The sequence below is a fragment of the Nomascus leucogenys genome, chromosome 14 (assembly GCF_006542625.1).
Source record: "Nomascus leucogenys isolate Asia chromosome 14, Asia_NLE_v1, whole genome shotgun sequence".
Classification (NCBI taxonomy): Eukaryota; Metazoa; Chordata; class Mammalia; order Primates; family Hylobatidae; genus Nomascus; species Nomascus leucogenys.
The window spans coordinates 29,427,837-29,488,784 of record NC_044394.1 but is presented as its reverse complement, the minus strand read 5'-3'; the positions used below and the strand labels follow the sequence as shown (position 1 = coordinate 29,488,784).

Here is a 60,948-nt window from a genome sequence, read left to right as displayed (position 1 = left end):
AGCAAAACAAAAACAGCAGTACTATTAATGCAAGAGAAATAAGCTAATATAATATTTAAACAATATAACTTAATAAAATTACCAGTTTTTCATTGTTAATAATTTTTCATAAATTCAAAAGCTATTCAGAAATGAAATACATTGTGATTACTATCAAAGGTTAGAATTATAGAAACAACCACCATAGCACTACTTATTTTTAAAAATCGTTTCAAACATTCAGAAGCCAAATGACTGTCCTTAAAGACAAATTAAATGGGTAAAAGGTCTTATCTAACTGAAGAATACAAAATTTTAAGCTTTGATTAATAGATAATAAGTGTAGTGGAAAATTTTAAATTAACATCTCCCTTATATGTTATATTCCTGAGTTGTTGCTCAAATATCATAAAGAACTCAGTTTATAGCTTTATATAACATAGCATTTTATTTTTGAAAAACAAAAAGTATTGTTATTATTTTAAATGTGAATAATGGTGTTTAATAATATTATCATGGCCGGGCGCGGTAGCTCACACTGTAATCCCAGCACTTAGGGAGGCCGAGGTGGACGGATCACCTGAGGTCAGGAGTTCGAGACCAGCCTGACCAACATGGAGAAACCCCATCTCAACTAAAAATACAAAAATTAGCCAGGCGTAGTGGCGCATGCCTGTATTCCCAGCTACTCAGGAGGCTGAGGCAGGAGAATCGCTTGAACCCAGGAGGTGGATGTTGTGGTGAGCCGAGATCACACCATTACACCCCAGCCTGGGCAATAAGAGTGAAACTCCATCTCAAAAATAATAATATAATCATAACAGGATGGAGTCCCTTTAATTTAGCTTAACTAAGGGAAAAACTAATGCCCTCTGACCACTATTTGCAAAGATCATTTGTAAATTGTGATCAAAATTATATTAAATCTGTCACCAACTTTTATTTGCGCCTTATGAAATCATATTGATTTTGTAGTATTGAATGCCCTTATAAAAGAATTGAAATGATGCAGTGCTAATGGTTAGCACAAGGCCACGCACAGGGTGAGCGCTCAATATTACTAATTAATTTAAAGTGAAAATCTTTTAATGTATTATTTCTGCACCTTAACATGCAATTCAATGTAGTAGTTATTAACCCCAAAATATCCAAAAACATTTTAAACATGAAAATACATTTTAGTAACAATCATAGGAATGTTTACAAGTGGTTATTTTCAATCTTAGTTTTATCAAAATAGAATTAAATTTCAGATTCCTTTTAAAAATAGGCCTATGAAAGCTGATTTCATAATAGCTGCTATATGTGATATGGATGGCAGATTCAGTGCCTTCTCACAAGTTCAACCTATTGACACCTCCTGAACCAATTACTTTAGATTACAAGATACCCCTTAAAACAGAGTTTCCCCTGAAGACTGAATCCGTGCATCTGAGGATTGGGTCCAAGAATGTGGATTTTTAAACAAGTAGCTCTCCTCTGCTTCCTGGTAAATTATTATGATCAGATAGATTTGGAAAACAGTGCTTTAAAGCAACCAAAATAATTTTATCATACTTGAACATTACTTGATATGAATGGCATATCTAATGAAAAATCAAATGTATCAAGCTTTTTAATAATCTGCATAGCTTATCATCATGCCTATTTCTGACCTAAAAGTCACAAGGTTTTGTTCTAATTCTCTTGATCGCCCACAAGAGCTAATAAAAGTTATCACCTTTTTAAAAACTGCTGGTGATTGGGTTTCTACAGTTTTAGCATTGCATATACCTTTTCCTATCAGGACGCAGAAGAGTCATATAGCAGTTGCATTAAAAAACTAAACAATGTGTAATTTATTCAAATAATCATACTACTTACGAAGTAGTCTTTAAATAGCTATACCAACATCTGTTAGTAGAGTTACTTGCCAAGCTGGTTATCAAATGCCTATTTCTTTAAAAAATTCAATTTACAAAGTATTATGTCAACTCCATGTACAAAATCTCATTTGCCATATAATGCAACTAGGAAGCAATTATATAACTGGATATGTGTACATAAAAATGTGCATAGGTTCATTCTAATTGATCGACTAGTAACAAATCCCTCTAAATTGAAAAAGGTAAAATAAGCAATGATATGGAGTCTCAAAAACAGTATCATGGAGCACTGAGGAAAGTTTAAATTATTAGAGATTTGAAAGAACATTTAAATAAGATTAAAATAATAAACTGTTAGCTACTTCTATTTTCTAATAAGAATATCATATGCAGAAAAACAAAACTACAAGCTTATTAAAATGGGTTAAATAGCTTTTACGCTGATTAAAACTACTTAATTTAAAATGAATTATTTTTGAACCTCAAGTAAATGATGTAATAGTCAACAATTTATTAAAAAATAAACTTTAACAGTTTTAGCATTAGTAAAAACCATTGCTAATACACAAGAGTATATTATCAAATTCTATATTCACAAGTTGGGAAAGGCTTAATACCAAGTCCTGGTTCCACATTGCACTTCATATTCCCATCTGTGTATTAGCAAATTTGTAGAAGCTGTCTACATCTCCAGATGCCGTCTCCTTGCTTTCAGATACAAACATCTATTTTAAATAGAAAATTAAAAAAAAAATAAGTACCAAGTACTTCAGAATGCCAAAGCCCATGTTCTCCACAGAACAAAGTCCCAAGCTAATTATTCAAAAGAAGTTCAAGTACACCATTTATAATGACAATATTTAATCTGTAGATTTTCTTTAGAATTCATGTAATACAGTTTGAATAGCTATCATGTAAATTAAGCTCTTTTGGAAGCACTTATATAATTAAGGTCTCTGCTTTCATAATACTTGAGTTGTATTTTATTACATCTGGACTTTCACAACACTCAATGTTATGGAAGCTACTGAGTTAGAGTCGCTTAAAAAAGTCTTTGTTTCTTCTGTTTTCTAATAATAATCTCAGTAGTCTAAGCAGCAAAACTTGAGATTATCCCTTTCAAAGCTGCTAAAGATATATTACTATTTTTTATTTTATTTATTTTTGAGACAGATCCTTGCTCTGTTGCCCAGGCTGGAGTGCAGTGGTGCAATCATGGCTCACTGCAGCCTAGACTTCTGGACTCAAGTGATTCTCCTGCCTCAGCCTCCCAAGTAGCTGGGACTACAGGTGTGCACCACCACGCCTAGCTAGTTTTTTTGTTTGTTTGTTTGTTTGTTTTACTTTTTGTAGAGTCTCACTATGTTGCCCAGACTGGTCTTGAACTCCTGGGCTCAAGCAGTCTTCCCGCTTCAGCCTCCCAAAGTGCTGGGATTACAGGTGTGAGCCACCACACCCAGCCTACTATTTTTAAATAAACTATCTGCTAAACATCAATGAAGCAATACTCAACAGAACCCTTCTAAAGTAGCTTTTACAAATGTCAGCAAGGAATTAGAGCAGATGTGGGTTCTATTCTAGCTTTATCGTAAACTAGCATATGATGCTGACAATTTAATAAACCTCTGTGGGCTCAGTAACTACACCTGTAAAATGAGAAAGCTGGATTAGATAATCTCTAAATCATTCAGCTCTAAAAGTCCAAATTATAACCATTTTATCTCTCAGTTTCCTTTTCTATTCAACCTGGTATTTTCCCTCTCCCTTAGTACTACTGTGATGATAAAATGAGATCAAAGATAAAGTACTTTAATTTTTGTAAATTCAAGGAATCATAAGCCAAATCAGATGATAAAACCAAAATGTCCTCCCAGGTATTTATCAAAAAGTAGTCAATTATAGATTTGCTAATGTAATCCTCTATGTTTGGTTTTAAATTTATTTATGTCTGAAATTCTTAGATACAGCAACTTCATCAATATATTTAGAAAATGCCTACATGTGATGATTTCTATGTATACCTGAAGTTCAATTTTTGGTGAAGCATTACTGAAGCAAGTAAAAATGAACCCTGGGCAACAGGATCGTCCATCTAAAGACTATAATCTTAGAAATAAAATATTTTCAACAAATCAGTATTTTTAAAAATGCAATGACTTGAAAAGACATTTGATGAGACTTTTTACCTTAGAAACTTATATACTATAGAAGGTTTTTAATAAATAGATTCTTATTTTGTAATTATTTTAAACAATTAAAGTTTTAGTTTGGCAAGAGAAAAATCACAGCTTAGTTCCCAATTATTTATCAAAGGTTCTAAAAATCACGATCTGCTTTAAAAACACACACACACACACACACACGCACACACACAACAAAAATTCCAAGCAACATTAGGGACAAAAGTATAAAAGTATTATTTGACTGTAAGGAAAAGGAGATGAAAAGTTAGATTGAAATACAGTCAATAAAATCTTGTACCTTGGTCCCATTGAATATCTCATTTACAATAAGTTGACATCCTTCTACAGCACCATCTCCATTAAACTCCAAGGCAGTAACAGGACCTATAAGCAAACCCAAGAAACGTTTTCTTAACACAAATACAAGTATATTCTAAATTTAATCTTTTTATTCTTCCCTGAAGAATCTCCAGCATCTTCTTTGAGGGTGAATGAGAAGGAAGAGGAAAGCAGACAGATGGGGCATATCACCTCAGCTGCTTCTTCCTACGCTAATCATAAAACAAATTAACACAGTCTCATAACAAGTAGCTTCAGTACTATTATAGGACTAGTGTCACATTTTTAAAGTGTTGTAAATAGTCTGGCTTTTCTGGTTCTCATTCTTCTATAAAAGCCACAGAAATTCTACTCATTTAGGAGTATAAAAATAGTTGATAAAATAGCAAATAAGATCAAAAGCAATCCAAGTCAACATAAGTAGGTTTTGCCAGGCAGCCAGCCTTGCTTCCAACTCTCCTACTTACCAGCCAAGTTCTAGGCCACCAATAATGAAGCTAAGCCAAATAGGAATTGAGGCCAGGCACCAAAAGTGATGACCATCTGAAAGTATTTTCCTTGAGTGTGTCTTAAAGCTATATTCTAGAAACATAGACAAAGTTTTTATTTTTTAATCCCTTTAATAGAATATTTGTGCCTCCTTTCTCATACATTAATTTGAAAACATTAAAAACCTCCTACAGTGATGGAAAAGTCTTGATCTCCAGGAAATTACAAATGTATTGAAAGAAGACATAAACCCATTAAGCAAATACAAACCAACATAGAATAATGAAGTACTAAGTAATGAAATACTAGAGTGAATGAATATGAAACACTAAATTGAATGTAACCATGTGCTGCAGTACAAGGTACAAGAATGAGAAAGAAAAGGTTACACTACATTGGGCATCAAGATAACTGAAGGCTTGTGATTTTTTTTTCTTGGAGGCTTGTGATATAATACAGAAAACAAATACAGAAAAGGCAGGATATAGTGGTCCCTAGGTATCTGCATAGGATTGGTTGCTCAAATCCCTTATATATTAATAAAATGGTATAGTATTTGCATATAACTTATGCACATCCTCCTGTATAATTTATTAAAAATGTATTTAAAATTTTTTTAGAGATAGAATCTCACGGCTGGGCACAGTGGTTCATGCTTGTAATTCTAGCATTTTGGGAGGCCGAGGCAGGAAGATCACAAGCCCTGGAGTTCAAGACCAGCCTAGAAAACAAAGCAAGACCCCGTCTCTACAAAAAATTAAAAAATTAGCTGGGTGCAGGGTCACAGGCCTGTAGTTGCAGCTACTCCAGGGACTGAGATAGAAAGATCACTTGAGCCCAGGAGTTTCAGGTTACAGCAACCCATGATCAAGCCACTGCACTCTAACCTGGACAACAAAGCGAGACCATGTCTCAAAAAAAAAAAAAAAAAATAGATATGGGGTCTATGTTGCTCAGTCTGGTCTCAAACTCTTGGCTTCAAGCAATCCTCTTGCCTTCACCCCTGGCCAGGAGTTCAAAAACATATTGTAATAAAACATCTAACCTTACAAAAGAAAAGCTTAAAATCTTAAATTTTTATTTAGAAATATCAATGTAAACTCATGATCTTTTCCTTTTTAAAAATACATAGTTTCTAGCTATGTCCACTGAAAAAGCTTAAAAGAAATGACAACCCAGTAATACACAGCACCTAACATGTATTTCTAAATATCATTCTAAATATCATTCCCCACTAAAAATAACTAAGTAATCTTAGAAAAATAGATGATTCCATGTCTGCGGCAAGAAATGGATTAAGATCAACGTGGAATATTTTCTTTAGCCAAAAAGTAATGAAGCTATCAAAGGTCAGTGGGGTTCTATCAAAAGGAGACAGAAGCCAGCCTGAAGGGGCTCCCAATGGCCAAAGATGAGACATGGTGAAACAGAAGGGATAATGACTCTGATTTATTAAAATGTACTAAATATATAAAAAGTCATGAGTTCATAATGATACTTAGAGAGATCCTCCTTACTACCAGATGTTTTTAAGGAAAATAAAAAAAGAAGAGAGAAACAAAATTCATTGTATACCAATGGAGGTTGCTAGGGCACCAATTCACTACTCTGAAAATTGATGTTTTATTTTTCTCTTTATTTATTCTGCTTTTTTGACATGAAGCATATTTCAAGTTAACCAAACAGCTCTGGCATACAAGGAGTTCTGTTAACATCTGTTAATAAATGCAGAGGTAGTGACAAGATTAAAAAGTAAGTTTGCCAAAAAAAAAAAAAGAAAGAAAGAAAATACAGAAAACAGTCATTTTGCAACGCCTATTAAAACAATTGGTTCAGGCAACAATCATCAATGGTTTTAGCATCCCACAGAGAAGACTGCAGGAAACTCTACAATAAAAAGATAAGGTTGTCACCGTGTAAACCCAACCATTAAAACTTAGTATCCCTAAAAGTACAACAATCAAACATTATGTGCCTTCTCAATTAATGCAACAGGAAACGGTACCATCTATGTATTCCTGTCAAAAAAAAAATAAAAATAAAAATAAAAAAAGAACTAAACCTGAACATAAACAAGGCTTTGATCTAACTTCTAGTCTACAAGAAATATGGAGGAACAAATTAAACAACCTCATGAATACTATAACATAATTGACCAAGCTTCTTTCCCAAGACAAAGGCAAGAAAAAAGAAGTAAAGGGGCAGCACCTGTTTTTGATTAAGAGTGATATAAGATTAAAAAACAAATACAGTAAGTGGGTCTATTTTAGATCTGGATCAAATTAACTGTAAAAACACAAAGAATTATTTTAGTAAGCAGGTAAATTTGCATATGGACTGAATATTAGAGGATATTAAGGAATTATTGTTAATTCTGTTAAATGTGATAATGCACTGTAGTTACTTAAGAAAACATTTTTAATTTTAAGATAATGAAATATTTAGGGATGAAATGACAGGATGAATCAATTTGATTAAAATGTTTTAGCAAACAATGAGATTTTTATTTAAGTATGGCAAGAAGTTGATGAAACTGGGTGATGGGTACACATGGGGGTCATTGTACTCTCTACATTTAGTGCATTTGGAAATTTGCAAAATGAGTTTAAAAAGTACTTTAAACCTAATAAATACTGAACTAAAAAGAAAAAGTTGATAATAAATGTAGGGTTTCCAGTTTTGCAAGGTAGAAAGTTTGAATTAATGTAGAATATAGTTTCATCACTACAAGGAAATACAGTGTGTCTGTGTATTTAAGTTAGACATTTATTATTAAAAGTTCCAGTCCTTCTATAAAGAACATGTAATCTAGAATTCAGAAATACAATCTTGGTAGAATTACTCAGGTATATAACTTGATTGATATTCTTTGACTAGAATATGATAAACTTCCAATAAATGACCTAATAATTTTCCAACAAAAGAGTGGACAAATGCATTTGTTTTAACATGTGTGGATAATCTTAAATTTAAAAAGACTACAACGTTTGTCTTATATGCTTGACATAGATTTGCAACTCAGTAGTATATGGTATTCCTAGAACGCAGCTGAAGACCTGGTATGTAGAGGAAATATGAGGGGTGGTGCTAGAAGACAGACATCTGTGGAATGATTCACATCCTCTCAAATTAGAAGGATGGAGGCCTGCTTCATTAAGAAGCTCAGGGTCAGGTGGGGGTGGGGAAAACACTTAACAACATGGGGAACCGTCAGGGGAATCTCCTTATTTCTGTTTTGCATATGAAGACTCCTACAGCAGCCAGGTGAGGCTCTCTAGTTTAATAAAAATCATGGGAAGAGTCTGAAGACTCTTCATAAGTGTTAATAGGGATTTTTATCAGTTTATTTTGGTTGCAGTTTCCAATTTTTGAAAATGTTTAGGTAATCTTTTCCACCTTCCCAAATCCTAATTCTTTAGATTCATTAGTGTTGAACCAATACTTTCTCATGTCTCAATTCTTTGTTTATGCATTCTTTTCATATGTATTAAACAAACAAAAACCCTTAAAAAAACTACAATGTTGACAATGCACTTGCTAAGCCCTACTAAATTTTTTTAAAACTACAATGTTGACAACACACTTGTTAAACCCTGGTATTTGTCCCTCTATCTAATGATGATGCCAATTACTGTGATTATTTCTAACTGAACTATGAGGTCAACAAGGATTACTGGTCATGTTTTTAGTGTTTTAATATGAACATCTTATTCAGAGAGTTCATGGTAGCTTTAGATCTAAATATTTCAGCTGCCATGAAAAATTGTGAGACTCTGAAGCAGACAAGATTTCTGGATGTCTTATCTAGTGAACCCTTCTGAGTTACCTAACACAACCTTGGAACAAGCCACTATGTCTCAATTAGATTACTGCAACAGCCTCCTAGCTGTTCTCTCTGCTTCCCCATTAAAGCAACAAGTGACAGGATTTACACTTTAAAAGGACCATGACATTCCTCTGCTCTAAAACTGCCTATAAAGTATGATCTATATTTTTATTTTTAATTGCTCTAAAAATAAGTGACAGTTCAGGCCAGGCACAGTGGCTCACTCCTGTATTCCTAGCACTTTGGGAGGCTGAGGCAGGCAGATTGCTTTAGCCCAGGAGTTCAAGACCAGCCTAGGCAACATGGCAAAGCCCCATCTCTACAAAAAGATAACAAAAATTAGCCAGGCGTAGTAGCCCATGTCTGTAGTCCCAGCTATTCGGGAGACTGAGGTAGAAGAATCACCTGAGCTCTGGAGGTCGAGGCTGCAGTGAGCCGAGATCAAGCCACTGCGCTCCAGCCTGGGCATCAAAGTGAGATCCTGTCTCAAAAACAAACACACAAACAAACAAAAAAAACCAGACAGTTCAAAGCAATAACATTAACAATGTATTAGGTGTTTATAGTATATACAACAGTAATATATGACAATAATGACACAGGGATGAGAAGGAAGAATTAAGAATATAATGTTATCAGGTCCTTAGATGACAGGTGAAGTTGTGTAATAGAAGGTAGACTCAAATTATTTAAAAATATTTGCTGTAAAACCCAACATAACCATTAAATAAGTTTTTGAAGAAGGGGTATAAATATAAGTCAATAGACGAGATTAAGTGGAATTATAAAATTGCTAAAAAGAAAAAGAAGTAGTAAGAAAAAAAAGAACAAATGGAACAAATCAGCTAGCAAAATGAAAGATTTTGATCCAACTGTATCAATAATCCCTTTCAATGTGAATGGTCTAAATACAGCAGTTAAAAGAGACTGGACTGAAAAGCAAAAACCAACTACATGCTGTCTACAAAACACTCACTTTAAATATACAGCCTTGATAAGCTACAAGAAGAGAGATAAATCTTTACAATAAAACACTAACCAAATGAAAGCTAGAGTAGCTGCATTAATTTGAGATGAAGTAGATTTCAGAGCAAGGAAAATTATCAGAGATGAAGAAAGACATCACAGTCAGACATGGTGGCTTGTGCCTGTAATCCCAGCTACTCAGGAGGCTGAGGTGGGAGGATTACTTGAGCCCCAGGAGTTCGAGGCTGCAGTGAGCTATGACTGCACCACTGTACCCCAGACTGGCTGACAGAGCAAGAACCCCTCTCTTAAAAAAAATGAGGGACATCACATAATGATGAAGGATTCTCCAAGAAGATATAACAATCCTAAATGTGTATGTACATAATAACAGAGCTTCAAAATACATGAGACAAAACCTGACAGGATCTGAAAAGAGAAACAGACAAATCCACAATTACAGTTGGAGACTTCAACACTCCTCTCTCATTGATTTATGGAACAAGTAGGCAGAAAATCAGCAAGGATACAGATAACCTGAATAGCACTATCAACCAACTTGACCTAGTGGACATTTATAGAAAATTCAACCAAGCAACAGTAGATTACACATTCTTCTCAGATGCACATAGAATATTCACCAAGATAAGCCATATTCTGTGCCATAAAATACATTTTAACATAGAAAACAGAAATCATACAAATGTGTATTTTTGGACCATAACAGGATTTAGATATCAATAATAGAAATATACCTGGGCAATCCCCAAATGTTTGGAAATTAAACAATTATACTTCTAAATAATCCGTGGATCAGGTGAGGTCTCAAGGGAAACTAAAAAATATTTTTAACTAAATCAGGGGTCAACATACTTTTTCTGTAAAGGGCCAGACAGGAAATATTTCAGGCTTTGTGCACCATAATGTAATAGATAAAAGAATGAGTGGCCGGGTGTGGTGGCTCACGCCTGTAATCCCAGCACTTTGGGAGGCTGAGGCGGGCAGATCACCTGATGTCAGGAGTTTGAGACTAGCCTGGCCAACATGGTGAAACCCCATCTCTACTGAAAATACAAAAATTAGCCGGGCGTGGTGGCGGGCACCTGTAATCCCAGCTACTCTGGAGGCTGAGGCAGGAGAATCGCTTGAACCCGGGAGGCAGAGGTTGCAGTGTGCCACTGCACTCCAGCCTGGGTGACGAGAGCAAAACTCCATCTCAAAAAAAAAAAAAAAAAAAAAAAAGGAATGAGCGTGGCTGTGCTCCAATAAGACTTCATTTATTAAAGCAGGCAGTGGGCCATAATTTGCCAAACTCTGAATTACATAAAAATGAAACTACAACATATCAAAATTTGTGAGATGCAGCTAAAGCAGTACTTAAAGGAAAAATTGTAACATTAAATAACAGATATAGTCAATCCTCGTTATATGCAGATCCCTTCATTTCAAATTCACCTACTTGCTAAAATTCATTTGTAACTCCCCAAATCAATGCTTGCAGTGCTTTCATGGTTGTTTGTGGACATGCACAGTGGCAGAAAATTAGAATTGCCTGATGTGCATGCTCCCAGCTGAGGTTGAACAAGGTGACACTCTGCTTTTTGTTTCAGCTATTGTACTATAAGAAAGTGTCCTTTGTGAGGTCTAGGTAGTGCCGTATTTTTCACATTTTTGTGCTTTTTGTTGGTGATTTTGCCTGTTTAAAATATCCCCTAGGCCAGGCACAGTGGCTCATGCCTGTAATCCCAGCACTTTGGGAGGCTGAGGAGGGAGGATTGCTTGAGGCCAGAAGTTCAAGATCAGCCTGGGTAACATGGCAAGACCCCAACTCTACAACATTGTTTAAAAAAATAGCTGGGGGCTGGACATGGTGGCTCATGCCTATAATCCCAGCACTTTGGGAGGCCAAGTTGGGTGGATCACCTGAGCCCAGGAGTTCAAGACCAGCCTGGGCAACAAAGCAAGACCCTGTCTCTTTTATGTTTAAAAAAAATAGCTGGGCATGGTGGAGTGCACCTGTAGTCCTAGCTCCTTGGGAGTCTGAGGTGGGAGGATCACCTGAGCCCATGAGTTTGAGGTTACAGTGAGCTATGGTCATACCACTGCACTTTAGCCTGGGTGACAGAGCAAGACCCTGTCTCCAAAAAAATAAAACAGCCCCCAAACACAGTGCTGAAGTGCTGTCTAATGGCTCCTAAACTGAGGAAGGTTGTGATGTGCCTCATGAGAAAATGTGTTAGATAAGCTTTGCTCCAGCATCAGTTCTAGTGCTGTTGGCTGTGAGTTCAATGTTAATGAATCAATAGTATATGCTAAATAAGGTATCTTTAAACAGAAACACACGTTAAACAAAGTTATGTATTGCACCAGGCGCGGTGGCTCAAGCCTGTAATCCCAGCACTTTGGGAGGCCGAGGCAGGCGGATCACCTGAGGTCAGGAGTTTGAGACCAGCCTGACCAACATGGAGAAACCCCGTCTCTACTAAAAATACAAAATTAGCCGGGCGTGGTGGCACATGCCTGTAATCTAAGCTACTCAGGAGGCTGAGGCAGGAGGATCACCTGAACCCAGGAGGGGGGGTTGCGGTGAGCCAAAATCACACCATTGCACTCCAGCCTGGGGAACAAGAGCAAAACTCTGCCTCAAAAAAAAAAAAAGTATGTATAAAAACCTACAACTGACGGCTGGGCATGGTAGCTCATGCCTGTAATCCCAGCACTTTGGGAGGCCAAGGCGGGTGGATCACCGAGACCAGCCTGACCAACATGGAGAAACCCCGTCTTCATTAAAAATACAAAATTAGCTGGGCGTGATGGCGCGCCTGTAATCCCAGCTACTTGCGTGGCTGAGGCAGGAGAATCACTTGAACCTGGGAGGCAGAGGTTGCGGTGAGCCGAAATCGAGCCATCGCAGTCCAGCCTGGGCAACAAAGAGCGAAACTCTGTCTTAAAAAAAAAGGAAAGGTCTTGAACTCCTGATCTCGTGATCCACCCTCCTCATCCTCCCAAAGTGCTGGGATTACAGGTGTGAACCACTGCGCCCGGCCCTCAAGCAACTGATTTTCCTTTTTTAAATTTTTTAAATTAATTAATTAATTAATTATTATTATACTTTAAGTTTTAGGGTACATGTGCACAATGTGCAGGTTTGTTACATATGTATCTATGTGCCATGTTGGTGTGCTGCACCCATAAAAAATAAATAAATAAAAAATCAAAAAAAAAAAGGAAAGGAAAACCTACAACTGACATAATTCCTTTTAAAATTTTAATTTAATTTAATTTTTTTTAAGAGATGGGGGTCTCACTTTGTTGTTCAGGCTGGTCTTGAACTCTTGGCTTCAAGCAATCTTCCTGTCTTGGCCTCCCAAATTGCTGGGATTACAGGCATAAGCAACTGTGCCTAAACCTGACATCATTGTTTTTGTTGTTTTGAGACAGGATCTCCTTGGGTCACTCCCCCACAGGCTGGAGTGCAGTGATGTGATCTCAGCTAACTGCAACCTCTGCCTCCCAGGCTCAAGTGATCCTTCCACCTCAGTCTCCCAAGTAGCTGGAACTACAGGCACGCACTATCACACACCCAACTAATTTTTGTATTTTTTTGTAGAGATGAGGCTTTGCCTTGTTGCCCACGCTGGTCTCAAACTCCTGGGCTCAAGTGATCCACCTGCCTCAGCCTCCCTAAGTGCTGGGACTACAGGCATGAGCCACTGCACCTGGCCACTGACATTATTCTTTTTTTTTTCTTTTTTTTTTTTTTGAGACGGAGTATCGCCCTGTCTCCTAGGCTGGAGTGCAGTGGCGTGATGTTGGCTCACTACAACCTCCACCTCCCGGGCTCAAGCGATTCTTCCTGCCTCAGACTCCCGAGTAGCTGGGATTACAGGCAAGTGCCACCACGCCCGGCTAATTTTTTGTATTTTTAGTAGAGACAGGGTTTCACCATGTTGGCCAGGCTGGTCTCGAACTCCTGGCCTCAAGTGATCCACCCACCTTGGCCTCCCAAAGTGCTGGGATTACAGGTGTGAGCCACCGCGCCCGGCCTACATCGTTCCTAAAGGTGAGACTGAATACTTGCAGAATACTGATGGAGGGCATCTTTGCTTTGCTCCTGAGATCAGCCTTCAGAGTAGCTGGGGCTACAGGCGCATGACACCAAGCTCAGCTCATTTTTTTTCTTTTTGTAGAGACAAAGTCTTATTATGTTGCCTAGGCTGGTTTCGAACTCCTGGGCTCAAGCAATCCTCCTGCCTTGGCCTCCCAAAGTGTTGGGATTACAGGCATGAGCCACCATGCCTGGCCTATTTTGACAACTTTCCTGTGAATCTAAAATTGTTTCAAAATTAAAAGTTGATTTAAAAAACACAATGAGATACCATGACACACCTATTGGAAAACTGACAATACCAAATGCTAGCAAACTACCCAAGTGATTTGAAAAGTTATGTACACTCAAAAACCTATATACAATGCAGGTCCCTCAAAAAACTAAAAATAGAACTACAACATGATCCAGCAATTCCACAACTGGGTACAGATCCAAAAGCAAGGAAATCAGTATGTCAAAGAGATATTTGCACTCGTGATCACTGCAGCACTATTCATAATTGTCAAAATATGAAATCGGCCTAATTGCCCATCAACAGATAAATGGATAAAGAAAATGTGTTACACTTATACAATGGAATATTATTCAGCCATAAAAGGAATGAAATCCTGTCATTTGCAGCAACATGGATGGAACTAGGGACCACTAGGTTAAGTGAAATAAGCCAAGCACAGAAAGACAAATATCACATGCTCTCGCTCATATGTGGGGGCTAAAAAAAGTGGATCTCATGAAGATAGAGTAGATTGGTGGTTATCAGAGGCTGGAAAAGGGGACGGTGGGGTGGGGGGGAATGTGGAGAAAAAAAGAGAATGTAAATGTATTACCACTGAACTGTATACTTAAAAATGGTAAAGATGGCAAATTATGTATGTATATTTTACATCAATAAAAAAACTTACACACAAATGTTTATAGTGGCTTTATTCATAATTGGCAAAACTGGAAACAAGCAGGATGTCCAACAATTGAATGGAAAAACAAACTGGTACATCAATACAAGGAATACTATTCAGCAATAAAAAGGAACAAGTTGGCTGGGAGCAGTGGCTCACGCCCGTAATCCCAGCACTTTGGGAGGCCAAGGTGGGCGGATCGCCTGAGGTCGGGAGTTTGAGACCAGCCTAGCCAGCATGGTGAAACCCCATCTCTACTAAAAATACAAAAATTAGTTGGGCATGGTGGCAGGCACCTGTAATCCCAGCTACTCAGGAAGCTGAGGCAGGAGAATCGCTTGAACCCAGGAGGTGGAGGTTGCAGTGAGCCAAGATCGTGCCATTGCACTCCAGCCTGGGCAACAGAGTGAGACTCCTTGTCAAAAAAAAAAAGACAAAAGAAAAAAAGAAGGAGCAAGTTATTGAGTCACCTAGCAAGAAGACTGAATCACAAGTGCATTTTAATAAATGAAGCCAGACTCAAAAGGCTACATGTTGTCTGATTCCATTTATGGTACACTCTGGAAAAGACAAAATCATAAGGACAGGAGACTTATCAGTTGCCAGGAGTTGTGGTTGACTGACTAAAGGGGCCACACAAGGGAAATTTTTAGGGAGAACTGTTTTCCATGGTACTGGGGCGATAAATGGGGTGGTGGACTTTATGCACTCATAAAACTCATGCCAACTGAATGTTACTGCATGCAAATTTAAAAAAATTAACCAAGATGTCACGGTATCCAAGGATGGAATGCAGCTGGTGACAAATGAATCTAACAGTATTATAAATGTGTGCAAATACTTCAATGAAGGGGATAAGGGAAAAAGGAGCTGACCTCAGGACTTTGGAAAACTGTTTTGAGTGGCTACTGTAAGGCTAAAGACAAGACTGTACAATACCAACTGCACTCTAGTTGGTAAATAAGTTTCTCACAGGGGTATGGGTTAGTAATTCTAAAACTGTATTATATTTATACTAGGGTTAAACAAATAAGTGAATAAAATGTACATAATGGAAGCCAGGTTTCTCACCTTCAGAGTAAGATGTCACAAAAAAGCAAGGGAAGGGATGCTAGAATGAACCCTGTGGTGCTGGATTAGGGTCAGAGGTATTTTAATAGATGGATACAGGATTATAGATGTGTGTGTATATACAGGTTAATAGTCATACATGTATTTTTTACCTTTGTTGAAAGGGCCTAGAACCAGTGGTACCCCATTAGTAAAGGGCACACCTAGCATCCAGATCTTGGTTTCTAACTATCATTCTAGAATAAAAGAAACCAGGGTTCCTTGGAGAAATGGTTGATACTAGTTCTGGAGCAAGGAAAAATACAGGATGAGCCTGGAGCATCTTGTAGGGCCAGAAAGTAAGGAAGTGTTCAAAATTCAAAAGGATGGGACATGTCAAAGGGACAAAAAAGCCACCCTAAAGGAGCTCCAGATGGTTAAAACCAGAACAATTTGATAGTATTGGATTATAACTTAAAAGAATAAAATACACACCCATGAGAAATAAATGACTGAATAAATGGAGAGAAGGGACAAATCTTTTTTTTTTTTTTTTTTTTTTTTTTGAGACAGAGTCTCACTCTGTCACCCAGGCTGGACTGCGGTGGCAATCTTGGCTCACTGCAATCTCCGCCTCCCAGGTTCAAGTGATTCTCCTGCCTCAGCCTTCCGAGTAGCTGGGACTACAGGCATGCGCCACCACGTCCAGCTAATTTATGTATTTTTAGTAGAGATGGGGTTTCACCATGTTGGCCAGGATGGTCTCGATCTCTTGACCTCGTGATCCGCCCGCCTCAGCCTCCCAAAGTGCTGGGATTATAGGCGTGAGCCACCACACCCAGCCAGGACAAATGTTTCTTACAGAATTCCAAATAATGTATGTGGATATTCCTGTGTCCCCATGGTAGAGCTTAATTCTCCTCTCCTTGACTGTGTGTTGATCTTAGTGACTCATTTTCAAAGAACGGAGTATGGAAAGGGAAACATGGAAACTTTACAGCACAGAAATCTGGCAGATACCACCTCATATTGACATCATGTGCTCTGTGATGTCGTGATGAGAAGGGCACTTCCTCCTCCTAAAAACCCATAACCCTAGTCTAACCAGAGGAAAATGTCAGATAAACATAAATTGAGGAACATTCTACAAAATAATTGACCACTACTATTCAAAAGTTTCAAGATTATGAGAAACAAGGAAGACTGAAGAAATGTCACATCTGTCACAGGAAATTAAGGAGACATGGCAACAAAAAGCAATGTGGGATCTTGGATTGAATTCTGGAACTGAAAAAGGACATAAGTTGAAAAACTGGTAAAATTTGAATACAGTCTGTAGTTTTAAGTTAGCATTTTACCAATGTAAATTTCTTAGCTTTGACAAATGTACTATGGTTATGTTAACATTTAGGGAAGCTGGGTAAGGGATATACAGAAACTTTCTGTACTATCTTTGCAATTTTTCTGTAAACCTAAAATCATTCCAATATAAGAAGTTTATTTTAAAAAAAGCCCACAAATGTCCAGCAGCATCTCATCTCACTCAGACTATTATAGAAGCCAAAGTCTCTACAGTGGCCTACAAGGCCCGTCATTATCTGACTCTCTACTTCTCAGGCCTCATCTACTATGTTTGTTGAATAATTGAATGAATTACTCCCTAAAACAAAAGAACCCAAGTCTGACTAATCTGGAGAACTATCAAAAAAGGAACATTCCAGGGCTACATCTCAAAGATTTCTGAATCAGGCTTTCTGGGGTGGGAGTAGAAAATTTGTTTATTGGCTGGGCTTGGTGGCTTATGCCTGTAATCTCAGCACTTGAGGAGGCTGAGGCAGACGGATCACATGAGCCCAGGAGTTTGAGACTAGCCTGGACAACATGGCAAAATGCCGTCTCTACAAAAAATACAAAAATTAGCTGGGTATGGTGGCGCACGCCTGTAGTCCCAGCTACCTGGGAGGCTGAGGTGAATGGATCACTTGAGCCCAGGAGTCAGAGGTGGGAGGATTGCTTGAGCCCCGGAGACAGAGGTTGCAGTGAGCCGAGATTGCACCACTGCATTGTATTCTGGGCAACAGAGTGAGACCCTGTCAGAAAGAAAGAAAGAAAGAAAAGAAAGAAAGAAAAAGAAAGGAAAGGAAAGGAAAGGAAGAAAGAAAGAAAAAGAGAGAGAGAGAAAGAAGGAAGGAAGGAAAGAAAGAAAGAAGAGAGAGAGAGAGAGAAAAGAAAGAAAAGAAAGATAGAAAATTTGTTTATGTATTCATGTATTTGAGACAAGGTCTCGCTCTGCTGCCCAAGCTCGAGTGCAGTGGCGTGATCATGGGTCACTGCAGCCTCAACCTCCCTGGGCTCAGGTGATCCTCCCACCTCAGCCTCCAAGTAGCTGGGACTACAGGTGCACACCGTCACACCCAGCTAATTTTTGTAGAGACAGGGTTTTGCCATGTTGCCCAGGCTGGTCTTGAACTCCTAGGCTCAAGCGATCCACCTGCCTCAGCCTCCCAAAATGCTGGAATTACAGGTGTGAGCCACCGTGCCTGGCTGAAAATTTACATTTTTAAAAGCACCCTGGATGGTTCTGAGGATTAGTCAGATTTGGAGATCCTCATGATGGAAAACAATGAATTCTCTTATTAAGCAGTCAAATAGCTTTATTAAATATTAAAAATAAATGTGACTATTGCAACTAAAGAGGAAAATTGAGAGACTCTGAGGTGCGAACTATTTAAGATACATGTGAATTCTCAAAAAAAATAAATAAATAAGACCACCCTTAGTTCAGTACAGTGATTCTCAACTGGGAGCAATTTTGCCTCCCTCCCACACCCATGGGGACATCTGGAAACATTTTGGTTGCCACAACTGGGTGATGTTTTATTGGCATCTAATGGGTAGAGGCCAGAGATGCTGCCAAACATCTTGTAAGGTATAGGACAGCCTCTCATAACAAAGAATTGTCTGGCCTAAAATGTCTGTAGTGCCACAGTTGAGAAACCCTGCCTTAGAATGACTGATGGCCACTTTTAGATAAGGGCCCAGTCCATCCATCTCCTGCTAGAATATCTTCACTGCCAGCCTACTCACTATTCCACAAGCATCAACGCACTGCTGAGCAGCTTAAAAGTTTTCCCCAACTTTTAATTTTGAAAATTTCTATACATTATAGAAGAGTTGAAAGAATATAAATATGCATTTGCCCTTCACCTACACCGACCAAAAGTTAACATTTGTCCCCATTTGCTTTATTACAAAATAAACACCATCTATCTGCACATATATGCTTTGTTTTGCTGAGTCATTTGAAAGTAGCAGACATAAGAACACTTCAGCATGTATCTCCTGCATAACCACACCACCATTATCATACCAAAGGATCAATGATAATTCTATCTCATCTTCAAACTTCCCCACTTGTCCCAAAAATGCTTTTTACAGCTCACTCCAACCCAACCTAAGATCCAATCAAGGTTCACTCACTGTATTTAGTTTAGTCTCTTAATCCAGAATAATTCCCCCATATTTTTTGTTTTCCATTATACTGTCTGAAGAGACCTAGCCAGTTGTCTTGTAGAATGTCTTCTATTTTCGATTTTCTTATTTCCTTATGGTGTCATTTAACATATTTCTTTTCTTCCTACAAACTAGAAGTTAAGTCTTGGCTCAATTAGATTCAGGTTACTTTGGCAAGAACACTGTACACGTTAGGCTGTCCATCAATGATGCTGTTTGATCACTGGGTTAATATGGTGATCACCAAATCTGTGCTGTAAAGGTACACTTCCCCTTTGAATCAGGATGTATAAATATCCTCTTGGGTTGTTTTTTTTTTTTTTGAGACGGAGTCTCACTCTGTCGCCCAGGCTGGAGTGCAGTGGCGCGATCTCAGCTCACTGCAAGCTCCACCTCCCGGGTTCACGCCATTCTCCTGCCTCAGCCTCCTGAGTAGCTGGGACTACAGGCGCCCGCCACCACGCCTGGCTAATTTTTTGTATTTTTAGTAGAGATGGGGTTTCACCGTGTTAGCCAGGATGGTCTTGATCTCCTGACCTCGTGATCCGCCCACCTCGGCCTCCTAAAGTGTTGGGATTACAGGCATGAGCCACCGTGCCCGGCCATTTTTTTTGAGACAGAGTCTTGCTCTTTCGCCCAGGCTGGAGTGCAGTGGCGCAATCTCGGCTCACTGCAACCTCCACCTCCCAGGTTCAAGCAATTACCTGCCTCAGCCTCCCTAGTAGCTGTGAGTGATTACAGGCGTCCACCATCATACCCGGCTAATTTTTGTATTTTTAGTAGAGACAGGGTTTCACCATGTTGGCCAGGCTGGTCTCGAACTCCTGACCTCGTAATCCACTCGCCTCAGCCTCCCAAAGTGTTGGGATTACAGGCATGAGCCACTACGCCCAGCCAAATATCCTACTTCTTAGCAACTTTTACCCCAATAGTTTTAGCACCCACTGATAATCTTTGTCTGAAATAATTATTACATTGGGGTTGGAAATGGTGATTTCCAAAGTCCAGCATTCCTTCTGCATTTTTTAGCTCACAATATTCTATAAACAGCAGATGAACATTCTTTTCTTCTCTCCCCTTTTTGTTTAACAATATGGATGCATAGATTTCTGTTGTTAAATCATTACCTTCATTCTTCTCTTTTTTTGAGACAAGGTCTTGCTCTGTTGCCCAGGCTGCGGTGCAGTGGCATGAGCATAACTCACTGCAGCCTCAAGCTCTTGGGCTCAAGCGACCCTCCCACCTCAGCTCCTGAGTGGCTGGGACTACAGGTGTGCATCACCCCTAGCTAATTTTTGTATTTTTTGTAGAGACAAGGTCTTGCTACGTTGCCCAGATGGGTTTCAAACTCCTGGCCTTAAGCAAACCTTCCACCTCACCCTCCCAAAATGCTGGGATTACAGGGGTTAGGCACTACATCCAGTCCCAGTATTCTTTTTAATTGTTAAATTGTCCCGAATTTGGCCCATGGAAACTCCTTCAAGCTGGCTCCTAAGATCTTTTGATATGAACTCACCAGTCTTTGAATACTTCCTATAGGCATCTCTGGTTTTTAAGACTTGTTTATATAATATTTATTTGCTGAAATTCCTGCAACATCTGCTTATTGGTTTTAGTTCTACTTTTTGCAGCAATAGAACATTTTACTCCTTCCATGTGGAATGTTCTGTTACTTAAATGCAGATACTATATTTGGGTTGGAACAATTCTACAATACGACTTCACTAACATCACACAAGTATATAAATCATTAATTTAGCCCTACCGATATGCTCACTTTATTCCTGACTCTCACACTTTAGGATGTCCAATACACTTATTACCTGGTTCAATTTCCAAAAGCTGCTAAGAGGTTAAACGTTCACTTTCAAGCTTCCAAATGTTCCCATGTCAAAATGGTTGCATCAAAGGGGCCAGGTCAGAATTTCCTACATATATTCTGGGGTAGATTCATGCAGTGGGTCACAGCAAGTCCTTGCTACCACTACAGTAACCACAAAAGTATTATCAAATACTGCATTAATACTTACCAGCTGAGTTACACCCAGCATTATTTATTATCCTAACAATCCTCTAACATTTGCATACAGATTTTTGCAGTTTATTATAATATTTTTATACATAAAGAGCACATAAAATGCAGATGTGCCCACTCTCTAGGGTATACCCAATCAACACTGTGTATTACTATACATATTGGCTCAGGCTAGTCAAGGAAAGCCTGATGAGCCTTGAGCAAACAATGTCCCCACTCTGAACAGATAAAGAGTACTCTGTCCTCTAAAATCAATACACCTTCAAATACAGGTAGGCAGACAGTAACCCTTCAAGTGGGCACACATACTCAAGTTCCTCTCTTTGAAGACCTATATCCAGTATCTGAAATTTATTGGTGGCATTTACCCATTAGGAAAAACACTTCTAATTATACATGGGAAGTTAATCAATCATATTAAATACATAAAATAGTATACCACTTTATATTTCTTATTTCTTTTCCAGTATGATTAATGCACACTGAAGGTAGAAAGAATCTTTATCAGGTGCTTTGCAACTCTGAGCAGGGAGTATGAAATATTTACTCACTACACTATAAAGGTACAACAATAATACAATAATTAAAATAATAATAAGATACATAATAAAATGTGACTTTCAGTACTAAGAACAGAGGATAAGGGAAAAAAAAGAATGCCTAATTTCTAGTTAGTTATCTAGCGCTCCTTAAGTGATGTGAAATTTTGACATTTCTGAACAATAATAGAAAAAAAAGAACAAATGAGAAAGAGAAGGCAATGTAAAACAAATGTTAAAGGCAAAAGCAAATCAAATCAGCATGTAAAGAAAATATCCACAAAAGTATACCAATCATCCAGAAGGTACCTTTGTTCAGAAGAGGAAGGAAGTCAGGTGCTTTTTCCCGAAAAACCCATTGAGCATCCTCAGCTTTCATGGACACTTCCTTTGTCTGAACTAGGAAAAAGCCTTTACCAACCATCTGTGAAAATAAAATTTGATTGAGATTTTAAAATGAACTTCTGAGACTAAAACAATGATTTCCTATTCTAGTATTTCTCTGTATAAAATGCAACAAGAGCACACTGATTTTTGTTTTAATTATAAGTCTAATTCAGGGTGTTTGCTATAATAAGTTCTCACTATATGAGATTCTTTCTTACAGATAGGTGGTTCTGGTTTAGTATTGCAGTTAAGATTAAGGGTCAAATAAATGTGAATTATCTCTCAAGTTTAAAACATGATTAAAATTTTTCTACGACCAGATGGAAGTTTTAGTTTGGTGATACTGCAAATGTCCAATAAGAAGAGAATGGTTAAGTAAATTATGGTACAGTCACGTGATGAAATGCCACAGTTCATTACATTTATCATAGTTCATTAAATACAACAAAAATGTTATAATAAAATGAGGAAAAGCTTGTGTAATAATGTTAATTTTACTTTTATTTGTTTTTCTTTTTTTTTTTTTTGGAGATAGGGTGTCACTCTGTTGCCCTGGCTGGAATGTAGTGGTGCAATCATAGCTCACTGCAGCCTCAAACGCCTGGGTTCAAACGATTGTCCCACCTCAGCCTCCCAAGCAGCTAGGACTACAGGCCCGTGCCACCATGCCTGGCTAATTTTTAAAATTTTTTTGTAGAAACAGGTTCTCGCCATGTTGCCAGGCTGATCTTGAACTCCTGGGCTCAAGCCATCCTCCTGCCTCAGCCACCCAAGATGCTGGAATTACAAGCATGAGCCACTGTACCTGGCCAATAATGTTAATTTTAAAAGGCATGATACAAATTTATATAGTATAGCACAATAATGGTAGATCACACTTATGGAGCACTTACTATGTGGCAGGCAGTTTTATGTACTTTACAAATATATATTTAACCCTCTCATGAAGTAGGTATCATTACCCTCATTGTACAGATGTGAAAACTAAGGCGCACAGTGATTAAGGAACTTGCCCAAGGACATTTAACAATTAAGTGACAGAGCTGTGATTCAAACCTAGTTAATCTGATTACAGACTAAATAAATTTAAAAATGATTCCTAAAAAGATTATTCAAGGTATGGTACAATTATGTATTGATTTTAAACTTATTTTACTCTTTCTTATTTCTATAATTCTCCACAATGAGGGCATATTAATTTTTAAAGTAATTATGAAAGTAGTTTTTAAAAATGCAAAGTCAGCCCAGCATCATGGCTCACACGTGCATCCCAAGCATTCTGAGAGGCCAAGGTGGGAGGATTGCTTGAGACCAGGAGTTTGAGACCAGCCTGGGCAACACAGCAAGACCCCATCTTTATAAAAAATGTTTTAAAATTAGCCAGGTGTGGTGGTATGTGCTTGTAGTCCTAGCTACTCAGGAGGCTGAAGTGGGAGGATCCCTTAAGCCCAGGAGTTAGAGGCTACACTGAGCTATGATCTTACCATTGCACTCCAGCCTGGACAATAGAGCAAAACCTTGTCTCTAAAAAAAAAACCAAAAAAAAAAAAGTAGTCATTCCAACCACTTAATTTTTAGCAAAGCTTGTTAGGTTTTTAATAATTAAAAGTAACATATATTCTCAACACAGAACATTTGAAAAATAAAAAATAGAAATGAAGAAATATCAGCCAAGGTGCTGCAACTAAAAGATGCTACTGCCATACAGGTATACTCTCCCAGTTTTCTTTTTCTCCCATTACAGAAATAATATATGCTCATTGTTAAATCCATAGAACTACAAAAAAAAGAAAATCTCGCTCTTAATCAACTGCCTAAGAATAAGCATGACTATTAACATTTAAGTATCTATAACTTTCCAGACTTAACTACTTAAAAAAATCAGTTACTTACCTAATATTCTACAAATTTTCACTTACTTGTGACATTTTCTACATAAAATCAGTTTTAATGGCTGATAGTATTTCATCCTATGGCTACATTATTCCATACCATTCCATCAAATTTTATCAAACTCAAATCCTATTTCAGAACCCTCATTCAATGCTGCCTCCGAAAAAAGAAACATACATTTAAAAATTGTAGAGAATTACATGGACATCACTGCCAGAAGACTGTAAAATAAAAATATCAGGAACAATTCTACCTCTCTTATTTTCTAGAGTGCTTATCATCTCTCATTTTATAAACACAAACTGATGAGATTATTATGATTACTTCAAAATAATGTTACCTAAATAATAAACTATATTTTAATATTTCACTGCAGATATTTGGAGAGACTCCTTTTCATGAAAATTCTACTTTTAAAGACTTGAAAATAGTGGTAACTACCCAACTTCAATTTCAGATGATGAAATACTCCCAAACAATTCAAACTATTTTACTCTATTTTATCCTGTACATATCTGTGATGTAGGTAAGAGAAGTCGAGGAAAAAAAAACAATTTTTATTGTTTGTTTGTTTTTGAGACGGAGTCTTGCTCTCTCGCCCAGGCTGGAGTGCAGTGGTGGGATCTCGGCTCACTGCAACCTCTGCCTTGTGGGTGCAGGCAATTCCCTGCCACAGCCTCCTGAGTAGCTGGGATTACAAGCACCCATCACCATGCCCGGCTAATTTTTGTATTTTTAGTACAGACGGGGTTTCACCATCTTGGCCAGGCTGGTCTTGAACTCCTGACCTCGTGATCCACCCGCCTCGGCCTCCCAAAGTGCTGGGATTACAGGCATGAGCCACTGTGCCCAGCTGGAATCTGATTTTTAGGTGAGAAGACCAAAGTCTAGTAACTTCTCTTGGCTCCCTATGGAATGTCCTTCTGCTTTACCCAGCCTTTTTGGACTTCCTAACCTCTCTCAAACTGTATACTTCCTATTGCAAAAAAAAAAAAAAAAAAATCATTATTTAATGCATTAAAACAATGTGAAACAAAATTCTGTAATCCTCCTGGGGTTTAACAAATATAGAGTTAGCAATCATAGTTTCAGTCTAAGCTGTCCTAAGACATTTGTGTTATGACATGAGACTCAAGTTTTATTTTTTCATCTCAAGATTCACTAGCTTCTATACATATTTCCCTGAGAACTCATCTCATTTTTTAAAAAAATGTAATCTCTCAGTATAGTACATAAGTCTTATGTCTTTCAGCATGTTTTGATACCCTCTTCACATGTACTTGGTATTTTATTTTTTTGTTTGTTTGTTCTCTTCATTCCTTAATTCTGTACTTTCAGAATAAGATAGGATAACTATAGCCAAATAGTCCCTAGACTGGAAGGCCCTAGAGTCCACATGCTTTCAGTCACATTCCTGCTCTACCAGGCATTCAGCAACTTTCCTTTACCACTGAGGGAGCATAACAGCATCATGTTTAAGGGTTAAGGTGTGGCCTACACAGCCAGACTGCCTGGATTGGAATCATGGCTCTGCTGTTTACCAGCTGAATGACCTTTTGCAAGGTACTTACCCTCTTTATGGTCTATTTTTCATATCTGTAAAATGGGGAATAATAGCACCTGTTTCATAGAGTTGTTTTGAGTATTGAGTTAATTCATTTAAATTCCTTACAATAGTGCCCGGCATATAGTAAACACTATGTAAGTGTTAGTTATTATTATTGCTGTGGGATTATTGTTTATATTGTATTCCAGAGGATATCTAAAGAACATCATTCTTCCTGGTCATATTCTTTTCAAGGGTACACAATACTGCCATTTCACATACCAGATACCAAAGGTTAAAAGGTTAAGAACAGGCCGGGCGCGGTGGCTCACGCTTGTAATCCCAGCACTTTGGGAGGCCGAGGCGGGCGGATCACGAGGTCAGGAGACCGAGACCACGGTGAAACCCCGTCTCTACTAAAAATACAAAAAAAAATTAGCCGGGCGTGGTGGCGGGCGCCTGTAGTCCCAGCTACTCGGAGAGGCTGAGGCAGGAGAATGGCGTGAACCCGGGAGGCGGAGCTTGCAGTGAGCCGAGATTGCGCCACTGCACTCCAGCCTGGGCGACAGAGCGAGACTCCGTCTCAAAAAAAAAAAAAAAAAAAAAAAAAGGTTAAGAACATTTGATGAATCATGAAGAAACACTGTTTTGATGGCTTTTTCTTTAAACATGCTAAATATTCTTTATGTCCACTCCTCATTACCTATGAAAAAGGAGTTTAACCTAAATAATTACATATTTTGAAAATTGTATGTAGTTTTGTTTAAAATCACCATACTGCATAATGAAAACATTTACCTCTCAGATGTTGGATTAACATGTGATCAGATAGCTCAAAAGCCAGAAGCACATTTTTCTGTATCTTACCAGATTCATAGAATGTTTTTATCACATAGGCATAAGCAAAAAAGAATATATAAAAGTCTTAAAAATTATACTTTGGCTTGTTGGTTTAAAAACTATACCTCAGATATACTTTGTAGATTTCAGACATTTCTACATGGGTTTTCTATTGTGGAATATATAGCTATTGAGAGGTATTCGTTTTTACTATTTTCCTAAAATCATTCCTTTTGATATGTTCCAACTTTAAAAAAAAAAATCCATTCAAAAAGAGACTTCATGAGTTTTCCAGCCGAGCGTGGTGGCTCTCGCCTATAATCCCAGAACTTTGGGAGGCCGAGGCGGGTGGATTGCTTGAGGTTAGGAGTTCGAGACCAGCCTAACCAACATGGCAAAACCCTGTCTCTACTAAAAATACAAAAATTAGCGGGCATGGTGGCAGGCATCTGTAATCCTAGCTACTCGGGAGGCTGAGGCAGGAGAATCGCTTAAACCTGGGAGGCAGAGGTTGCAGTGAGCTGAGATCGCGCCACTGCACTCCAGCCTGGGAGACAAAGTGAGACTCCGTCTCAAAAAAATAAAAAGAGACTTGATGAGTTTTCCATTCACTTCTCCATTTCTTTAAGTTTGGTTTTTAAATTCAAACAGATCCCTCCTGAAGGAACCTGATTAATGGATAATCAATACATCCTACTGCTGCCTTCCCACTGGAGCACCCACCAACTAAGGAACTGCTGCTTCTGGAGCCCCTAACCTCTTTATCTCCAATTATTTTTCAAGCAGAAGCTGCTACCCCCAAAACCCTTCTCTATTCATGAGCTCACCAAGACCCACTGTTCATGAGCCTATGAGCTTTGCCAACCTAGCTTCCATCCCACTCTTCTGCATCAAGCTCCCTTCTATGGCAATAAAGGAAAATAAGGAACATAATGTGGAGGTTGCTCTCACAGTCACAACAGGGTCCAAAAGTTGTATTCCTAAATGTACTTTTGGCTGGCGTGGTGGCTCATGCCTGTAATCCCAGCACTTTGGGAGGCTGAGGCAGGTGGATCACGAGGTCAAAAGATCGAGACCATCCTGGCCAACATGGTGAAACCCCGTCTCTACTAACAATACAAAAAAAATTAGCTGGGCGTGGTGGCACCCACCTGTAGTCCCAGCTACTTGGGAGGCTGAGGCAGGAAAATTGCTTGAACCCAGGAGGCAGAGGTTGCAGTGAGCCGAGATCGCACCACTGCACTCCAGCCTGGCGACAGAGCGAGACCCTATCTCTCTCTCACACACACACACACACACACACACACACACACACACACACACACACACACAAAATTGCATTTTCTTACCCCCTAACCAATTAGAACTCCAAAGAAATTTCCCCACTAAATAATTATAAAATGTCATGCTTTACTAAGCAGTACTACTTTTGTGAGCTTCTCTGGAAATCATCTAGTATAATGGAAACTCTTTAAGGGCAGAGAATTTTGTCTGTGTATCTTCATCTCCAGAACATACTGTAGTTCATCATTTCTGAGTTGCTATCAATTATAAGATGCATTCCAGATAAGCAAAATCATGGAAAACAAATAGGCATCCTATCATCAGTGAAATATGCTAACAGTAACTAGCAAATAATAGGTGCTTAATGCTTACTGAATTGAATTATATATTTTTAAAGTTTCTTTGGGAAAGTATTTTGAGGCCCAAGCAATCTACTTACAAACAAATGCTTTTTTTTTTTAATTTTATTATTATTATACTTTAAGTTTTAGGGTACATATGCACAATGTGCAGGTTTGTTACATATGTATACATGTGCCATGTTGGTGTGCTGCACCCATTAACTCGTCATTTAGCATTAGGTATATCTCTTTTTATTTTTTATTTTTTTGCTTTCATCTTTTATTCATTTTTTTTCTTTTTTTTATTATTATACTTTAGGTTTTAGGGTACATGTGCACAATGTGCAGGTTTGTGACATGTATCCATGTGCCATGTTGTTTTGCTGCACCCATTAACTCGTCATTTAGCATTAGGTATATCTCCTAATGCTATCCCTCCCCCATCCCCACCCCACAACAGGCCCCAGAGTGTGATGTTCCCCTTCCTGTATCCATGTGTTCTCATTGTTCAATTCCCACCTATGAGTGAGAATATGCGGTGTTTGGTTTTTTGTCCTTGCAATAGTTTACTGAGAATTATAATTTCCAGTTTCATCCATGTCCCTACAAAGGACATGAACTCATCATTTTTTATGGCTGCATAGTATTCCATGGTGTACATTTGCCACATTTTCTTAATCCAGTCTATCGTTGTTGGACATCTGGGTTGGTTCCAAGTCTTTGCTATTGTGAATAGTGCTACAATAAACATACGTGTGCATGTGTCTTTATAGCAGCATGATTTATCGTCCTTTGGGTACATACCCAGTAATGGGATGGCTGGGTCAAATGGTATTTCTAGTTCTAGATCCCTGAGGAATTGCCACACTGACTTCCACAATGGTTGAACTAGTTTACAGTCCCACCAACAGTGTAAAAGTGTTCCTATTTCTCCACATCCTCTCCAGCACCTGTTGTTTCCTGATTTTTTAATGATGGCCATTCTAACTGGTGTGAGATGGTATCTCATTGTGGTTTTGATTTGCATTTCTCTGATGGCCAGTGATTGATGAATATTTTTTCATGTGTTTTTTGGCTGCATAAATGTCTTCTTTTGCGAAGTGTCTGTTCATGTCCTTTGCCCAGTTTTTGATGGGGTTGTTTTTTTCCTGTAAATTTGTTTGAGTTCATTGTGATTCTGGATATTAGCCCTTTGTCAGATGAGTAGGTTGCAAAAATTTTCTCCCATTTTGTAGGTTGCCTGTTCACTCTGATGGTAGTTTCTTTTGCTGTGCAGAAGCTCTTTAGTTTAATTAGATCCCATTTGTCAATTTTGGCTTTTGTTGCCATTGCTTTTGGTGTTTTAGACATGAAGTCCTTGCCCATGCCTATGTCCTGAATGGTAATGCCTAGGTTTTCTTCTAGGGTTTTTATGGTTTTAGGTCTAACATGTAAGTCTTTAATCCATCTTGAATTAATTTTTGTATAAGGTGTAAATAAGGGATCCAGTTTCAGCTTTCTACATATGGCTAGCCAGTTTTCCCAGCACCATTTATTAAATAGGGAATCCCTTCCCCATTTCTTGTTTTTGTCAAGTTTGTCAAAGATCAGATAGTTGTAGATATGCGGCGTTATTTCTGAGGGCTCTGTTCTGTTCCATTGATCTATATCTCTGTTTTGGTACCAGTACCATGCTGTTTTGGTTACTGTAGCCTTGTAGTATAGTTTGAAGTCAGGTAGCGTGATGCCTCCAGCTTTGTTCTTTTGGCTTAGGATTGACTTGGCGATGCGGGCTCTTTTTTGGTTCCATATGAACTTTAAAATAGTTTTTTCCAATTCTGTGAAGAAAGTCATTGGTAGCTTGATGGGGATGGCATTGAATCTATAATTTACCTTGGGCAGTATGGCTGTTTTCACGATATTGATTCTTCCAACCCATAAGCATGGAATGTTCTTCCATTTGTTTGTATCCTCTTTTATTTCATTGAGCAGTAGTTTGTAGTTCTACTTGAAGAGGTCCTTCGCGTCCCTTGTAAGTTGGATTCCTAGGTATTTTATTCTCTTTGAAGCAATTGTGAATGGGAGTTCACTCATGATTTGACTGTCTGTTATTGGTGTACAAGAATGCTTGTGATTTTTGTACATTGATTTTGTATCCTGAGACTTTGCTGAAGTTGCTTATCAGCTTAAGGAGATTTTGGGCTGAGACAATGGGGTTTTCTAGATATACAATCATGTCATCTGCAAACAAGGACAGTTTGACTTCCTCTTTTCCTAATTGAATACCCTTTATTTCCTTCTCCTGCCTGATTGCCCTGGCCAGAACTTCCAACACTATGTTGAATAGGAGTGGTGAGAGAGGGCATCCCTGTCTTGTGCCAGTTTTCAAAGGGAATGCTTCCAGTTTTTGCCCATTCAGTATGATATTGGCTGTGGGTTTGTCATAGATAGCTCTTATTATTTTGAGATACATCCCATCAATACCTAATTTATTGAGAGTTTTTAGCATTAAGTGTTGTTGAATTTTGTCAAAGGCCTTTTCTGCATTTATTGAGATAATCATGTGGTTTTTGTCTTTGGTTCTGTTTATATGCTGGATTACATTTATTGGTTTGCGTATGTTGAACCAGCCTTGCATCCCAGGGATGAAGCCCACTTAATCATGGTAGATAAGCTTTTTGATGTGCTGCTGGATTCAGTTTGCCAGTATTTTATTGAGGATTTTTGCATCAATGTTCATCAAGGATATTGGTCTAAAATTCTCTTTTTTTGTTGTGTCTCTGCCTGGCTTTGGTATCAGGATGATGCTGGCCTCATAAAATGAGTTAGGGAGGATTCCCTCTTTTTCTATTGATTGGAATAGTTTCAGAAGGAATGGTACCAGTTCCTCCTTGTACCTCTGGTAGAATTCAACTGTGAATCCATCTGGTCCTGGACTCTTTTTGGTTGGTAAGCTATTGATTATTGCCACAATTTCAGAGCCTGTTATTGGTCTATTCAGAGATTCAACTTCTTCCTGGTTTAGTCTTGGGAGGGTGTATGTGTCGAGGAATGTGTCCATTTCTTTTAGATTTTCTAGTTTATTTGTGTAGAGGTGTTTGTAGTATTCTCTGATGGTAGTTTGTATTTCTGTGGGATTGGTGGTGATATCCCCTTTATCATTTTTTATTGCATCTATTTGATTCTTCTCTCTTTTCTTCTTTATTAGTCTTGCTAGCGGTCTATCAATTTTGTTGATCTTTTCAAAAAACCAGCTCCTGGATTCATTGATTTTTTTTTCTTTTTTTTTAATATATGCTTTTATTTTTCCGTCATTACAAACACAACTGAATATCAAATGCACAAAGTAAGAATTATACGGGGAAAAAAAAATCAGATACGTTCATATATATATCACCTTTTCAAGGCTATTTCCATCCAGAATAACCTTGGTTTGCCAGGGCCAATAGAAAGAAGTCACAAAATCGCCTTTAGTCAAATTTGTGTGTTTGCTTTCTTCTATAATTCCAATACCTCCACCATCAACGACTTCAGATAGCTGCCAAGGTGTTATATAATCAGTGCCAGTGTCTTCATTCATTCTACAATGAAGGCTGTCACTTCACACTTGGAAGGTTGCACAGTTGCCAGGCAGAGGCGCTCCTCACTTCCCAGATGGGGTGGCTGGACAGAGGGGCTCCTCACTTCCCAGAAGGGGTGGCCGGGCAGAGGCGCTCCTCACTTCCCAGACGATGGGCGGCCGGGCAGAGGCACTCCTCACTTCCCAGACCGGGCGGCCAGGCAGAGGCGCTCCTCACTTCCCAGATGGGGCGGCCGGGCAGAGGCACTCCTCACTTCCCAGATGGGGTGGCCGGGCAGAGACGCTCCTCACTTCCTAGATGGGGTGGCGGCCGGGCAGAGGTGCTCCTCACTTCCCAGACGGGGCAGCCGGGCAGAGGTGCTCCTCACATCCCAGATGGGGCGGCCGGGCAGAGGTGCTCCTCACATCCCAGACGATAGGCGGCCGGGCAGAGGCGCTCCTCACTTCCCAGATGGGGCGGCGGGGCAGAGGCGCTCCTCATATCCCAGATGATGGGCGGCCAGGCAGAGACGTTCCTCACTTCCTATACGGGGTGGCGGCCAGGCAGAGGCGCTCCTCACTTCCCAGATGGGGTCGCAGCCGGGCAGAGGCACTCCTCACATCCCAGATGATGGGCAGCCAGGCAGAGACGCTCCTCACTTCCTAGATGGGGTGGCAGCCAGGCAGAGGCTGTAATCTTAGCACTTTGGGAGGCCAAGGCAGGCGGCTGGGAGGTGGAGGTTGTAGCGAGCTGAGATCATGCCACTACACTCCAGCCTGGGCAACTTTGAGCATTGAGTGAGCGAGACTCCGTCTGTAATCCCAGCACTTTGGGAGGCTGAGGCGGGCAGATCACTGGAGGTCAGGAGTTAGACACCAGGTTGGCCAACACAGCGAAACCCCGTCTCCACCAAAAATGCAAAAACCAGCCAGGCGTGGTGGTGTGCGCCTGCAATCCCAGGTATTCGGCAGGCCGAGGCAGGAGAATCACAGGAGCCCATGGTAGGGAGGTCACAGTCAGCCGAGATTATGCCGTTGCACTCCAGTCTGGGCAACAGAGGGAGACCGTTGAAAAGAAAGGAAGGAAGGAGGGAGGGAGGGAGGGAGGGAAGGAAGGACATTAATTTTTTGAAGGGTTTTTTGTGTCTCTATTCCCTTCAGTTCTGCTCTGATTTTAGTTATTTCTTGCCTTCTGCTAGCTTTTGAATGTGTTTGCTCTTGCTTTTCTAGTTCTTTTAATTGTGATGTTAGGGTGTCAATTTTGGATCTTTCCTGCTTTCTCTTGTGGGCATTTAGTGCTATAAATTTCCCTCTACACTCTGCTTTGAATGTGTCCCAGAGATTCTGGTATGTTGTGTCTTTGTTCTCGTTGGTTTCAAAGAACATCTTTATTTCTGCCTTCGTTTCGTTATGTACCCAGTAGTCATTCAGGAGCAGGTTGATCAGTTTCCATGTAGTTGAGCAGTTTTGAGTGAGTTTCTTAATCCTGAGTTCTAGTTTGATTGCACTGTGGTCTGAGAGACAGTTTGTTATAATTTCTGTTCTTTTACATTTGCTGAGGAGAGCTTTACTTCCAACTATGTGGTCAATTTTGGAATAGGTGTGGTGTGATGCTGAAAAAAATGTATATTCTGTTGATTTGGGGTGGAGAGTTTGTAGATGTCTATTAGGTCCGCTTGGTGCAGAGCTGAGTTCAATTCCTGGGTATCCTTGTTAACTTTCTGTCTCGTTGATCTAATGTTGACAGTGGGGTGTTAAAGTCTCCCATTATTATTGTGTGGGAGTCTAAGTCTCTTTGTAGGTCACTAAGGACTCCCACATGGGTGCATATATATTTATGATAGTTAGCTCTTCTTGTTGAATTGCTCCTTTTACCATTATGTAATTGCCTTCTTTGTCTCTTTTGATCTTTGTTGGTTTAAAGTCTGTTTTATCAGAGACTAGGATTGGAACCCCTGCCTTTTTTGGTTTTCCATTTGCTTGGTAGATCTTCCTCCATCCTTTTATTTTGAGCCTGTGTGTGTCTCTGCACATGAGATGGGTTTCCTGAATACAGCACACTGATGGGTCTTGACTCTTTATCCAATTTGCCAGTCTGTGTCTTTTAATTGGAGCATTTAGTCTATTTAAAGTTAATATTGTTATGTGTGAATTTGATCCTGTCATTATGACATTAGCTGGTTATTTTGCTCGTTAGTTGATGCAGTTTCTTCCTAGCCTCGATGGTCTTTACAATTTGGCATGATTTTGCAGTGGCTGGTACCGGTTGTTCCTTTCCACGTTTAGTGCTTCCTTCAGGAGCTCTTTTAGGGAAGGCCTGGTGGTGACAAAATCTCTCAGCATTTGCTTGTCTGTTAAGTATTTTATTTCTCCTTCAGTTATGAAGCTTAGTTTGGCTGGATATGAAATTCTGGGTTGAAAATTCTTTTCTTTAAGAATGTTGAATATCGGCCCCCACTCTCTTCTGGCTTGTAAAGTTTCTGCCGAGAGATCAGCTGTTAGTCTGATGGGCTTCCCTTTGTGGGTAACCCGACCTTTCTCTCTGGCTGCTCTTAACATTTTTTCCTTCATTTCAACTTTGGTGAATCTGACACTTATGTGTCTTGGAGTTGCTCTTCTTGAGGAGTATCTTTGTGGTGTATTTCCTGAATCTGAATGTTGGCCTGCCTTGCTAGATTGGGGAAATTCTCCTGGATAATATCCTGCAGAGTGTTTTCCAACTTGGTTCCATTCTCCCCGTCACTTTCAGGTACACCAATCAGACGTAGATTTGGTCTTTTCACATAGTCCCATATTTCTTGGAGGCTTTGTTCATTTCTTTTTATTCTTTTTTCTCTAAACTTCCCTTCTCGCTTCATTTCATTCATTTCATCTTCCATCACTGATACCCTTTCTTCCAGTTGATCGCATTGGCTCCTGAGGCTTCTGCATTCTTCACGTAGTTCTCGAGCCTTGGCTTTCAGCTCCATCAGCTCCTTTAAGCACTTCTCTGTATAGGTTATTCTAGTTATACATTCGTCTAAGTTTTCTTCAAAGCTTTTAACTTCTTTGCCTTTGGTTTGAATTTCCTCCTGTAGCTTGGAGTAGTTTGATCATCTGAAGCCTTCTTCTCTCAATTCGTCAAAGTCATTCTCCGTCCAGCTTTGTTCCGTTGCTGGTGAGGAACTGCGTTCCTTTGGAGGAGGAGAGGCGCTCTGCTTTTTAGAATTTTCAGTTTTTCTGCTCTGTTTTTTTCCCCATCTTTGTGGTTTTATCTACTTTTGGTCTTTGATGATGGTGATGTACAGATGGGTTTTTGGTGTGGATGTCCTTTCTGTTTGTTAGTTTTCCTTCTAACAGACAGGACCCTCAATTACAGGTGTGTTGGAGTTTGCTAGAGGTCCACTCCAGACTCTGTTTGCCTGGGTATCAGCAGCGGAGGCTGCAGAACAGCGGATTTTCATGAACCGCGAATGCTGCTGCCTGATCATTCCTCTGGAAGTTTTGTCTCAGAGGAGTACCCGGCCGTGTGAGGTGTCAGTCTGCCCCTACTTGGGGGTGCCTCCCAGTTAGGCTGCTTAGGGGTCAGGGGTCAGGGACCCACCTGAGGAGGCAGTCTGCCCGTTCTCAGATCTCCAACTGTGTGCTGGGAGAACCACTACTCTCTTCAAAGCTGTCAGACAGGGACATTTAAGTCTGCAGAGGTTACTGCTGTCTTTTTGTTTGTCTGTGCCCTGCCCCCAGAGTGAAGCCTACAGAGGCAGGCAGGCTTCTTTGAGCTGTGGTGGGCTCCACCCGGTTCGAGCTTCCCGGCTGCTTTGTTTACCTAAGCAAGCCTGGGCAATGGTGGGCGCCCCTCCCCCAGCCTCGCTGCCACCTTGAAGTTTGATCTCAGACTGCCGTGCTAGCAATCAGCGAGACTCCGTGGGCGTAGGACCCTCCGAGCCAGGTGCGGGATATAATCTCCTGGTGTGCCGTTTTTTAAGCCTGTTGGAAAAGTGCATTATTAGGGTGGGAGTGACCTGATTTTCCAGGTGCCATCTGTCACCCCTTTCTTTGACTAGGAAAGGGAACTCCCTGACCCCTTGTGCTTCCCAAGTGAGGCAATGCCTCATCCTGCTTCGGCTCATGCACAGTGCGCTGCACCCACTGTCCTGCGCCCACTGTCTGGCACTCCCTAGTAAGATGAACCCAGTACCTCAGATGGAAATGCAGAAATCACCCGTCTTCTGCGTCGCTCATGCTGGGAGCTGTAGACCGGAGCTGTTCCTATTTGGCCATCTTGGCTCCCTCCCCAAAAACTTACAAACAAATCCTTAATGCTTACTGAGTTGAATTATATTTTTTTTAAAGTTTCTTTGAGAAAGTATTTTGAGGCCCAAGCAATCTACTTACAGATGAATCTACTGGGAGAGGGGGTGGTGGCAAAGGACTATAACTTGAGGGTTGCCTGTATTTCCAATAGCCAATTTGAAAAGAATGGAAGTACTCCAGAGTGGTACATTTTTAAATCTAGGTGTATGACGATTTCTCTTCTCTTTCTCCTTACCTCATCAATTAGTTTCCTGGCATTTGCAATAGTGTAATCACCAGCAAATAATATCACTAAGCATGATTCATCACTGCTCTTCTGTCTCTGACCCCGGGATATTGGAACAATGCTTCTATTGGCTTCTGTGGAAACACGAACAGCTTTGAGCTCCTCAGTAGTAGGTATAGGAACATAGTCCTGAACCACAGCATCTTCTGGAAGAAGGCTCCAGTTGAGTTCTCCTGACACAGGTGTAAAGTCATGAATGTTACTCCATGTATTGTTGAAGATACTGAGCCCTGCTTCTTTGAACTGGAAAGCTAATTCAGGATAGTACCATTGAAAACATCCAAATTTGATATTTGAGGAAGACTCAATGATGGGTTGAGTGGCACAACACAAAAAGACTTCCAGATTTCTACAATCACGCATACGAAATTGTTGGCAGGCTAATGTGCACTTGCAATCGCTGCAATTCCGGAAAAACACACTGCCTTTCATGGGTCCCAGAAAAATTATGCAGTTAGTACAGTCATCAATGGTAACTGCAGCAGAGTGATCAAAAATATAGATGTTAGAGTTCTCACAGTCTTGAATGAGAAACTGTTGTCCTGCTACTGTCCCAGGTAAGCGACCTACTGTTTCATCCTTCAGTCCACTGAACATGTAGTATTTTGGATCAACCTGCAGGAACAAAACACAGACCTTGAGTATTATTAACATTATTCAACAAATATCAACTAAAGGCCTGTTGGCTGCCAGGCACAGTTCTTAGTGCTGAAATATAAATTCTTAATCTCAATGACTTTGAAACACAGTAAGAAAATGAACAAATTGTTTCTCTCAATAATAATATAAAACCTATGATCTTAATCAATATATACACCTCCCAGAAGACACATCCCCTCTCTTTGCTATTAAATTGTGTTCTGGGCATGCAAAGCTAAAGGGTAGCCTCTGTGACACTATGGTTTGAATTTTCCCATGACTTAACCCAAGTGACACCTACATCATCATTGCTACTGTCAATATTGTCAGTAGGCTTTTAGCCTATTTGGAATTTATAAAAGTAAAAAATATACTAAGCTTTGTAGAGTACCAGGGTCAAAAATATATTTTTAAATGATTGTTTTAATAAAAGGGGCTATGAAAAATTCAACTCATATCCTATGTATCTAATGATCTTAACCATGACCTTGTTATTTCAGCTTTCTGAAACTTTTTCTTTTTTGATGCTTCATTTTTAAAACTTCTAGTTTCTAAAAAATTCTGAGGCTGGGTGCAGTAGACCTTGCTTTTAATCCCAGCACTTTGGGAGGCCGAGGTGGGAGGATCAGATGAGACCAGGAGTTCGAGACCAGCCTGGCCAACATGGCGAAACCCCGTCTCTATTAAAAATACAAAAATTATCCAGGCGTGGTGGCGCATGTCTGTAATACCAGCTACTCGGGAGGCTGAGGCACAAGAATAGCTTGAGCCTCGGAGGTGGAGGTTGCAGTGAGCTGAGATCGCACCACTGCACTCCAGCTTGGGGGACAGAGTGAGACTCTGTCTCAAAAAATAATAATAATAAAATAAAATTCTTAAATTGGGAATGTACCCAGACTGAAATATATTTCTCTATCCTTTTTCAAATCAATGTATGGTCTCAGTTTTCTAAACCCCAACTGATTTCTGTAATATGCTACAGAAAACAGAAGAACCTGAAGGCACAAGAATCACAATATGTAAATGCAAGCAAATTTGATTCAAGCATTTATTAAGCTACAACACAATTATTCAAATTTGGCCATTTCTATTCTTAGATCTTCCAAACTATAGCTCCTTCCTTCCTTCGCTCTTCCTTCCTTCGCTCCTTCCTTCCTTCCTTCCTTGGTTTCCTTCCTTCCTTCATTCGTTCCTTCCTTCCTCTCTTCCCTCCCTTCCTTCCCTTCCTTCCCTCCCTCCTTTCTCTCTCTCTCTCTTTCTTTTTTTCTTTTGAGATGGTGTCTCGCTCTGTCGCCCAGGCTGGAATGCAATGGCGCAATCTCAGCTCACTGCAAGCTCCACCTCCCGGGTTCAGGACATTCTCCGCCTCAGCCTCCTGAGTAGCTGGGACCACAGGCGCCCAAGGCGCCCACCACCACGCCCGGCTAATTTTGTTTTTGTATTTTCTCGCCCTGTTGCCCAGGCTGGAGTGCAGTGGCATGAACTCGGCTATCTCCTGTCTCAGCCTCCTGAGTAGCTGGGACTACAGGCACCCGCCACCATGCCTGGCTAATTTTTTATATTTTTTAGTAGAGACAGGGTTTCACCATGTTACCCAAGATGGTCTCGATCTCCTGACCTCGTGATCTGCCCACCTCAGCCTCCCAAAATGTTGGGATTACAGGCGTGAGCCACCACGCCTGACCCGTTTTTGTATTTTTAGTACAGATGGGGTTTCACCATGTTAGCCAGGATGGTCTCGATCTCCTGGCCTTGTGATCCACCTGCCTCGGCCTCCCAAAGTGCTGGGATTACAGGTGTGAGCCACCGTGCCTGGCCTGTTTCTTTTTCTTTTTTTTTTTTTTGAGATGGAGTTTCACTCTTGTCACCCAGGCTGGAGTGCAATGGCACGATCTTGGCTCACTGCAACCTCCACCTCCCGGGTTCAAGCGATTCTCCTGCCTCAGCCTCCTGAGTAGCTGGGATTACAGGCGTGTGCAACCATGCCCAGGTAATTTTGTATTTTTAGTAGAGATGGGGTTTCACCATGTTAGCCGGGCTGGTCTTAAACTCCTGACCTTGGATGATCCACCCGCCTTGGCCTCCCAAAGTGCTGGGATTACAGGTGTGAGCCACCAAGCCCGGTCCACATAATCTTTTAAACAGTATGCCTGGAAAATGTCACATTAATTTTTTTTATTTTAACTGACCTATCAAAATATGGTCACTAAAAGCCTATTTTTGTTTCTTCCATGTGACTTTCTTATCTACTTCAACTGTTGTAACTGTTTGTGACTATATAAACTTCATGCAAAACTGTTCATGCACCATAGGCTCCCGTACATACAATATGTAAAAATTTGATTTACAAAGCAAAATTTAATCATCTTAATGATTAGCAAATGAGCTTAAATTGACTTAGTAATTGCACAATAGATACTGTACTTAGCCAGTTTTACATGCTGTACTAGGAGGAACACTGGTCTGCAGTATGAGGCAATAAAAGAAGTACTCGTTTTCCAGTCCCAATTTTGTCCCCTATAAGCGACCTGATCTTGAAAAAGTCACCTTAATTTCTGGATAGTCAGTATTCACTGAACATCCAATATTTGAATACCGAGTATGAGCCAGACATTCTTTTAGGCACTAAAATGAATAGGACCAGCTCTTTCCATAAAAGAAGTAAACATTCATCTAAACTAAACTAAAAACAACTTGACCATGTAATGAGAGATGCTGAGAATATTTTGGAGGGGACAGAGAAGGGACATCTGGGGCGGGGAAGAGAAGTGGGGTGGAAGTTCTGCAAAACGTGAGAATGGTTAGGTAAAAGGGGTAGGAATAAAGGACCCTCCCTTCCCATGCCAGGCAAAAGTAACAGAAGGAACAAAGTAAAATTCTTCAAGGAGTGGGAGGAAAACTGAAAGTAGTTTGGTGTTACACATGCTATCAGAATGCTAGTAGATGAAGCTACAGAGGTAGGCAGAAACCGTATTATATAAAGCTTAGAAGTTATCCACAGACAAGAGGGAACCACAGAAAGATTTAAATAAGCAAAATTTACATGTCAGGATAATTACTCTGATGAGATAAGGACACATGCAACATGGATTGATCGGAGAGACTATTGTAGTCATACAGAAAGGGCTGGAACCAGAGCTGTAGATGGTAGGGAAGAAGAAGATGGGATGAATTTGAGAAATACTGAGGAAAGAGAATCAGCAGACTGGTAATTCAATGGCTGTAGGAGGTAAGGCAGAAGGATGAATCACAGAGGAAAGGCCACGTGAGGACACGGCAAGAAGGCAGCTGTCTGTAAGCCAGGAAGAGAGCCCTCACCAGACACTGAATCTGCTGGCACCTTGATCTTGGACTTCCCAGGCTCCAGAGCTGTGAGAAATAAACTTCTGTTACTTAAGCCACCAGTCTGTGGTATTGTGTTATGGCAGCCTGTTTTAGCCTGCTCAGACTGTAAAAGCCAACCTCTTGCTTGTCATCACCAGACCTGTCCTCTGTGTGAAGGAGAGGGAGGGAGCAAGTGCAAGCTAACTGAATCTTCTTACAAGGACACTAATCCTATCAGATCAGCACTCTACCTTTATGACCTCACTTAACCATAATTATTTCCTTAGAGGCCCCATCTCCAAATACAGCCATGTGTAGGGGGGTAGGGCTTCAACATATGAATTTGACAAACATTCAGTCCATAACAGCTGCCAATGCTGAGGAGTTAAATGTAATTTACTATCCTAAGTATTTTCTCTGGACACTCCAGTTTTCCTAGCTCATAGGGAGAAATTAATCTGATAGCTAAAGATTTTATAGCTAAATAGTTCTGTAGTATAAAATTATTTGGATTGTCAGCACAGTCTTCCAAGGAGAAATTTAAGATTTATGTTGCTGTACTTTCTCAACAATTCCTGAAAGTTTTTCAAAACAAAAAGTAATAGGAGCTAGACACAGTGGCTCACATCTGTAATCCCAGCTACTTGAGTGGGCCAGTGGCCTAGTAAGACTAGGAGTTTGAGACTGACCTGGGTGACACAGTGACACCCCCCCAGCTCTAAAAAAGTTTTTTAAAACTTAGAAGATCATTTGAAGTGAGTTGGTGGAAGGGGGGTAAAAAAAAAAAAACCCTTAGCTGGGCATGGTGGTGTGCACCTGTAGTCCTAGCTACTCAGAAGGCTGAGGCAGGAGGACTGCTTGTGCCTGGGAGTTCAAGGCTGCAGTGAGCCATGATCATGCCACTGCACTCCAGCCTGGGTGACAAAGCAAGACCCTGACACTTAAAAAAAAAAAAAAAAAAGTAATAATAAACAACCAAAACTGAAATCCTTCGTAATTTTGCAGGTTACTAGTTCTGAAATAAAGTGTCTAGAATCACAAACATGGAAAGGTCATGTTTTAAATTATTTTTTCCTAAGAACCATTTATGAAGTGAGTTTAGTTTAGACTGTATTTTTTTTTTCTGACACGGGGTCTCACTCTGTTGCCCAGGTTGGAATGCAGTGGCACACTCACAGCTCACTGCAGCCTCAACCTCCATGGTTCAAGCAATCCTCCCTGCCTCAGTCTCCTGAGTAGCTGGGACTACAAGCGCACACCACCATGCACTAATTTTTGTATTTTCTGTAGAGATGGGGTTTCGCCATGTTGTCCAGGCTGGACTCGAACTCCTGGACTCAAGCGATCCACCCACCTCAGCCTCCCAAAGTGCTGGAATTACAGGCATGCGCCACTGTGTCTGGCCTAGACTATTTCTTACTACAATCCTTAAAAGGTAATGGATATACTTTAAAAAATCAAGGAAAGTGCCGGGCGTGGTGGCTCACGCCTGTAATCCCAGCACATTGGGACGCCGAGGCGGGTGGATCACCTGAGGTCAGGAGTTCGAGACCAGCCTGGCCAATATGGTGAAACCCCGTCTCTACTAAAAATACAAAAGTTAGCTGGGCATGGTGGTGGGCGCCTGTAATCCCAGCTACTTGGGAGGCTGAGGCAGGAGAATCTCTTGAACCCAGGAGGCAGAGGTTGCAGTGAGCCAAGATCGCGCCACTGCACTGCAGCGTGGAAGAGCCAAATTCTGTCTCAAAAAAAAAAAAAAATCAAAGAAAAATTTCAAGAGTTGTAATTCATCTGATCAATTTAATGTCCTACAGCTATTAAACCAAGTTAAGCATTATTTTCCTAACAGAAAACAAAAATGAACATCTTATTATCTTACTAAGCAGCAATACAAATTTTTCATTAAGATTCATCTCCACAGTTAAATTTCCATAATGATAATGTGAGATAAAATAATGGGATTTGTTAATTCCAATGAAAATCCAGTCTGAATAGAAGTAAAAAGATTCAGGAGTATAAGAAGCACTATATATGTACCAGGCACCATACTAAGTGCTCTATAATCATTCACTCAATCCATAAAAACCCCTATAAGGGTTGTGTACTATAATTATCTCCGTTTTATACTTGAGAAAATTGAGGCACACAGAGACTACATAACTTGTCCAAGGACACACTGTGAGTCCATGTATATATATATATATGTATATACACATATATGAGTCCATATATATATGTATATACACATATATATGCGTGTATATATACACACATATATGTATATACACCCATACATATAGTGTGATCGATATAGATATATATATGTAAAGAGAGATATGCCTGTTTATGAACTCTCTATTCCACTGATTTGTGCATCTAGTAAGCAATTCTTTTGTATATGTATGTATGTATGTATATATATATATACACACACACATATATGGTGTACGTGTATATATATATATATATATATATACATACATACATATATATATAGTGCAGTGAGCCGAGATCACGCCACTGTACTCCAGCCTGGCGACAGAGCAAGACTCTGTCTCAGAAAAAGAAAAAAAATTCCTAGATGTGAAACCAAAAACACAATCCACAAAAGAAAAAGTGAGTGGAAATTGGACTTTTACTCAAATTGAAAATGTTTGCTCTTCAAAAGACACACACTCTTAAGAGAAGGCAAGTTATTAACTGGGAAAAAAGTATTTGCAAAACATACATATAACAGGGGACTTGTATCCAGGATATATAAAGAGCTCTGAAAAACTCAATAATAAGAAAACAAATAACCCAATAAAAAAATGGGCAAATGATTTGAATAAATATTTTACCAAAGATATATGGATGGCAAATAAGTACATGAAAAATGCTCAACATTTAGGGAAACACAAGTCATTAGGGAAATGCAAGTTAAACTACAATGAAACATCACTACACACCTATTAGAATGGCTAAACATTTTTTTTAAAGCTAGGCAAGGTGCAGTAGCTCACAGCTGTAATGCCAGCACTTTGGGAGGCCAAGGTGGGACGATCGCTTGAAGCCAGGAGTCTCAGACCAGCCTGAGCAACATAGCGAGACCTTGTCTCTACAAAAAAATAAAAATATTACCCGAGTGTGGTGGCAGACACATGTAGTGCAGTCCTAGCTACTTGGGAGGCTGAAGTGGGAAGATTGCTGGAGCCCAGGCGGTCCAGGCTGCAGTGAGCCATGATCATGCCACTGTACTCCAACCTGGGAGACTGAGCAGACCCTGTCTCTTAAAAACAAATTAACCTGACAATACCAAGCAAGTGATGTGAGGATGCAGAGAAACTGTATCTCTCATATACTGCTAGTAGGCAAAATGGCATAGCCACTTTGAAAAATAGTTTGGCAGTTTCTTTTTTAAATTTTAATTAATTTTTTTTTTTTTTATAGAGACAAAGTCTTGCTCTGTTGCCCACACTGGAGTGCAGTGGTGCAATCAGAGCTCACTGCAGCTTCAAACTCCTGGGCTCAAGCAATCCTGCTGTCTCAGCCTCCCAAGTAGCTGGGACTACAGGCATATGCCACTCTGCCTGGCTATGTTTATCCATTTTGTAGAGGTAGGGTCTCACTAAGTTGCCCAGGCTGGTCTTGAACTCCTGGCCTCAAGTGATCCTTCTGCCTTCACTTCCCAAAGTGCTGCGATTACAGGTGTGAGCCACTGACCTGGCAGTTTTTTGTAAAGTTTAATAAACAATTTCCATATGATCAGCAATCCCACCCATGGGTATTTACCCAAGTGAAATGAAAACTTATGTTCACTCAAAAACCTGTACACAAATATTTATGGTAGCTTTATTCATAATTACCAAAATTGGGAACAACCCAAATGTCCTTTAACTGATGAATGGATAAACAAACTGTGATATATCCATACAACGGAATACCACTCAGCAATTAAAAAGGAACTCCTGGCTGGATGTGGTGGCTCATGCCTATAATTCCAGCACTTCAGGAGGCCAAGGTGGGCGGATCACCTGAGCTCAGGAGTGCAAGACCAGCCTGGGCAATGTGTTGAAACCCCATCTCTACCAAAAAGATACAAAAAATTAGCTGAGTATGGTGGCACTCGCCTGTTGTCTCCACTACTTGGGAGGCTGAGATGGGAGATCACTTGAGCCCCAGAGGCTGAGGCTGCAGTGTGCCGAGACTGTGCCACTGCATTCCAGCCTGGGTGACACAGTGAGACCCCATCTCAAAAAAAAAAAAAAAAAGGAACTCTTGATACATGCAACAACATGGATAAATCTTAAATGCATTATGGTTAAGTGAAAGAAGCCAGATTCAAAAGGTTACGTATTGTATGATTCCATGTATATGACATTCTCAAAAAGACAAAACTATAGGGATAGAAAACTTATCAGGAGCTGGGAGTGGGGCTGACTACAAAGGAGCAAACTGACTATACAAAGGAAGAACTTTTGAAGCGATGGAACCATTTTGTATCTTGATTGGTGATAGCTCCACAACTGTATTTATTTGTCAAAACTCATAGAACCGTACACTTAACAAGGGTAATTTTTACTGTATATAAATTACATTTCAATTAAAATAAATACTTAAAATTTAAACATTGTTAAGTCAGCTTCAGGGTTAGATAGCTATGTAGCTGAGAGGTTATTTCACAAATGAAAACATTAGTGCCACATAATTATAGAACTAATAGTGCTGAAATATAAATTCTTAATCTCAATGACTTTGAAACACAATAAGAAAATGAACAGAACAAATAGTTTCTTCCAATAATAATATAAAACTTATGATCTTAGTCAATATACACACCTCCCAGAAGACAGATCCACTATCTTTGCTATTAAATTGTGTTCTGGGCATGCAAAGCTAAAGGGTAGCCTCTGTGACGCTATGGTTTGAGTTTTCCTGTGACTTAACCCAAGTGACACATTTATTATCATTGCTACTGTCAATATTGTCAGTAGGCTTTTAGCCTATTTGGAATTTATACAAATAAAAAATGTACTAAGCTTTTATGAACAGACACTTCTCAAAAGAAGACATTTATGCAGCCAACAGGTACATGAAAAAATATTCATCATCACTGGCCATCAGAGAAATGCAAATCAAAACCACAGTGAGATACCATCTCACACCAGTTAGAATGGCAATCATTAAAAAGTCAGGAAACAACAGGTGCTGGAGAGGAGGTGGAGAAATAGGAACACTTTTACACTGTTGGTGGGACTGTAAACTAGTTCAACCATTGTGGAAGACAGTGTGGCGATTCCTCAAGGATCTAGAACTAGAAATACCATTTGACCCAGCCATCCCATTACTGGGTATATATCCAAAGGATTATAAATCATGCTGCTATAAAGACACATGCACACATATGTTTATTGCGGCACTATTCACAATAGCAAAGACTTGGAACCAACCCAAATGTCCATCAATGATAGACTGGATTAAGAAAATGTGGCACATATACACCATGGAATACTATGCAGCCATAAAAAAGGATGAGTTCATGTCCTTCGTAGGGACATGGATGAAGCTGGAAACCATCATTCTCCGCAAACTATAGCAAGGACAAAAAACCAAACACCACATGTTCTCACTCATAGGTGGGAATTGAACAATGAGAATACTTGGACACAGGAAGGGGAACATCACACACCGGGGCCTGTCGTGGGGTGGGGGGAGGGGGGAGGGATAGCATTAGGAGATATACCTAATGTAAATGACGAGTTAATGGGTGCAGCACACCAACATGGCACATGTATACATATGTAACAAACCTGCACGTTGTGCACATGTACCCTAGAACTTAAAGTATAATAAAAAAAATTAAAAAAATAAATAAAAAATTTTAAAAAAGTACTAAGCTTTGTAGAGTACCAGGGTCAAAAATATATTTTTAAATGATTGTTTTAATAAAAGGGGCTATGAAAAATTCAACTCATATCCTATGTATCTAATGATCTTAACCACGACCTTGCTATTTCAGCTTTCTGATACCTTTTCTTTTTTGATGCTTCATTCTTAAAACTTCTACTTCTATAAAAAATTCTGAGGCTGGGTGCAGTGTCTCTTGCTTTTAATCCCAGCACTTTGGGAGGCCAAGGTGGGAGGATCAGATGAGACCAGGAGTTCGAGACCAGCCTGGCCAACATGGCAAAAGCCCGTCTCTATTAAAAATACAAAAATTACCCTGTATCTTGAGCTTATATACTGTAAGCTCAAGACCAGTATCTTGAGCTTATATACTATTGATGATTCGAGAAACTGAAGTACTACATTTATATTAGCTTACCATTTTGTGAAATATATAACAACAAAATAGAATTGTGAAATTTTAGTATTGAAAAGATTCCCCATATCATCTAATCTAATCTGAATATATTTTTACATCCTATCACATTCCCTTTGTTCACCAGATTTGCCTGAATGTTTCTAGCAATGCTTACCTCCCCTCATGAGCTGCTCAAAGAATTCAAGAACTGGAAGGGATCGTAGGAAACTGAGGGCTAAAAGCTAAATTACTTTACCAGTGAGGTGTAGTTAGGTGCAGAATACAAATTAAAATTCCAGCCCCATATACTTTTCACTCTCTATGCTTTTTACCTTTATCAAAATTTTATATGGGTGAAGAAACTGAACACTCACACATTGTTGGTGGAAATATAAATGGTGCAGGCACTCTAAAAAACAGTTTAGCAGTTCCTCAAAAAGTTAAACATAGGCCGGTCGTGGTGGCTCATGCCTGTAATCCCAGCACTTTGGGAGGCCAAGGCGGGCAGATCACGCAGTCAGGAGATCGAGAATATCCTGGCTAACATGGTGAAACCCCGCCTCTACTAAAAATACAAAAAATTAGCAGGGTGTGGCGGCGGGCGCCTGTAATCCCAGCTGCTGGGGAGGCTGAGGCAGGAGAATGGCATGAACCCGGGAGGCGGAGCTTGCAGTGAGCTGAGATCACACCACTGCACTCCAGCCTGGGCGACAGAGCGAGACTCCATCTCAAAAAAAAAAAAAAAAAAAAAAAAAAAAAAGTTAAACATAGAATTACCATATGACCCAGCAATTCCAAACCTAGATGTGTACACAAGAGAAATGAAAACATGTCCAGACAAAAACTTGTATACAAATGTTCATAGCACCATTATCCATAATAGACAAAAAGTAGAAACAACCCAAATGTCCATCAGCTGATGAATAGATAAATAAAATGTGGTATATCCATACAATAGAATAAAGTCTTGATACATGTTACGATATGGACAAACTTCAAAAACATGCTAAGTGAAAGATGCCAGTCACAAAAGGCTAGATATTGTGGCTCCAATGAAGTGAAATTTCCAAAATAGGAACACTTATAGAGACAGAAAATAAGTTTGTGGTTTCCAGGGGCTCGGGGAGACGAGAATGGGGAATGACTACTAATGGGTACAGGGTTTCTTTTTCCAGGGATGAAAATGTTCTAAAATTAGACCATGGTGATAAGCCTGTGAACTTACTAAAAAATACTGAATTATATACTTTATTTTTAAACTAATTTTAAATTTTTATGGATATATAATAATAGTAGTATGCATTTATGGGGTACATGTGATATTTTCATACAAGCATACAACAATGTAATGATCAAATATGGGTAACTGGGATATCCATACCTCAAACATTTATCATGTCTTTGTGTTGGGAACATTCCACACTTCCTCTTCTAGCTACTTTGAAACATACAATAAATTATTATCAACAATAGTTGGCTGTGGTGGGTAGTGGGGAGGAGAGGATGAAGAGTGGTTGGTTAATGAGTACAAAAACACAGACGGCTAGGCACGGTGGCTCATGCCTGTAATCCCAGCACATTGAGAGGTCGAGGCAGGCAGACTGCCTGCGGCCAGGAGTTTCGAGACCAGCCTGGCCAACATAGTGAAACCCCATCTCTACTAAAAAATACAAAAACTAGCTGGGTGTGGTGGCACGCGCCTGTAATCCCAGCTACTTGGGAGGCTGAGGTGAGAGAACCACTTGAATCCAGGAGGCGGAGGTTGCAGTGAGCAGAGATCATACCACTGCATTCCAGCCTGGGCAACAGAGTGAGACTCCATCTCAAATATATATATACAGTTAGATAGAATGAATTATATGCTTTAAATGAGTGAATTGTATGGCATATGAATTATATCTCTAAAAAGCTATTTTTAAAATTAATAAACAAAGAACTAGTTATACCCTTTAAAAAACTTTATATAGACGATTTAAAACCTACTGGCAAATTCTTTGACACTCCTCCCATTAAGAAGTCACCTCCTCTTGGAACTGGGTGGGCATTTGTGACTGCCTCAGCATTACTCCTGCCACATCCAAATTAAGTCTAATTAAGTGACTTAAGAATTTACTTAAGAAGCTAGTTAGAAAAAACCATGCAGCTTCTGCCAGTCTCTCTTAGGATGCTTGCCCCTGGAACCCTGCCATCACACTGTAAGGAAGCCAGGGATACATGGAGAGGCCTCAGCTGAGCTCCCAGCCCAAAGCCAGCATCAACTTGCCAGCCAGCTATGTGGTCAAGCCGTCTTGAAAGCTGTCATGGTTGATGCCACATTGAGCAGAGTCAACCCTGCTTAACCTTATGCAAATTAAAGAGTTGTGAACAAAATATCTGCCATTATTTTAAACCATTAAGTTTTAGGGTGGTTTGGTACACAGCAATGGGTGACTAGAATACTTTTCATACTTAAGGCTAAAAACAGTATCTAGCCTCCTCCTACTTAGTGCAGACACTTCTTTCTAGCAGATTACCACCCTAACTGTCTGACAATTTTGACTAACATGGAGATCAGGTCCTCAACAAAGCCACCCCTTCCACTGATGACCAATCCTGGGAATTATGATCTGCCTTATGTTAAAACCACTTCTGTCTTGCCCAACCTCTGGTTTAAGTTCTTTCCTCAGAGGTGACCATTACTGTCTAAACCTCTTCTTCAGGACAGGCCTTTACCTTACTAAACAGTAGAGAAATCTTTAGCATTGTCCTACTATATAGCTGAGGAACCTGAAGTGCACAAATTGGCTGCTTTACCCAAAGTTACACAATAGATACTTGAATTTCTGGTATAAGATTTTTGTTTAGTATTATTTCTATTGAATATGAGACAAATATAACAGACACAACATGTGTTGTCCTTACTCAAACACAATTTTCACACTTAAGCCATAATTGTTTAGAGTTAATCCTCATTTCTATTATCTAGGAGGAAGAGTATGGGCATGAATAACTGGAAGATGAAAACTACTTTTCCGTATCACTCTTCCTCACCTCATGTGTACTTAAATGTTTCCTGTTTTAACTCCAGAAAGCCAGTAAACTCTTTCAGGGCAGGGATAAGTCTTACAATTTTGAGACTTACTTGGTGTTTGAGTACATATATACTGAATAATTAGCCTACCTATGGGTGGCAGCATACAGATAAGGATAAAAACATTTCTTTTGAAATAATTTAAACACAAGTCTTACAATCCAAAAATATTTCTCATCACATCAGTGTAAGAATTGTAATCTTTTTTCTTTTTCAAAGTCAGTAGCAATAGAAAATGAGCTTCTTACACTGTTGACTACAGTATGTCAGTTGCTATGACAATGCTTAGTCCCCAGGCATTCCTTCTAATTGAGACAATTTCTCCCCCCTTCAGTCCCTTAAGACTGACCCAGTTACACAACTCAAACACCAAAACCCAAGGGGTGCCCTTCAATAAAGATACTCTGGGCTGGGAACGGTGGCTCACGCCTGTAATCCCAGCACTTTGGGAGGCTGAGGCAGGTGGATCACCTGAGGTCAGGAGTTCAAGACTACCCTGGCCAACAAGATGAAACCCTGTCTCTACTAAAAACATACAAAAATTAGCCAGGTGTGGTGGTGCACACCTTAATTCCAGCTACTCGGGAGGCTGAGGCTGGAGAATCGCTTGAACCCAGGAGGTGGAGGTTGCAGTGAGCCGAGATCGCGCCACTGCATTCCAGCCTGAGCGATGACAGAGCCAGACTCCATCTCAAAAAGAAAACATCAAAAAAAGATACTCTGATTACACAACCTAAGGAAAAATGTAAATACCCGTTTCCAAGTTGCAAGGAAATTTTTCAGGCAACCCATTTTGTTTTTACATGTAAAAGTCTTACAAGTTGAATGGTAATTGTCTGATATAACTTTAAAACTGTATATGCTATAATCCATAACCACATTCCAGAAGCCTAAACTTTTAATATAAATCATTTCTATTAATATGCATGCATCATATCTCATTTATGTTCTCTGGGCTGTATTTGCATTCTGTTCCTTTTAAGGTACAACTGAAATCTTCTAGGAGCAAGCAAGGCCATGCTCAGTAAATGTATCATTGGACTAATACAGAACATTTGCACACTAGCCCAAATTAACCTCATGGGAGGCAAGGAACTAGGAAAAAATATTTCATTTATTTATTTATTTATTTATTTTGGAAACAGGGTCTCACTCTGTTGCCCAAGCTGGAGGGCAGTGGCCCGATCATGGCTCACTGCAGCCTGTAAGTCCCAGGCTCAGGTGATCCTCCCACCTCAGCCTACTGAGTAGCTGGGACTACAAGTGTGCACCACCATGCCCCACTAATTTTTGTATTTTTAGTAGGAATGAGGTTTCGCCATATTGCCCAGGCTGGTCTGGAACTCCTGGGCTCAAGAGAGCCACCAGTCTTGGCCTCCCAAAGTCCTGGGATTACAGGCATGAGTCACCATGCCTGGCCCTAGAAAAAAATATTTTAAATTGTATAAAATTTAACAAGCTATCATAAATGAGGCACCTTAGAAAGAATTCCTAGTAATTCCAAAAGAAAAAAAAATCTAAAAAGAAAAAGCTATGTTGGGAAATGTGGTATCTGCATTGTCTCAAAATGTAAGCTGGTAATTCTCTTCAACAGTCCAAAAGATTTTAAAACTGGGGATTTTTTCAGAATGCTCATTTGGTTAGAAATTCTCATTTTGATTGGCTGAGTTGATCAAGATTTTAACTTTTATTATACACACACTCAGAAGCATGAGCTTATTTTATATATCCTATAACATCTCTTACATTTCTACAACTACAGAACTTAGTAGTGTTCTCAAAAAAAAAGGTTCTCTGTAAGCTCAAAACAGTTTCCACAATTGAAAGTTTATTACACACTCATTTGTGGGGAAAAAGCTTAGATGTTGGTGTCCAATATTATATTTCTCAATGCATTTACTTAGCCAATGGGCAAAAGAAGAAAAAAAATCACAGGACACACACACTTATCTAAAAGAAGGATTAACATGAGAAATCCTAACTAACCTGAATATTATGTTAATAAACATTAACTGTAAAACAATTTATTGAGAAACGATGAGTCATAGGCAGCCAAGACTACTATAAATAAAAAATAAAGGCATTTTATTTAGCTTAGATTTAGCCTGAGTTCAAAAGAAAAAACTAAAATAAAAATGAAATACACAACTTTCTCTATGGCAGACAATTCAAGCTAAAAGAATATTGTTAGAAAGCCAAAGGCTGAGGAAAATGATATCTTTTAAAAACCGCCCATCAAATAACTTTAAATGGCAGGTGCAATCTTCTTATGAAATAGAAAGCATAGTACTTTCTTCCCCTACATTATAAAATGCTACTATCGAGTATGACTAACAGAGAATAAAGGTACCATGTGACCCAAGAAGGGTGTGTATGAGAAGTGGGGCAGAAAGACGGGGCTGAGAAAAGCTGCAAAAAGCTTTCAATTTCTTAACTCTGACTCTTAGAGACCAGAGCTTACCTGAATACATTCTGCTGGGGATTGGAAATCATGCAGAAAGGTCTGTGATTCCAAAACGTTAATACATTTATTATAAAATAATCTTGGGTAAAGATATGTTGCCTTAAGCAAGGAGTTAACTGTTCATAATACCCATTTGAAAAATCTCTCATTTTGTTTGGGAGAAATAATTGGTAAGTCCATCAAAGTAGTTTAGTAAGCACAAATGGAGAACTATGTAGAAAGAGGAACTATTATGAAATGTATGACCGAGTGTGTTTTGTGTAAGACTAATGGAGGTTTTCAAAGTTTTTTGGTTTCTGGCTACATACAAAAATAAAAATAAGGGCGTTTTCATTCATTTAAACCAGCAGTAAAAATACTGCCTGGTTTATGCCGCTTATTTTCACCTTACAGTCTTAATACACATTCCAAGACTGATGGGATACTCATTATTTCTTTCGGATAACTGGAAGAGGAGGGAGAGTAAAGCTGTACATTAAACAGTCCACTTGGTAATTGAGAAAATTCAGCAGTGAAGTATATCACGAGGCACCAAAGAGATTTGCCGGGGAGGGCAGACAAAAGAGAAAACAGCCACAGAACATTAAGCCCCGGAAGAGATGAGAATCAGTCCCATATACGTAACTCGACGACTGGACAAAACCCCTCTTGACGCTGCCGGTGGGTGAAACGAGGTGATTTGAGATTCAGGGCGTTCTCGGCTCTTTCCCTCTCTCGAATCGATCATCTCCAACAGGAAGTCAGAGCAAGGCAGGGTTTGGAGCCAGAGAAAGCTCCCAGGGGAGTCTGTCTACCATGACAACAAACTCCTAAGGCTCCTTCCGGAGCTCCACAGCCCTCTGGGCGCCCTCTCTAGCGCTGTACTTCACACCCCCGCTCCCCAAAAAAGTCGTGCACCCCGACTTCAGCTATCCGCGTTCAAGAGAGGGCGGCAGCAGTTGGGTCGGCCCCATCAGCGGTCCCGGGCCGTAAGGGACCCTGGCGGAGCGGCTCAGGGAGGCTGAGACGGCGGCTACACGACTTTCATTACCTTCTCGCGCTGATACCAGCTATACTGCTTTGGCCGCTCCTCCTCGTTCTCGGGCCGCGACTCCTTGTCAGCCTTCCGTCTCTTGGAGAAGCAGCAGCCCATGGTCCCAGCCCGCGGAGGTCGTTGGGCATCTCACTAGCTCAGGCACTTCGTAGAGTGTGGCGTGAATCCTGGGAACCCCGGCTTGTAGCTCTCCGGGCATCGCCCCGAGGAGCCGCCCAACAGTCCGCAGCCTTAGTTTGCCCGCCAGGCCCGGCACCCCTTCCCCTTTTTCGTCGCCCTGACGACCCGGCGCAGCCAATGAACGCTCAGCGCCTGTTGAGCCAATCAAAGCCTCTCGAGCAATCCTGCACGGCCTATGAAGAGAGGCCGACGTACCCACACACCAATCCACGCCTGGCTCCTGCGACAGCCCCTGGCGGCGGGGCGGGCCGGCTCTGGCGCAAGCACGGACAACCCCGCCCACAGCTATGGCACGGACCGCCCTCGGCCCCGCCCCTCTTGGGACTTGGTGGGCTCTCTAGCTGGTGGGAGGCCAAGCTCGGCATCCGGGTTTTTTTTGTCCCTGATTCATAAATTTGCAAGTTCAAGGCGCGGGAGAGGTCTCTAGTTGAACATTAGATTTATCTTATGATGAAAGTTGTGAGGGACAGAAATTCCCGCTGACAAAAGAAGACCCTGAAATTTGTATTTCTAAATCCTCTTCTCCCCTCATCACCCTTCCTACCGCCCTCTCATCGCCTGGCCAGGGTCACCCCCTCAAGAATTGTACCCCTTAACCTCCCAATCCTCTTCTGTGCTTGCTTGCTTTGTTTCTTTCTTTCTTTCTTTTTTTCTTTCACAGGGTCTCGCTATGTCACTCAGGCTGCAGTAGCACAATCATAACTCACTGCAACCTTGCAACCTTGACTTCCTGGGCTCAAGCGATCCTCCTGCCTCAGCCTCCCTCCTGAGTAGCTGGAACTACAAGCAAGCACCACCATGCCCACCTATTTTTTTTTTTTTTTTTTTTTACTTTTGTAGAAATGGGGTCTTGCTATGTCACCCAGGCTGGTCTTGAACTCCTGGGCCCAAGCAATCATCCTGCCTCAGCCTCTCAAAGTGCTGGGATTACAGGCAGGACCCACCGCACCCCAGGCTGCTTTTGTGTTTTCTTAAGACTTTCACATATGGCTCTAAAATTGCACAAGTACTTAGTGAAATAGTTAATTGTGTATTGTTTCGCTATTCGAACTGTGACTTTCCTGAGATCAAAAAAGTATAGCTTTCTTTTTTTTTTTTTGATGGAGTTTTTGTTCTTGTCGCCCAGGCTGGAGTGCAGCAGCGCCATCTCGGCTCACTGCAACCTCCGCCTCCCGGGTTCAAGTGATTATCCTGCCTCAGCCTCCAGAGTAGCTGGGACTACAGGCGCCTGCCACCACACCCGGCTAATTTTTGTATTTTTAGTAGAGATGGGGTTTCACCATGTTGGGCAGGCTGGTCTCGATCTCCTGACCTCAGGTGATCTGCCCGCCTCGGCCTCCCAAAGTGCTGGGATGACAGGCATGAGCCACTGCGCCTGGCCTAAAAGGTATGTCATAAAGGGCATGTAGGGCCGGGTGCGGCGGCTCATGGCTGTTATCCCAGCACTTTGGGAGGCCGAGGCGGTAGGATCATGAGGTCAGGAGATCGAGACCACCCTGCCCAACATGGTGAAACCCCGTCTGGTGAAACCCCATCTCTACTAAAAATACAAAAATTAGCCAGGCATAGTGGCGTGCACCTGTAGTCCCAGCTACTCGGGAGGCTGAGGCAGGAGAATTGCTTGAACCCAGGAGATGGAGGTTGCAGTGAGCCAAGATGGCACCACTGCACTCCAGCCTGGACGACAGAGGGAGACTCTGTCTCAAAAAAAAAAAAAAAAAAAAAGCAGGGTGGCGGGGCGGGGCGGGCACGGTGGCTCACGCCTGTAATCCCAGCACTTTGGGAAGCCAAGGCGGGTGTATCACAAGGTCAGGAGTTCGAGACCAGCCTGGCCAATATGGTGAAACCCTGTCCCTACTAAAAATACAAAAATTAACCGGGCATGGTGGCGGGCGCCTGTAGTCCCACCTACTTGGGAGGCTGAGGCAGGAGAATAGCTTGAACCCAGGAGGCGGAGGTTGCAGTGAGCCGAGATGGCACCACTCCACTCCAGCCTGGGCGACAGAGCGAGACTCCTTCTCAAAAAAAAAAAAAAAAAGGCAGGGGGGAGGAAAGCTGGGGGGAGGGATGTACCTTTGAATCTCCTACACCTGGCCCAAGTCCATACTAGGTGCTCAATACGTTTGTCAAATTAATGAATGCATGCATGGGTGCTAGTGAAGGAAGCATTTATAAACTTCCCCCATCCCTTCCCAAAGAAAGTGACCGAACTGTGGGGGTGGGAGGCATGTGGATTTATGATAAAGGGGTTCTCCTCATGGAGTTTATAACTTGTTGAGGACATTAGCATTGCATATGAACAATCAGATCTGTTCTAAGCAAATGGCATAGGGTTTGTCAGAATATATTTAAAGATATATACACTAAATATTAACATTTCTTATACTTGGGTTGAATTTTACTGCAATACACACGCATTGCCTATGTAATAGAAAAGAAAGGTAGGTCAGTTTCTCTGAGAAACAGCATTTTGACATCTCAGTAGGATATCAAATGCTGATCACTTCAGGTTCAAATTTGGTTATCTTTTAAATTTCGCATACTTATTCACATCTAGTTTGTATCCTAAATGAGCCTCTGACTTTTTTTTTTTTGAGACGGAGTCTCGCTCTATCACCCAGGCTGGAGGGCAATGGCATGATCTCCGCTCACTGCAACCTCCACCTCCCAGGTTCAAGCAATTCTCCTGCCTCAGCCTCCCGAGTAGCTGGGGCTACAGGCGCACACAACCACACCCGGCTAATTTTTGTATTTTTAGTAGAGACGGGGTTTCACCATGTTGGCCAGGCTGGTTTCGATCTCCTGACCTCAGGTGATCCACCCACCTCGGCCTCCCAAAATGTTGGGATTACAGGCGTGAGCTACAGTGCCCGGCCGACTTAATTTGAACATAAAGAATATTCCCCTTTTTACTTGCCGTCCTTTATTGCACAATTGGGAAGAAAAGTACATGTGCTGAAGTATTAGAAATTACTGCAAATTTAAGTTCCAGATCTTAGGCAATAGTCTTTACCCAGTGCACACTTTTTCTCCTTCAGAGTGAGATGAAAGTTTTATGTGATTTTTTCTTTTTTTTTTTTTTTGAGACGGAGTCTCGCGCTGTCGCCCAGGCTGGAGTGCGGTGGCGCGATCTCGGCTCACTGCAAGCTCCGCCTCCCGGGTTCACGCCATTCTCCTGCCTCAGCCTCTCCGAGTAGCTGGGACTACAGGCGCCCGCCACCACGCCTGGCTAATTTTTTTGTATTTTTAGTAGAGAAGGGGTTCCACCGTGGTCTCGATCTCCTGACCTCATGATCCGCCTGCCTCGGCCTCCCAAAGTGCTGGGAGTACAAGCGTGAGCCACCGCTCCCGGCCTTATGTGAAGATGTTTTTGGATAAGACCCTCATTCGATATTTTAGAATCTATTATTATATTTATAATCTATGGTCTATGATTATAAAACATCTGTGACAAGATATAAATATATAACTATGACCACCACGTAGTGTAGCAGAGGAGGCAGAGATCCAGAGAGGTGAAGGGATGAATCTGTGGTCACGATGAGAGTGGCTGAGCAGGGACTGGAAAAACCCACAGCCTGTGTTTCCCAGTGCCTCCTCCTGCCTTAAGTTTGTTCCTCTCTAATTCATCTGAAATAAAGAAGTATCTGCCTTGGCCTTCTGATGCCTATGGGAGCTCTGTCCCACAGTGATGCTATTCCTCTTAATTAACAAACAATAACAAAACTAATTCTAGAGAAACAACCTCTGAAACTCTCACTGTTTTGAAGTATTCATTAATGAGAAAAGCTCAAACCTACAATAAAACCTATATCCAAGAGTGATCTTTTCAGGGACCCTTAAAAGTGAAGATAAAGTCCCTTTTCTGTTCATTCCCATCCTACCATCACTCTTGACCAAAAACAAAATTACAAAAAGAAAATTAAATTAAATGTTAAGAACTGGGGACTAGAAAGATAATAAACAGAGCTAATACTAGTGCTGTCTCATCCTTTTTCTTTCTCTCTTACTCTTTCTTTCTTTTCTGCCCCCTCTCTTTTTCGCCTGTCCCCATGAATTCTCATCACTACTTATTTTTGCAAACCGGCTCTCTACTTACTCATCAGCATTTACATGGCTGACAACAGCTATCCCACCCTGATTCCTCATGGCCTTTCTGTCCAAGGGCATGCTACAGTCTCAGACTCTCAAGGCAGATAATCATATACATCGCTGGCCAGTCGATAACAGATTGGCTCTAGGTTGGTATGCACCCCTGGTCCCATTGCTGCAGCTGCAGGGGTGAATTCCAAACATGGGTGTTACAGATATGGGTGGGAAGCAGGTCCTGAAAAGGGAACGCTAACTCTGCAGAGTTCAGGCAGAAGTTGGCTGCTTCTTCTGCCTGTACTCCTCCTGCTATTTATATTCTTGTGATTTCTTTTCTATAGAAGGCTGCCCTTCATGTTCAGCTTAATGTGTATATTCATCTATATTAAAATGTTGAGTTGTGGGTTTACCTGGCCACAAGCTCCAGAGATGGCTCTGGGTCCCCTGAGTCTTGACCACAGAAGTGATATAGTTACTTTTCAGAAGACAGTCCTGGCCGGGCGCAGTGGCTCATGCCTGTAATCCCAGCACTTTGGGAGGCCGAGGCAGGTGGATCACCTGAGGTCAGGAGTTCGAGACCAGCTTGGCCAACATGGTGAAAATACTAAACATACTAAAAATGCAAAAATTAGTCAGGCATGGTGGTGCGCCCCTGTAATCCCAGCTACTCAGGAGGCTGAGGTGGGAGAATTGCTTGAACCCGGGAGGCAGAGGCTGTAGTGAGCCGAGATCGCACCACTGCACTCCAGTCTGGGCAACAGAGTGAGACTCCGTCTCAAAAACAACAATAACAACAAAAAGGCAGTCCTGAAGCAGTGTATCTCTACAGCATGAATAAGTCAATTACCCCAGCAATGATGGCTGGAAAATTCCCTATGTTTGAGTTGACCCGACACATCCTTGCTCACTCTGCACTCACCTAAGGAAATACTTCACATCAAGTGAAAGAGGAGTGTTTCAGTCATCTATTGCTGAGTAACAAACCACCTGAAACGTAAAGCAATAATTACTTAATATTTCTTTTACTCATGAACCTGCATTTTAGGCAGGGCTTGGTGGGGACAACTCAATTCTGTTCCACAGCACATCTGGAGCCTCAGCTGGGATGACTCAAATGGCTGGGGTGCTGGCCAAGAATCATTCTACATGAAATCTCAGAGCATCTCCACCCAGTCTCTCCTGCAAGGTGGCTTTAGGGTATTTGAACTCCATATATCATGCTCAGGGCTCCAAGAGTGAGTGTTCCATGGGACCAACGTGGAAGCTGCAAGGCTTCTTATGGTGCAGCCTCAGAAGCCATGCAACATCACTTCACTGGATTTGATTGGTCACCCAGGGCTGGCCCTGACTCACTAAGGGAGGAGACGAAACAAGGGACATGAATACTCGAAGGTGCAGATCTTTGAGTTGTCATCTCTGTGGCTAGTCTCCATGGCAGGAGTCAAATCTGTTCAATTCATATACTGATGAAGAGGATTGGAAGGTTTAAAAAAAAATATAGGCAGATAACTTTTTTCCCCTTTTCATAAGTTTTTTTTTTTTTTAAAGGGTCTCACTCTGTCACCCAGGCTAAAGTGCAGTGGTGCAATCATGGCTTACTGCAGCCTCGACCTTCTGGGCTTAAGCGATCCTCCCATCTCAGCCTCCTGAGTAGCTAGGACCGTAAGTGCCCACCACCACACCTGGCTAATTTTTTTTTTCTTTTTTGAGACAGGGCCTCACTTTGTCACCCAGGTTGGAGTGCACAATCTTGGCTCACTGCAACCTCTGTCTTCTGGGCTCAAATGATCCTCCAACCTCAGCCTCCCGTAGCTGGGACTACAGGCACATGCCACCACGCAAGGCTAATTTTTGTACTTTTTATAGAGACCATGTTTCACCATGTTGCCCAGGCTGGTCTCAAACTCCTGGACTCAAGCAATCCACCCACCTTGGCCTCCCAAAGTGCTGGGATTACAGGAATGAGCCAAAGTGCCTGGCCACACCTGGCTAGTTTTTCAAATTTTTTGTGGAGACGGGGGCTCACTATGTTGCCCAGGGTGGTCTCAAACTCCTGGGCTCAGCAATCCTGTCTCAGCCTCCCAAAGTGCTGGGATTACAGGCATGACCCACCACGCTCGGCTCCTTTTCAGAAGTTTTTGAGTCAGCATTTCTTCTTCCTCTTTATTTTTTTCTTTCTGTTTTTGTTTTTGTTTATTTTTTTGGAGATGGAATCTTGAGATCACTGCAACTTCTAACTCCTGGACTCAAGCGATCTTCCTACCTCAACCTCCCGAGTAACTGAAACTACATGTGTGCAACACTGTGCCCAGCTACTTATTTGTTAAATTTTTTAGGGATGGGGGCTAATTATTTTTAATTTGTTTTTCTAGAGACAAGATCTCACTGTGTTGCCCAGGCTGGTCTTAAACTCCTGGTCTCAAGCGATCCTCTCACACTTAACTTTTAAATAATTCTTATCAATTTTCTTTCAATATCTTATTGACCAGTTCCAATTATTTTTAAAAGCATTGAAAATTGTGTATAATCAATTTATAAAGACTATATATTTTTTTCTTACCATAAGGTATCTTATTCACTGTTGTTGGTAAAACTCTTAATTTAGGCAAAGTAAAAAATATTTGTCCGTCAATGATCTGACTTCCTAGTCAGCTTTCTGAGTACGTGACTGTAACATTTATTGAATTCTGTGTGTTTTTTCCTTCTTCTATTACTAACCAGTGACTCTATCCTCCCATGTACACGTGAACTCATAGACTGTGATGTCATACTGGGCTGTCTGACAACACTATCATTCATTCTTATTTAAAAAGTTCATGAATATCCCAGTGTGCTAGGCACTGTGCTAGGTAATGAAATGAAAAAGCATCAAACTGTCAGTTTAGTGGAAAAGATAGTCCAAAAAATAAATGATCATGGTACAATGTTATAGTAAAGATATAACAGAGAGTTGGAAGTTAGTACAAAAGAGGAAAAACAGGTGAAACAGACTTCTAACTCAGACAGGGGTGGGGAGGATAGAAGAGTCAAGAAAGGCTTCTCAGAAGTAAATGGTCTTAGCAGCAGAAAATTATGAATTCTAGTAACTTTTTACATCAAAGCAGTTCCAATGGGGACTTTTTTTTCTTTTTTCTTTTTTTTTTTTTTTTTTTGAGACAGAGTCTTGCTCTGTCGCCAGGCTGGAGTGCAGTGGCACGATCTTGCCTCACTGCAACCTCTGCCTCCCGAGTTCAAGTGATTCTCCTGTCTCAGCCTCCCTAGTAGCTGAGACTACAGGCACCCACCATCATGCCCAGCTAATTTTTGTGTTTTTAGTAGAGATGGGGTTTCACCATGCTGGCCAGGAGGGTCTTGATCTCTTGACCTCATGATCCGCCCGCTTCGGCCTCCCGAAGTGCTGGGATTACAGGCGTGAGCCCCCGCACCTGGCTTTTTTTTTTTTTTTTTTTAGACAGAGTCTCACTGTGTCACCCAGGCTGGAGTGTAGTGGAATGATCTCAGTTCACTGCAGCCTCTGACTCCCGGGTTCCAGCAATTCTCATGCCTCAGTTTCCCGAGTAGCTGGTATTACAGGCGTGCATCACCATGCCCGGCTAATTTTTGTATTTTTAGTAGAAACAGCTTTTCACCGTGTTGCCCAGGTTGGTCTCGAACTCCTGAGCTCAAG

At 40.7% G+C, this 60,948-nt stretch overlaps 1 protein-coding gene across 1 annotated transcript; it reads right to left on the bottom strand.

Annotated features, from left to right (window-relative positions):
* Nucleotides 1-249: 249 nt before the first annotated feature.
* LOC100594271 (RP2 activator of ARL3 GTPase) lies at nt 250-53,265 on the bottom strand. The gene is made up of 5 exons (XM_030828007.1): nt 53,010-53,265; nt 36,149-36,814; nt 22,101-22,215; nt 4,326-4,411; nt 250-2,569 (listed from the first exon to the last, which is right to left on the bottom strand). Exons 1-5 carry the CDS (start codon nt 53,109-53,111, stop codon nt 2,486-2,488), a joined length of 1,053 nt encoding a protein of 350 aa, XP_030683867.1. The 5' UTR covers nt 53,112-53,265; the 3' UTR covers nt 250-2,485.
* Between the last annotated feature and the right edge of the window lie 7,683 nt (nt 53,266-60,948).

Bases quoted from the DNA above. Each gene is read 5' to 3' on its own strand.
- LOC100594271 (XM_030828007.1), bottom strand. From the start codon at position 53,111: ATGGGCTGCTGCTTCTCCAAGAGACGGAAGGCTGACAAGGAGTCGCGG. The intron at 36,815-53,009 runs GTAATGAAAGTC...TTGTTCCTGCAG, and splicing joins GCTGGTATCAGCGCGAGAAG to GTTGATCCAAAATACTACAT. The intron at 4,412-22,100 runs GTACCTTCTGGA...GTTTGCTTATAG, and splicing joins CCTTCCTCTTCTGAACAAAG to GTCCTGTTACTGCCTTGGAG.